This window comes from Bombina bombina, chromosome 3, assembly GCF_027579735.1.
Source record: "Bombina bombina isolate aBomBom1 chromosome 3, aBomBom1.pri, whole genome shotgun sequence".
Classification (NCBI taxonomy): domain Eukaryota; kingdom Metazoa; phylum Chordata; class Amphibia; order Anura; family Bombinatoridae; genus Bombina; species Bombina bombina.
In genome coordinates, this window is record NC_069501.1 from 1,253,036,673 (window position 1) to 1,253,108,761 (window position 72,089).

The following is a 72,089-nucleotide window of genomic DNA, read 5'->3' on the forward strand; positions in this document are numbered from 1 at the left end:
TAGACCACCACCACCGAGAGTCCTGGAAGTAACAGGGATGATGAGATGAAAGTGCTAAGAATAGTACTACTTGAAGCAACAGAGTTAGCCATGGGTGTTAATCCAAGACCGCTTGGATTTATTTTTGTATTGGGTGCGGCTAATCATGCAGGCCATATAGAGCTGCCACCATTCGGTGTTGTATCAGCTATAAAAATAATAAGAACTGTACTATCAAAATACAGACAATGAAGGGCCTATGAAGACTGAGCAAAGGTTGGATTGTAGTATTTTGTTCGGCTAATCATGATGGCCATGTAGACCGCCCGTAACAGGGATGAAAGTGCTAAGAATAGTACTAATTGAAACAACCGAGTTAGCCATGGGTGTTAGTCTAAGACCACTCGGCTTTTTTTTGGGTTTGGGTGCAGATAATCATGAAGGCCAGATAGACCTGCCACCATTTGGTGTTGTAACAGGTATGAAAATGCAAAGAACAGTACTACTTAACACAACCTACTTACCATGGGTCCCAGAGCATATGTTTGGTTGTTATATTTTGTAAGGGTAATCATGCAGGCCATATAGACCTCCACCGATAGGGTGAGTATGAGTAACAGCTATTAAAATGCGAAGGACATTACTAATTAACACAACATAGTTACCATGGGTCGCAGACCAAGAGCAGATGTCTTATTATTATATTTTGTATGGGTAATCATCCAGGCCGTATAGACCTCACCAAATAGGGGGAGTTACAGAGATTAAAGTGCTAAGAATGGTAGTACTTAAAACACAACCTCGTTAAAATAGGTAGCAGACCACATGTCTTATTATTATAATTTTTCAGGGTAATCTGGCAGGCCATATAGAACTCCCCCGATAGGGGGGGGGGGGGAACAGGGATTAAAGTGCTAAGAAAAGTACTAATTGACACAAGCTAGTTGGGTCCAAGAACGCATGTTTGATTATTAGAATTTATTAGGGTAATTATATATCTAACAAACAACAATCTATTTCTCTTCTATCGATTCTATCTAACTATCAATCTATGTATATCTATCTATCCTATCTATCACTATCAATCTATCTTCTGTCCGGTATGTTTTGAGACAGCCACTTTGGGAATGTTAGTTGATTTAGACCCATTATGGCTTAAAAGCAGACTCTGCATAAACTATGTAATTTTCCATGGGAGTTTTGCCAGGGATCCCCCTCCAGCATGCAACAGTCCAGGTGTTAGTACCCTTGAAACAACTTTTCCATCACTATTGTGGCCAGAAAGAGTCCTTGTAGGTTTTAAAGTTCGCCTGCCTATTGTATTCAATGGCGGTTTGCGCGTTTCGCGCGTTCGCGAACAATACCGGAAGTTCGAGTCCGCGGTTTGCGAACCGAAAATTTTAGGTTCGCGACATCACTAATCATCAGTAACTGGAAAGGAGCTACAGAAGTCAGTGGTTGAGATTGGTATAAATGTGCGCAAGTCAACAATTTAAAGAACTCTTGATGAAACTGGCGTGTATGGGAAGGTGACAAGAATGAAGTTATTACTCAAAATCAGCCATATGAGAGCATGTGTGGCATTTGTAAAAAGTGTGAGACTGACTCAGATTTGTGTGTAACATTACCATAGCTCAGCAAACACTAACCCAAAAGTTAAGTATGGTGGAGGTAGCATCATGCCGAGGGATGTTTTTCATCACCAGGGACTGAGAATCTTGTGAGTACTGAGTGAGAACTGAAGGAAGAATGGATGAAGCACAATACAGGGCACCATTGCAAGAGAACCTTTTTTTCAGTCTGCTAAATAGCTGAAGCTTGGGAGAAAGTTCACCTTTCAGCAGGACAATGACCCCTAAAAAATGTAATGGGTTAAGAGCAAAAATGTGATCATCCTACAGTCAAATCCCTCAATCCCATTGTGAATCTGTGGCACTATTTGAAATATGCCTTCCACAAGGACCACTCAACCAACCCGAACCTCTTAAAGAAAATTAGCCAAGAAGAATAGGAAAAAACTACTCCCAGCCAGTGTGCTAAGCTTGTGTATAGTAAATATTATTATGATGGGTTTGAATACTTACAGCAGCAGTGTAAATAGACTTTTCAGTGTACTTCTAAATTCCGCACAGTCTTTTTATATACACCCTTTCTGAGGCACCAGCACTTTCGGTTGACAGTGTACAATATGATTCTGTGATTGGCTGATGGCTGTCACATGATACACAGGGCTGGCAAATTGAAGTACATTTTGAAATTTGTCAGAAGAAATCTACTACTCATTTAAAATTCAGAGTAAGTGCTATTGCATTGTCTTTTTATTACACACTTATTCATTATGCAATTCTACTCTATTAAATGGTCCTTTAAAGGGATATAAAACCCACATTTTCTTTCATGATTCAGAAAGAGCATGTGATTTGAACAACTTTCTAATTTATTATTAAATATATAAATTCTCTTGGTATCTTTTGTTGAAAAGCAGGGACGTATGCTTAGGAGCTGACCCATTTCTGGAGCACTATATGGTAGCAGTTTTACAAGAATATTATCCATTCGCAAGAGCACTATAGGGCAGCACTATTTCCTACCATGTAGTGCTAAAGCCTACCTAGGTATTTCTTCAGCCCAGAATACCATGGGAACAAAGCACATTTGCTAAAAGAAGTAAATTGGAAACATTTTTAAAATGTTGTGCTCTGTCTGATTCACAAAAGAAAACATTTTGAGTTTCATATCCCTTTAACTAATACAAATATTGGCAATGAAACGCCATAAGAAAGGAAGTAAAAAAAACACCTTGTTTGCATAGCAAACTCTAATGGATGGGAATGGGGAACATAAATGTGTTTTGAAGAGGTAAAATGTTTTAAATTAGAAAATTGCAGAACTTCAGGTTTAATAGAGGCTTATAAAGAATACGCTTTATCAGGGGTTCGTTTTCAGTTTTATAATAAGAATTTGATAATCAAATGTTGTGCAAATTGAGAAAGAATGTTAGAGAAATGTACAAAATCAATAATGGAATTGAACGGCCTCAGATTTAGAACCCTACGAAAACTCATGAAACTCATATTGCAAAGCTATCGGTAAACGCACAAACACACCGGTTAATGGTGTTTTATGGGCCTTGTTTTAAATCATAATGCTCCTTATACTGTAACCAATGTCATATTGTCATAGCAAATAACATCAGAGACTCACATTCTGGTTACAGTGTTTTGTGCTAAAACATGGTTTTGGTTTTCTTATTATCAAAAGTCTCTTTTTTAAAAAGCCAGAAAATTCATAGACAAAAAAACCTTACATTATCGTCAGAGTTTAAATTCCCTTTTGAACGTTCAGAAGACAAGAAATTGCAAACTTCTAGGGACTTTAAATTTATATATATATTTCCTTTAAAAATATTTATCCTGAACTGAAGTCCCTATGAGAGACAGAGAACGCTGTGAAGCGAGCATGCTAATGCTACGTAAAAGTGTGCACTTGTCACCGCTTTACTTAGTCCTTACTTCAGAAATATACAAAATGGCTATAACAGTTAATCAGCTGTGTGGATAATTGTGCCGCCAAATAAATATATAAATAAATAAAAGAACGTTCATAGAAAATGATATTTATATTAGATGATATTTTAATACATTGAGGGATAGATTAAAAGTGAGCCGACAAAGTACTTTAACATAGAGATACATACAGATACATTGCTAAAGATGTATTTGTATGTATATATACAGTATATATATATAGATATACATGTCTATAAATGTGTACATATATTAATGTATTTATGTGTATAAATGTATTGACAGACTATATACACATATAAATAAATAAATGTACACACACACATACAGACATGAAAACATGATAAAACATATATATATACAATATTCATATTAAATAAAGATTTTAACTATGTATTTACTGTAAATATTTTACATTTGCTAATGCGAATATGCTATGTTGTATGCGCAATGGATGTTTGTTTGTTTTTTAACAATTTTTTTTATCTCCATTGACTTCTATGGGGAATGCGAAAATGTGAACGTGTTTGTGCGATCTCGGGTGTTAGTTTTTTTTCCTACTTTCTTTTATCCATTGATTTCTATGGGGAAATACATGCACCTGCACGTGAAAAGTTAAGTTAGGATTTTTTCGCAATTTGGGTTACCGCTTGCGCAAAATACATTTTTTTTTAACTTATACGAACGCAACCCGACTAACGGGTATATTATATATATATATATATATGTTCCCGGGCGTCAAGTCCTGCAAAACAAAGGGGAACTCACTGAGACTTCCACCCCTCACAATTAATATTATATATATATATATACAGTATATATATATATATATATAATTGGACACTTTGGGCGCGATCCGATATAGATCGCAGTTTGCGGCGCAAGCGAGGGAACCCGCGTCGCCCGCAGTTTCAGCTCGCAACTCGAGCTATCCCATATATCTCGCCGTCAGATGCTAACGTGCCGTAAGTCTGACAAACCAGCGATGTCCAGAAATCTGCGCAAGTACAAATTTCTGGCGTCGCCAGTGACTTGCGGCACGCTAGAAACTGCCGGCGCCTACAAAACCTGACTAAAGTCTAAGTCACCCGCACTGTCTAACACGCCTCCCTAACGTAGCCCGACACATCTAACCCTCTATACGCTATCCCCCCTCACTAGCCTAACAATAAAATATGTATTAACCCCTTAACCGCCGCTACCTAATAAAGTTATTAACCCCTAAACCGGCGCCAGCTATATTAAATCTATAACCCCCTAAAGTGAGCCCCTAACACCGCCGCCATCTACCTTACCTACCCCCTAAAGTGAGCCCCTACCCCGCCGCTATCTATTTTAAAATTATTAACCCCTAATCTAATCCCCCCTACCCCGCCGCCATCTATATTAAATTATTTAACCCCTAAAATACTAAACTATCCCTACCACTAAACCTAAGTCTAACCCTACAAATAGCCCTGAAAAGGGCTTTTTGCGTGGCATTGCCCCAAAGTAACAGCTCTTTTGCCAGCCCTTAAAAGGGCTTTTGGCGGGGCTTTGTCACAAAGTAAACTGCTCTTTTGCCTACAATCTACATCCCCCTACACCGCGGCCACCTATAATAAATGTATTAACCCCTAATCTAATCCCCCTACACCGCCGCCAGCTATATTAACTATATTAACCCTAATTATATTAGGGTTAATATAGTTAATATAGTTATTATATTATATATATTAACTATATGAACCCTAATTATATTAGGGTTCATATAGTTAATATCGTTATTATATATATATATATATATATATATATATATATATATTAAGTATAATAAACCTATCTAACTCTAACATCCTAACTAAACTCTTATTAAAATAAATCTAATATTAATATTATTAATTAAAATATTCCTATTTAAATCTAAATACTTACCTATAAAATAAACCCTAAGATAGCTACAATATAATTAATAATTACATTATAGCTATGTTAGGGTTTATATTTATTTTACAGGTAAATTGTTAATTATTTTAACTAGGTATAATAGCTATTAAATAGTTATGAACTATTTAATAGCTACCTAGTTAAAATAATTACCCAATTACCTGTAAAATAAATCCTAACCTAAGTTACAAATACACCTACACTATCAATAAATTAAATAAACTACAAATATCTATCTAAAAATACAATTAAATAAACTAAACTAAATTACAAAAAACAAACAAACACTAAATTACAAAAAAAAAAAAAGATTACAAGATTTTTAAGCTAATTTCACCTATTCTAAGCCCCCTAATAAAATAATAAAGCCCCCCAAAATAAAAAAAATTCCCTACCCTATTCTAAATTAAAACAAGTTCAAAGCTCTTTTACCTTACCAGCCCTTAAAAGGGCCTTTTGTGGGGGCATGCCCCAAAGAAAACTGCTCTTTTGCCTAAAAAAAAAAACACAATACCACCCCCCAACATTACAACCCACCACCCACATACCCCTAATCTAACCCAAACCCCCCTTAAATAAACCTAACACTACCCCCCTGAAAATCTCCCTACCTTGTATTCACCCAGCCAGGCCAAACCGATCCAGGCGATGTGTTCCAGCAAGCGGCAGTGAAGTCTTCATCCATCCGGGCGATGTCTTGAAGCAAGCGGCAGAGAGTCTTCTTCCATCGGCGACGTCTTCAAGCAAATCGGCATCTTCAATCTTCTTACTTCGCTCCTCCGCTGCGGAGCATCCTTCCGGCACCACGACTTCCCGACGAATGAGGTTCCTTTAAATGACGTCATCCAAGATGGCGTCCGCCGAATTCCGATTGGCTGATAGGATTCTATCAGCCAATTGGAATTAAGTTAGAAAAATCTGATTGGCTGATTGAATCAGCCAATCAGATTCAAGTTCAATCCGATTGGCTGATTGGTTCAGCCAATCGGATTGAACTTGAATCTGATTGGCTGATTGAATCAGCCAATCAGATTTTTCTAACTTAATTCCGATTGGCTGATAGAATCCTATCAGCCAATCGGAATTCGGCGGACGCCATCTTGGATGACGTCATTTAAAGGTACCTCATTCGTCGTTCAGTCGTCGGCCGGGATGGATGCTCCGCGGTGGCGGAGCGAAGAAAGAAGATTGAAGATGCCGCTTCATGGAAGATGCTGCCGGAAGGAAGAAGACTTTGCTGCCGCTTGGAGGAAGACGTCGCCGGAGGAAGAATTCTTCTTTGCCGATTGGAGGAAGACGTCGCCGGAGGAAGAATTCTTCTTTGCCGCTTGGAGCAAGACATCGCCCGGATCGGATGAGGAGTTCGGCCCGGTGTGGTGAAGACAAGGTAGGGAGATCTTCAGGGGGGTAGTGTTAGGCTTTTTTAAGGGGGGTTTGGGTGGGTTTAGAATAGGGGTATGTGGGTGGTGGGTTGTAATGGGGGGGTTATTGTATATGTTTTTAAATGCAAAAGAGCTGAATTCTTTGGGGCATGCCCCAACAAAAGGCCCTTTTAAGGGCTGGTAAGGTAAAGAGCTTTGAACTTTTTTTAATTTAGAATAGGGCAGGGAATTTTTTTTATTTTGGGGGCTTTATTATTTTATTAGGGGGCTTAGAATAGGTGTAATTAGCTTAAAAATCTTGTAATCTTTTTTTTATTTTTTGTAATTTAGTGTTTGTTTTTTTTGTAATTTAGTTTAGTTAATTTAATTGTATTTTTAGATAGATATTTATAGTTTATTTAATTTATTGATAGTGTAGGTGTATTTGTAACTTAGGTTAGGATTTATTTTACAGGTAATTGGGTAATTATTTTAACTAGGTAGATATTAAATAGGTAATAACTATTTAATAGCTATTAGACCTAGTTAAAATAATTAACAATTTACCTGTAAAATAAATATTAACCCTAACATAGCTACAATGTAATTATTAATTATATTGTAGCTATCATAGGCCTAGATTTGGAGTTTGGCGGTAGATGGGTTGTTAACGCTACGCCGGCTTTTTTCTGGCCGCACCATAAAATTAACTCTAGTATCGAGAGTCCAAAAAAATGCTGCGTTAGGCTCCAAAAAAGGAGCGTAGAGCATTTTTACAGCAAATGCAACTCTCGATACCAGAGTTGCTTACGGACGCGGCCAGCCTCAAAAACGTGCTCGTGCACGATTCTCCCATAGGAAACAATGGGGCTGTTTGAGCTGAAAAAAAACCTAACACCTGCAAAAAAGCAGCGTTCAGCTCCTAACGCAGCCCCATTGTTTCCTATGGGGAAACACTTCCTACGTCTGCACCTAACACTCTAACTTGTACCCCGAGTCTAAACAACCCTAACCTTACACTTATTAACCTCTAATCTGCCGCCCCCGCTATCACTGACCCCTGCATTATATTATTAACCCCTAATCTTCCGCTCCGTAAACCGCCACAACTTACATTATCCCTATGTACCCCTAATCTGCTGCCCCTAACACTGCCGACCCCATATTATATTTATTAACCCCTAATCTGCCCCCCACAATGTCGCCTCCACCTGCCTACACTTATTAACCCCTAATCTGCCGAGCGGACCGCACCGCTACTATAATAAATGTATTAACCCCTAATCCGCCTCACTAACCCTATAATAAATAGTATTAACCCCTAATCTGCCCTCCCTAACATCGCCGACACCTAACTTCAATTATTAACCCCTAATCTGACGACCGGAGCTCACCGCTACTATAATAAATGGATTAACCCCTAAAGCTAAGTCTAACCCTAACACTAACACCCCCCTAACTTAAATATAATTTACATCTAACGAAATTAATTAACTCTTATTAAATAAATTATTCCTATTTAAAGCTAAATACTTACCTGTAAAATAAACCCTAATATAGCTACAATATAAATTATAATTACATTGTAGCTATTTTAGGATTTATATTTATTTTACAGGCAACTTTGTAATTATTTTAACCAGGTACAATAGCTATTAAATAGTTAAGAACTATTTAATAGTTACCTAGTTAAAATAATAACAAAATTACCTGTAAAATAAATCCTAACCTAAGTTATAATTAAACCTAACACTACCCTATCAATAAATTAATTAAATAAAATACCTACAATTACCTACAATAAAACCTAACACTACACTATCAATAAATAAATTAAATACAATTCCTACAAATAACTACAATTACATAAACTAACTAAAGTACAAAAAATAAAAAATAACTAAGTTACAAAAAATAAAAAAATATTTACAAACATAAGAAAAATATTACAACAATTTTAAACTAATTACACCTACTCTAAGCCCCCTAATAAAATAAAAAAGACCCCCAAAATAAAAAAATGCCCTACCCTATTCTAAATTAATAAAGTTAAAAGCTCTTTTGCCTTACCAGCCCTGAACAGGGCCCTTTGAGGGGCATGCCCCAAGAAAATCAGCTCTTTTGCCTGTAAAAAAAAACATACAATACCCCCCCCCAACATTACAACCCACCACCCACATACCCCTAATCTAACCCAAACCCCCCTTAAATAAACCTAACACTAAGCCCCTGAAGATCTTCCTACCTTGTCTTCACCTCAACAGGTATCACCGATCCGTCCTGGCATCCGGTGCTGAAGAGGTCCAGAAGAGGCTCCAAAGTCTTCCTCCTATCCGACAAGAAGAGGACATCCGGACCGGCAAACATCTTCATCCAAGCGGCATCTTCTATCGTCTTCCATCCGGTGCGGAGCGGGTCCATCTTGAAGCAGCCGACGCGGATCCATCCTCTTCTTCCGGCGTCTCCCGACGAATGACGGTTCCTTTAAGGGACGTCATCCAAGATGGCGTCCCTCGAATTCCGATTGGCTGATAGGATTCTATCAGCCAATCGGAATTAAGGTAGGAATATTCTGATTGGCTGATGGAATCAGCCAATCAGAATCAAGTTCAATCCGATTGGCTGATCCAATCAGCCAATCAGATTGAGCTCGCATTCTATTGGCTGATAGAATCCTATATATAATACAGGGGTCGGCGGGGTTAGGGGCAGCAGATTAGGGGTACATAAGTATAACGTAGGTGGCGGTCGGCAGATTAGGGGTTAAAAAAATTTAATCGAGTTGCGGCGATGTGGGGGGACCTCAGTTTAGGGGTACATAGGTAGTTTATGGGTGTTAGTGTACTTTAGGGTACAGTAGTTAAGAGCTTTATGAACCGGCTTTTTTTCTGCGGCTGGAGTTTTGTCGTTAGAGCTCTAACGCTCACTTCAGAAACTACTCTAAATACCGGCGTTAGGAAGATCCCATTGAAAAGATAGGATACGCAATTGACGTAAGGGGATCTGCGGTATGGAAAAGTCGCGGCTGAAAAGTGAGCGTTAGACCCTTTTTTCAGTGACTCCAAATACCGGCGGTAGCCTAAAACCAGCGTTAGGAGCCTCTAACGCTGGTTTTCACGGCTACCGCCAAACTCTAAATCTAGGCCTTAGGGTTTAATTTATAGGTAAGTATTTAGATTTAAATAGGAATATTTTAGTTTATAATATGAATTAGATTAATTTAATATAAATTTAGTTAGGGGTGTTAGGGTTAGATAGAGTTAATATAGTTAATATAAATACTATAGTAACTATATTAACTATATTAACCCTAATATAATTAGGGTTAATATAGTTAATATATATAATGTAATACCTATATTAACTATAATATACTTAGGGTTAATATAGATAATATAGCTGGCGGCGGGGTAGGTAGATTAAATTAGGGGTTAATAATTTTAATATAGATGGCGGCGGTGTAAGGGGCTTACATTAGGGGTTAATAATATTAATATAGCTGGCGGCAGTATAGGGGGATTAGATTAGTGGTTAATAATTTTTATATAGGTGGCGGCGGTGTAAGGGGTCAGATTAGGGGATAGATAAGGTAGATGGCGGCGGTTTTAGGGGTTCACATTAGGCGATAGATAAGGTAGATTGCGGCGGTTTTAGGGGCTCACAGTAGGGGGTTAGTTTATGTAGATGGCGGCGGGGTCCGGGAGCGGCGGTTTAGGGGTTAATAACTTTATTAGGGATTTCGGGGGGGGATCGCGGTTGACAGGTAGCTAGACATTGCGCATGCGTTAGGTGTTAGGTTTTATTTAGCAGATCGCGGTTGACAGGTAGAAAGACATTGCGCATACGTTAGGTGTTAGGTTTCTTTTCTAGTTAGTTTAGGGAGTTACGGGGCTCCAATAGTCAGCGTAAGGCTTCTTACGGCTGCTTTTTGTGGCGAGGTGAAAATGGAGTAAGATTTCTCCATTTTCACCACGTAAGTCCTTACGCTGCATATTGGATACCAAACTGCGCTGGTTTGGTATACCTGCCTATGGCCCAAAAAACTATGGGCGATGGCAGAAATATACGGGCGTAACTTCTAGGTTACGCCGTATATGTGATACCAAACCAGCGTAAATATTGGCGTCGCCGGCTTTTGCGGGCGACAATTTTTATCGGATCGATCTCCTTTGTAGGTAAAAGCGCACACAAAGACTAACAATAATATTGTCTCAAGGGTACCTGTAATATGCTCACTGTCCGGTAACACGCTGGGGAGCAAATGAGTCAGAGTGTGTAGAGATCTGCAGCTGTGGAGACTGAGCCGGTCTGTAGTCAGCGTCTCAAAAAATAGAAATGTGTTCCACTGGATTGTCCCCACAAGAAGCGCAAAGATCTCCAGGATAAAGTAAAACTTCCTTTATTATAATTACAAAAGTAAAAACATGACAGCCTACACACAGCTGTAATAAAGCACTAAGTATAAAAACACAGTGTCAGTGATCTGGACCACACGCAGACATGTTTCGTGCGGTTGCGCACTTGATCACTGCAGTTTTTATACTTAGTGCTTTATTACAGCTGTGTGTAGGCTGTCATGTTTTTACTTTTGTAATTATAATAAAGGAAGTTTTACTTTATCCTGGAGATCTTTGCGCTTCTTGTGGGGACAATCCAGTGGAACACACACATATATATATATATATATATATATATATATATATATATATATATATATATATACAGTATATATATATATATATATAAACACATTCACTTACTCACACTCTGCTAGATTACGAGTTCTGCGTTAGCCTTAAAAAGCAGCGTTAAGGGGTCCTAATGCTGCTTTTTAACGCCCGCTGGTATTACGAGTATGGCAGGTACAGGTGTACCGCTCACTTTTCTTCCGCAACTTTTGTCTACCCCAAATCCCCTTACGTGAATTGCGTATCCTATCTTTTAATGGGATTTGCCTAACGCTGGTATTACAAGTTTTGGAGAAAGTGAGCGGTACAGCCTCTACCTCCAAGACTCCTACCGCATTTAAAAGTCAGTAGTTAAGAGTTTTATGGGCATGAACATAAAGCTCTTAACTACAGTGCTACAAAGTACACTAACACCCATAAACTACCTATGAACCCCTAAACCGAGGCCCCCCCACATCGCAAACACTATAATAAAATTATTTAACCCCTAATCTGCCGACCGGACATCGCCGCCACCTACATTATACCTATGAACCCCTAATCTGCTGCCCCTAACATCGCCGACACCTACATTATATTTATTAACCCCTAATCTGCCCCCCCCCACCTACCTACACTTATTAAGCCCTAATCTGCCGACCAGACATCGCCGCCACTATAATAAATGTATTAACCCCTAAACCGCCGCAATCAAGCCTCGCAAACACTATAATAAATTTTATTAACACCTAATCTGCCCTCCCAACGTCGCCGCCACCTACCTACAATTAGTAACACCTAATCTCCCACCCCCCACGTCGCCGCTACTATAATAAAGTTATTAACCCCTAAACCTAAGTCTAACCCTAACCCTAACACCCCCTAACTTAAATATAATTTAAATAAAACGAAATAAAATTACTATAATTAAATAAATTAATCCTATTTAAAACTAAATAAACTATATTACCCCCTAATATGATCCTCCTACACCGCCGCCACCTATTTAAACTATATTAAACTCTAATGTGAGCCCCCTACACCGCCGCCACCTATATTATATGTTTTACCCCCTAATCTGACCCCCTACACCGCCGCCACCTATATTAAAATTATTAACCCCAATCTAATCCCCCTATACCGCCGCCACCTATATTAAATTTATTAACCCCTAAAATAGTAAAATTTCCCTACCACTAAACCTAAGTCTAACCCTACAAATAGCCCTGAAAAGGGCTTTTTGCGTGGCATTGCCCCAAAGTAACCAGCTCTATTACCAGCCCTTAAAAGGGCCTTTTGCGGGGCATTGCCCCAAAGTAACCAGCTCTTTTACCAGCCCTTAAAATGGCTTTTTGTGGGGCATTGTCACAAAGTAATCAGCTCTTTTGCCTGTAATCTAAATCCCCCTACACCGCCGCCACCTATATTAAATATATTAACCCCTAATCTAATCCCCCTACACCTCCGCCACCTATATTAACTATATTAACCCTAATTATATTAGGGGTTACTATAGTTAATATAGTTATTATATTATATATATTAATTATATTAACCCTATCTAACTCTAACACCCCTAACTTAATTATTATTAAAATAAATCTAAATAATATTACTAATATTAACTAAATTATTCCTATTTAAAATGAAATACTTACCTATAAAATAAACCCTAAGATAGCTACAATATAATTCATAATTACATTGTAGCTATTTTAGGGTTTATATTTATTTTACAGGTAACTTGGTATTTATTTTAACTAGATACAATAGCTATTTAATAGCTACCTAGTTAAAATAATTACCAAGTTACCTGTAAAATAAATCCTAACCTAAGTTACAAATACACCTACACTATCAATAAATTAATTAAATAAACTATCTACAATTATCTACAATTAAATACACTAAACTAAATTACAAAAAAACAAACACTAAATTACAAAAACAAACAAACACTAAATTACAAAAAATAAAAAAAGATTACAAGATGTTAAAGCTAATTACACCTATTCTAAGCCCCCTAATAAAATAACAAAGCCCCCCAAAATAAAAAATGTCCCTACCCTAATCTAAATTACAAAATTAATCAGCTCTATTACCAGCCCTTTGTCAGGGTGCCAGGAATCAGACTGAGACGAGAAGTGCAAAAATAATTACACCTTTATTAATAGCAAAAAAATTATAAAATATCCACAAGTCAAATAACAAGCCAGGAGTCAAAACCAGAGCTGCTAGTCAGACGAGCTGAGTCAGGAGCCAAAGCGAATAGTCAGACGAGCCGGAATCAGGAACAAGGAAAACAGCAGAGTCAGGAACAAGCCAGGGATCAGGATCCAGGAAGGACATCAGGCAGCCAGGTAATACACAGGAACTCTCACAAACAGGTCTCAGACAACGTAAAGGCAAAGCATACTGAACAGAGGCCCTTTAAATAATAAATGATGACATCACAATTCTGAGACTGAATCCTGTCTCACATGGATGATGCACAACAGTCTGGCCATAAAAGGAAGTGCAGGAAGTGAGCAGCATCCCCCACAATGCACCAAGTAAGGAAGAGAGGTGAGTAAAATGGCTGCCAGCAGCACATGGCAAACACAACAGGGAAAAACCCTGACAGTACCCTCCCCTCAACGACCCCTCCCCCACGGGAGGACAAAAGGCTTATTGGGGAAACGGGCATGGAAGGCACGGAGGAGGGCAGGAGCATGAACATCAGAGTAGGGAACCCAAGAATGCTCCTCCGGACCGTAGCCTCTCCAGTGAACCAAATACTGTACACGGCCCCTGGACATACAAGAGTCAATAATGCTGCTGACCTCATACTCCTCATGGTTGTCAACAAAGATAGGATGGGGACCAGGCAACACAGTAGTAAACCGATTACAAACCAATGGTTTCAAGAGGGAGACATGAAAAACATTGGAGATGCGCATAGCAGGAGGAAGGTCAAGAGCGTAGGCCACAGGATTAACCCGTCGGAGTATTCGAAAAGGACCAACATAGCGGGGAGCCAATTTATTGGAAGGCACACGAAGGTTCAAGTTGAGGGAGGACAGCCAAACTCTCTCACCAACCTGGTAGGAAGGTGCGGGCAGACACCTACGATCAGCCTGGATCTTTTGGCGCTGCATAGAACGATGAAGGCAATCCTGAATCTGCACCCACGTGGAACGGAGTTGCCGGAGATTCTCCTCCAAAGCCGGAATACCCTGAGACATGAATGAATTGGGCAACAAGGATGGTTGAAACCCATAATTCACCATGAACGGGGATAACTTGGAGGAAGCATTAATAGCACTATTACGAGCAAACTCTGCCCAAGGTAACAATTCAGACCAATTATTGTGGTGATCTGAGACATAGCAATGGAGGAACTGTTCCAGAGCTTGATTAGACCGTTGCGCAGCCCCATTGGATTGAGGGTGATTTGCTGAGGAGAAGGAAAGCTGGATCTCCATTTGAGCACAAAAGGAACACCAAAATCTGGAGACAAACTGGCTACCCCAGTCCGACACTATCTCCTTGGGTAATCCATGTAAATGGAAGACCTCCCGGGCAAAAATTGAAGCAAGCTCCTGAGCGGTAGGCAGCTTCATCAAGGGAATGCAATGTGACATTTTAGAAAAACGGTCAACCACCATAAGGATAACAACATTGCCATTGGAAACAGGGAGCTCGACAATGAAGTCCATGGAAAGATGTGTCCAAGGATGCTCACCATTAGCAATAGGTTGAAGAAGACCCACAGGAAGACGTCGAGGAGTCTTATTCTGTGCACAAACTGAGCAGGAGGCAACATACGCAGCAACATCAGAACGAAGACCTGGCCACCAGAATTGTCGAGTGACAGACCAAATCATTTGGTTCTTGCTTGGGTGACCTGCTACTTTAGGATAGTGGTAAGTGTGCAAAAGTTTAGTTTGAAGATTCTCAGGAACAAAACACTTACCACTAGGTTTCTCAGGCGGTGCATTGGTTTGTGCAGCCAGAATCTCCTCCCCCAAGGGAGAAGTCAAATTAGTACGTATGGTAGACAAAATATGGTCAGGAGGTATAACAGGAGTAGGTACAGACTCCTCCTTGGACAGAGGCGAAAATTGTCGAGAGAGGGCATCAGCCCTAACATTCTTACTATCAGGCAGGTAGGAGACCACATAATTAAATCGAGACAAAAATAGCGCCCATCTGGCCTGTCGGGGCGACAAACATTTTGCTTCAGATAGATAAGTTAAATTCTTGTGGTCAGTAAGAATAAGCACTGGCACGCTAGTACCCTCGAGAAGATGCCTCCATTCCTTGAGTGCCAAAATTATGGCCAGTAATTCCCTGTCGCCAATTTCATAATTGCACTCCGCTGGAGACAATTTCTTAGAGAAGAAACCACATGGATGCAAGGAACCGTCAGGTGTAGGATGTTGAGACAAGAGGGCACCTACTCCAGTCTCAGACGCATCGACCTCAAGAACGAAAGGCAGGACAGGGTTAGGATGAGCCAGAACTGGAGTGGCAGCAAAGGCAGTTTTAAGACTATCAAAGGCCTCAACGGCAGTAGGTGACCAATGGAGTGGATCATTCTCTTTACGGGTCATGTCTGTGATAGGTTTGACCAAGGAAGAAAAGTTTTTAATAAACTTTCTATAGTAATTGGCGAACCCCAAAAATTTTTGAATAGACCGAAGACCAACTGTGCGAGGACACTGCAGAACTGCAGATAACTTGTCAGGATCCATGGAGAACCCTGCAACGGAGATAACATAACCTAGGAAGGTTACTTGAGTCTGATGGAACTCACATTTCTCAAGTTTACAAAACAGGCCATTCTCACGTAGTCTCTGAAGAACCCGTGTAACATCAGAACGATGAGCCTCAAGTGTGGGTTAGTGTATGAGGATGTCGTCTAAGTACACCACAACACACTGTTGCAACATATCTCGTAGGACATCATTAACAAATTCCTGAAAAACAGCAGGAGCATTACATAGGCCAAAGGGCATTACAAGATACTCATAATGTCCGCTCCTGGTGTTAAATGCTGTTTTGCATTCGTGGCCCTCCTTAATCCTAACGAGATTGTACGCTCCTCTCAAATCAAGTTTAGTAAAGACCGTAGCTCCCTTGAGGCGGTCAAAGAGTTCCGTAATGAGCGGAATAGGGTAAGCATTCTTAATGGTAAGACGATTAAGACCCCTATAATCGATACATGGTCTTAACTCGCCACCCTTTTTCTTCACAAAGAAGAAGCCAGCCCCTGCAGGAGAGCAGGATTTGCGGATGATCCCCCACGACAGGGCATCAGCAACATACTCCTCCATAGCACAATTCTCTGCAACAGACAGAGGGTACACCCGGCCCGAGGAGGAATGGCTCCGGGTTGCAGGTCTATAGCACAATCGTAAGACCGGTGAGGAGGCAATGTACCAGCACGCACCTTGTCAAACACGTCTGGGAACTCTCGGTACTCCTCTGGCAATTGAGATACCGAAGAAGTGCACAAGACTTTAACTGGTTTCCGAAGACAAGTGGAAATACATTGCGGGGACCACAACAAAATTTCGGACCTGCACCAGTCGAGATTGGGATTGTGCTTTTGGAGCCAGGGATAACCCAGAACAACTGGAAAATGCGGAGAGTTTATCACCTGGAATTGGAGGGTTTCAAAATTGAGAGCCCCAACAGCCATGGACAACGGAGCAGTTTCGTGAGTAATGAGTGCGGGCTGAAGGGGCCTGCCATCAATGGCCTCAATAGCAAGCGGAATGGACCGAGGCAAAACAGGAATGGAGTGCTTTGATACAAAAGCACTGTCAATGAAATAGCCAGCAGCACCGGAGTCAACAAGAGCCTGAGTGACTATGGAGGAGTCCACCCAGGAAAGGACAACCGTGACCAAAGGTTTCTCCTTAAGCGGTTCCGGGGACGAGGATAAACCACCCAAGGTCTGCCCCCAACAGGACCTTAGGTGTGAGCGTTTCCCGGCCATGTAGGACAAGACTTCAAAAGGTGGCCCTTTAACCCACAATAGAGGCAGAGCCCCTCCCTCCTCCTAAAGGCCCTCTCCGCCGCGGAGAGACGCGTGAATCCCAACTGCATCAGCTCAGCAGTACCTGGTGACTCAGGACCAGGAGGCATGGTAGGAGAGGGAGGCATGGGTGGGAACGAACACGTAGGAGATAACGGAACAGGAGGCTTCTGCAAGCGCTCCTTGAAAGAGGGCCTCTCTCTGAGTCTGATGTCAATTAGGATCAAAAAAGACACCAATGCCTCGAGATCCTCTGGAAAATCTCTGTCAGCAACTTCATCTTTAATCGCATCAGAGAGCCCATGAAAGAAGGCGGCAACAAGGGCTTCATTGTTCCAACCTACCTCTGCGGCAAGCATACGGAACTCAATAGCATACTGAGCAACAGATCTTGTACCTTGCTGAATGGACATGAGTCGTTTAGCAGCAGAGGAGGAGTGAGCCGGAACATCAAATACCCTTCGAAAGGAGGCCACAAATTCAGGGTAATTTGAAATCACAGGTTTATTAGTCTCCCACAAGAGATTAGCCCAGGCAAGAGCTGTGTCAGAGAGTAACAAGATGAGAAATCCCACCTTAGCTCTGTCAAAGGGAAACGCCTGAGGTAACATCTAAAAAAAAATGCCCACCTGGTTCAAAAACCCTCTGCACTGAATAGGATCACCTCCATATCGCTGAGGTAGAGGTGCAGAACCGGACATGCTCCTGGTAGGCAAAGGTGCAACAGCGGAAACAGGAGCAGCCATAACATGCGGGACACTTTGGTCCAAATGTGCAGTGCGAGTCAGCAGGGTTTGCAGGGCTAGTGCAAATTGATCCAAGCGATGATCCTGTAAATCCATCCTGGAAATGATGGCAGGTAAAGGTGAATAATTAGCAGCATCAGGATTCATGGCCTTTGCGTAATGTCAGGGTGCCAGGAATCAGACTGAGACGAGAAGTGCAAAAATAATCACACCTTTATTAATAGCAAAAAAATTATAAAATGTCCACAAGTCAAATAACAAGCCAGGAGTCAAAACCAGAGCTCGTAGTCAGACGAGCCGAGTCAGGAGCCAAAGCGAATAGTCATACGAGCCGGAATCAGGAACAAGGAGAACAGCAGAGTCAGGAACAAGCCAGGGATCAGGAACCAGGAAGGACGTCAGGCAGCCAGGTAATACACAGGAACTCTCACAAACAGGTCTCAGACAACGCAAAGGCAAAACATACTGAACAGAGGCCCTTTAAATAATAAATGATGACATCACAATTTTGAGACTGCATCCTGTTTCACATGGATGATGCACAACAGTCTGGCCATAAAAGGAAGTTCAGGAAGTGAGCAGCATCCCCCACAATGCACCAAGTCAGGAACAGAGGTGAGTAAAATGGCTGCCAGCAGCTCATGGCAAACACAACAGGGAAAAACCCTGACACCCTTAAAAGGGCCTTTTGTGGGGCATTGCCCCAAAGAAATCAGCTCTTTTACCTGTAAAAAAACAACAACCCCCCATTACAACCCACCACCCACGTATCCCTATTCTAACCCACCCAATCCCCCCTTAAAAAAACTTAAGTCTAACCCCCAAGTGCTCCTTACCTGTCCTGAAGACCGGCGGAGAAGGTCCTGTTCCAGGAGGAGAAGTCTTCTTCCAGGCGGCGACCTCTTCTTCTTCCAGGATCCAGCCAGCGCAGAGCAGAGGAATTGAAGACCGATGACCGTGGAGCTGAAGACCGCCCATCTGGAACTGAAGAACGGCGATGCTGGAACTGAAGATCGGCGATGCTGGAACTGAAGACCGGAGCCGGAGCGTGGAGGTTCCTCTTCATACGATCGCCGCCGTACACTGAATAGGCATTCAAGGTACGCGATTAAAAATGGTGTCACTTGAATTCCTTTTGGCTGATTTGAGCCTTCAAATTCAAATCAGCCAATCGGATGCGAGATACTTTAATTCTATTGGCTGATTTGAATAGCCAATAGAATAAGAGCTACTGTAATTCTATTGGCTATTCTAATCAGCCAATAGAATTACAGTAGCTCTTATTCTATTGGCTATTCAAATCAGCCAATAGAATTAAAGTAGCTCGCATCCGATTGGCTGATTTGAATTTGAAGGTTCAAATCAGCCAATAGGAATTCAAGGGACGCCATTTTTAATCGCGTACCTTGAATTCCTATTCAGTGTACGGCGGCGATCGTATGAAGAGGATCCTCCACGCTCTGACTCCGGTCTTCAGTTCCAGCGGTCTTCAGTTCCAGCTTCGCCGATCTTCAGTTCCAGCATCGCCGGTCTTCAGTTCCAGATGGACGGTCTTCAGCTCTGCGGTCATCGGTCTTCAACTCCTCCGCTCAGCGCCGGCTGGATCCTGGAAGAAGAAGAGGTCGCCGCCTGGAAGAAGACTTCTCCGCCTGGAACAGAACCTTCTCCGCCGGTCTTCAGGACAGGTAAGGAGCACTTAGGGTTAGACTTAGGATTTTTTAAAGGGGGATTGGGTGGGTTAGAATAGGGGTATGTGGGTGGTGGGTTGTAATCGGGGGGTTGTTGTTTTTTTTTTTCACTTAAAAGAGCTGGTTACTTTGGGGCAATGCCCCACAAAAGGCCCTTTTAAGGGCTGGTAATAGAGCTGATTACTTTTGTAATTTAGATTAGGGTAGGGACATTTTTTTATTTTGGGGGCTTTGTTATTTTATTAGGGGGCTTAGAATAGGTGTAATTAGCTTAAAAATCTTGTAATCTTTTTTATTTTTTGTAATTTAGTGGGGGTTTTTTGTAATTTAGTTTAGTGTATTTAATTGTATTTTAGTTTAGATATTTGTAGTTTATTTAATTAATTTATTGATAGTGTAGGTGTATTTGTAACTTAGGTTAGGATTTATTTTAAAGGTAAATTGGTAATTAATTTAACTAGGTAGGTATTAAATAGTTATTAACTATTTAATAGCTATTGTACCTGGTTAAAATAAATACCAAGTTACCTGTAAAATAAATATAAACCCTAAAATAGCTACAATGTAATTATGAATTATATTGTAGCTATCTTAGGGTTTATTTTATAGGTAAGTATTTAGTTTTAAATAGGAATAATTTAGTTAATATTAGTAATATTATTTAGATTTATTTTAATAATAATTAAGTTAGGGGTGTTAGAGTTAGATAGGGTTAATATAGTTAATATACAGTATATAATATAATAACTATATTAACTATAGTAACCCTAATATAATTAGGGTTAATATAGTTAATATAGGTGGCGGCGGTCTAGGGGGGTCAGATTAGGGGTTAACATATTTATTATAGGTGGCGGCGGTGTAGGGGGATTAGATAAGGGGGTAATATAGTTAATATAGGTGGCGGCGGTGTAGGGGGATTAGATTAGGGGTTAATATATTTAATATAGGTGGCGGCGGTGTAGAGGGATTTAGATTACAGGCAAAAGAGCTGATTACTTTGTGACAATGCCCCGCAAAAAGCCCTTTTAAGGGCTGGTAAAAGAGCTGGTTACTTTGGGGCAATGCCCCGCAAAAGGCCCTTTTAAGGGCTGGTAATAAAGCTGGTTACTTTGGGGCAATGCCACACAAAAAGTCCTTTTCAGGGCTATTTTTAATTTAGTTTAGGGTAGGGACATTTTAGTATTTTAGGGGGTAATAAATTTATTATAGGTGGCGGCGGTGTATGGTGATTAGATTAGAAGTTAATAAATTTAATATAGGTGGCGGCGGTGTAGGGGGATTAGATTAGGGGTTAATACATTTAATATAGGTGGCGGCGGTGTAGGGGGATTAGATTAGGGGGTAATATAGTTAAAATAGGTGGCGGCGGGGTAGGGGGCTCACATTAGGGGGAAATCATTTTAATATAGATGGCGGCGGTGTAGGGGGATTACATTAGGGGTTAATAATTTTAATGTAGGTGGTGACGGTGTAGGGGGCTCACATTAGGGGGTTAGACATTTAATGTAGGTGGCAGCGGGGTCCGGGAGCGGCGGTTTAGGGGTTAAACACTTTATTAGGGATTGCGGCGGGGGATCGCGGTTGACAGGTAGATAGACATTGCGCATGCGTTAGGTGTTAGGTTTTATTTTGCAGATCGTGGTTGACAGGTAGATAGACATTGCGCATGCGTTAGGTGTTAGGTTTTATTTTGCAGCTAGTTTAGGGGGTTACGGGGCTCCAATACACAGCGTAAGGCTTACTACGCCTGCAATTTGTGGCGAGGTGAAAATGGAGTAAGATTTCTCCATTTTCGCCACGTAAGTCCTTACGCTGTATATTGGATACCAAACTGTGCTGGTTTGGTATTGTCTATGGGCCAAAAAACTACGGCCGAAGGCAGAAATATACGAGCGTAACTTCTATGTTACGCCGTATATGTGATACCAAACTAGCGCAAAATTTGGCGTCACCGGCTTTTGCGGGCGATGATTTTTATCGGATCGCGGCCTAGATCATCAATAAACAGATAGATGTAAATATTTTAGTAGAAAATTTAAACAAATGCTGTTCTAAAAATAAACACTAATATTGCTTTTTACTTTCGTTAAGAGCGCACGCATTCCATGCTAATTATGACCACTGGAGGGAGCTCTAAGCCTGACATATTGTACAACAGACATAAACCTCCAAACTGATCATAACCGTTTTGAATTTAAGCATTTCTGTAATACACAAGTATTAGCAAAAATTAATGTAGTAATTACTGTGTATGGGACATTTCTTCATATGTCTCTGCTAGTAATTACTGTGCATGGAGCATATCAACATATGTCTGTGCCCCAGGATTCAAACACGGTACCTGCATATAGAGCATATATTTTGCCTGCTAGCATCATTGCTAACAAACACATATCACTGCTAGCTCTCTATAGAAGTGATGTGTATGAATAATAGTTGCACCGAGAATACATACATATGCTACATGCACAGTAAAAGCAATTACTGTAACAATAAGTTTTATAAGAAGGATTTCTGCTAAGGTATCATGCCTCTGTGACTTAAAAAAATGCATTGTATTATTAAATACAAAAAAACAACATTTTACATTTACGGTTTATTTCTATTATTCAATTTACCTCTCTTTTGGTATGAGCAGGTATGTAAGCTCAGGAGCGTGCACATGAATGGAGCCCTATAGGGCAGCAATTTTGCAAGAATGCTTTTAAGTTTGTGATACATTTGCAAGTGCACTAGGAGGCAGCAGTGTTTGTTGCCATAAAGTGCTTCCGTCACATGCGCACTATCTACCTATTTTAATGCAAACAAAGCAAATTTGATCATAACTTTACTGTTTAGAAAGCAATGCTTCAAGCACACATTCAGGGACTCATGGGGGCCGATGTATCACTGCCCGAATGGGGCCGTATACACCTGTTTCCGCGTGAGCCTTAAAGGGACACTGAACCCAATTTTTTTCTTTCATAATTCAGATAGAGCATGCAATTTAAGCAATTTTAACTCCTATTATCAAATTTTCTTCATTATCTTGGTATCTTTATTTGAAAAGCAAGAATGTAAGTTTAGATGCTGGCCCATTTTTGGTGAACAACCTGGGTTGTTCTTGCTGATTGGTAGATAAATTCACTCACCAACAAACAAGTGCTGTCCACAGTTCTGAACCAAAAATTGTCTAACTCCTTAGCTTATATGCCTTCTTTTTCAAATAAAGATAGCAAGAGAATAAAGAAAAATTTATAATAGTAGTAAATTAGAAAGTTGCTTAAAATTGCTGCTCTATCTGAATCACACACACACACAAAAAATTGGGTTCAGTGTCCCTTTAAGACCGCTGATCCTTAACTCGTCCGCCTGCTCTGAGGCGGCGGACAGCAATCCGCCTGATCGAATAGAATCAGGTTGATTGACACCCCTTGCTAGCTGATGATTGACTGCGAATGTGCAGGGGGCAGTATTGCACAAGCATTTCTAGTGAAATGCTTGTGCAATGATAAATGCCGACAGCATATCAATGTGCTGTAGCGTATCATGTCCGTTCGCACTTTCATAAATCGGCCCCATGGTGACTATAGGGCAGCAGTGTTTGTAACAATGCTATGCACACTCTGCTCCAGCACCCATATACAAAGTAATATTTGTAGGGACGGCTGGGTGTAACCACAAATGACTATTGGAGCAACCCCTCTTTATTTCACAGCTATCATTTGGAAAGGAAGTGGAACTTTTTACATACTGTGTTCCCTATCTAGAAAAAGGGGGGTTTACATATGAAACACATGATGTGCCCTCTAGTATCAGGCTCCAGTATTGATGTAGATTTGTAGTTAACTTTTTTTAAACCCAAGTTTTTAAGACGTAGAACCACCTTACCTGTATGTCTTGGAATTATCATTTTAAAGTTAGATTCTACTGCAAAAATGACATGAAGTCATTTATACAGTTAAAGGGCCAGAAATACAGTAGAATTGCATAATCAACACATATATAATTAAAAAAAACTACACAATAGCACAAAGGCCCGAAGATCACCCAGCATGGAGAGAAATATTAGTCTTTATGGGGGCTGAACTTAAATTCTAATTTCCAAAAACATGAGAGATGCCTTCAATAAAAAGTAATGAGGATCTCTAGGATCTCTGAGATAGATAATTTCACAGGGGAGAGTGAAGTTTTTAGAGGAGCAATTGACTCTGGTAAAAATATTTTCAGTTTGCAGCAAATACAAATTAAATGGACATTAAACTGCTGTGCACAACTACAAAAGAATGGTAACCACTCACAGTTTTCCTGTTTTTTTTTTTGTTTTTTTTTTGAGGATATATATAAACTGAAAAACATACAAGCATAAGAATAGCAAGCTTTCATCAAAATTACATGTGTTATCTAGGAGTCATAATAATACAAAAAAGATCCTCATTTTTGTCCCTAATAATATTCTGCCAGACCTCTCTTGGGTCCTTCATAGTTATATAATAAGAGCAATATAGGGATAATATAAGGAATAGGTCCTCCAAGCACTTTTTTATATTCAAGACTGCCTGATAAAACAAAAGTACTGTTCTATGGTCTAATTGGAAAAGAAAAAGAAATATGAATTAAAGGCTACAACTGCACTAATAATGATCATCCTGAAGTAATAACAGCATCTGACATCTAAAGTCATCATAAAGAAAGGGGAGTGAGGCTTTTGGTATGTAGTGGGGTGTAAGAGAGGGAAAACAAAATGAAGTACGATATTTTATAATTTGGGAAATAGGAAGTGAGAAAAAAAACACGATAAAAAACGTTTATCTACCTCTTCCTGCTTTTGTCTTATATTTTGTGTGGTAGCATTGCAATCTAGTGGCTGAAAAAGGAAATTAATATCTAATTTTAATAGGTGTTCTCTTAGCGATATTAAGACAAAAAATATAAGGTGAAAAATAATGTAACCTTCTGTAAGAAAATAACTGACTAAATTGTGCACATCTTATGAACATATGCTAGAATCAAGATATCAAACTGATAAAGAAGAAGGGTGGAAAATTGTGTGTATCGAAAGCAACATTAGCATAGTATCTCCTATATTGTAGCTGGGGTGGTTCCTATGAGGTAAGAGAGATCAACCATAGCTATTGTAGTATTCCAAGCCTCTGTCTATTAAACATGTGTCGCTATACATATTATAACATTGGTAAATTATAGTGTAATCAAGCACCGTTTATGCCTGTTACTGAGTGAATAAAAAGAATAGAGTTGTGTCTTTAGCCTTCTCCGGTCCTCGCCAGTCCCTGCTCACGCTTTGGTGCCAAAAGAACAGGCTTGTGCTTGTCCATGAGGGAGCTGGTGAAGGCTGCATTTGCATTGCAGATGTATGGTAGTCCAGCGATTAAGAACATATGGTCAGTAGCTCTGCATGAGCAGATCCTTGAGTCATATTGCTGGTTCAGGGATAATCGCCAGGAAATAATGCCCCCATTATTAGAGCTGTTGAATATTATTTTATAAGGTCTCATGTCCCGTTCTGGGTTGATTAAGGCTGTTAGCAGATGTAACAAGTCACCCCCTGTAAGGAACTGTATTTCCCTTCCATATTCATTAGTTGATTGCTTCCGTGTCATGTAAGGGCTTGTTACAGAAGCATTAGTTATTTTGTTGTGAAGAGCTTATTTCCCAGCAGCAATGCCTGAACCAGCCAAGCCAGCGCCTAAGAAGGGCTCCAAGAAAACCGTAACAAGTATCATTTCATAAAGAGTTAACTTTTTTTCAGCTTTTAGAAACTATTATCTAAATACAAGTTTGCTGGCCTCAGCTCTAAGTTTAGAGATAAACAATCCCATTGTCTAATCACCTCCGGAGCCAGACTGCTAATTGATAAGATGAACTTGTAAACTTGTTATCTTAAGTACTGTAATCCTATTGTGGCCTGTCAAAGGACATTGCTCTCTATCTAAATGTGTGATGGGGGATTTTGTGCTTTCCCCCCCCCCCCCCCCTGGGAGTGCCCTGTGTGCATGTAACCTTAATAAAAAGCAGGCTGGGCATCCCAGTCCTGAGTTCTTGTTTGACCCTCAATCGCAGCGTTGACTCGTTTTTGTGGGCAGAAGGGTATCCTAGCTGTACTGCAGCTAAGGGAGATTATTCTATATTTGCGAGACTCATATAGAATACTATGGAAAGCAGCTTCTCCCCTCTTTAGCAATAGGGATCCAGGCTACTAAGCAGTCCATCTCTCAGCGAGACTAAGGGTAACCGTAACATTTGGCGGCAGCGGCGGGATTTTCCTGGATTTCCTAGGAGAGGTACAGAACGGATGGAGAGCGCTTATGAAAAATTGAAGCGTACAACCCTAAAGGATTTACTTGAAAGCAGAGGGGGGTACGCCAGCAACCGGCCAAGGAGAGAGCTGATCGCAGAATTGACCGAACTGGATCAGAGCTTCACAATGGCGGAAACACCGACCACGATTAGTGACGAAAAAACCAGGATTGTTCGGGAAAGGCTCTCATTATACGGGCCGAACCCCTCCATGGAATTGGTACAGCAGTTGATAGCGGAGGCGGATGAGGATATACGAGAGACTCGAGCCCACGAACTCAACCTAGCGAACGCACACCGCAATGCTGAAGCCCCGCAGGTAATCATCCCTGTCGAAAATGCTGGGAGGCCCAAGATACCCTATGCAGCATTTCGACCCTTCCTAGAGAGCGAGACAGGGATTGATGAATATTTGGCGGACTTCGAAAGGCAATGTGCCCTGCACCAGATTCCCAACAGAGAGTGGCCCACGATATTGTCTGGGAAACTATCCGGGCGAGCCCTGGAAGCCTTTTGTACTCTGGGTGCTGAGGAAGTGACACAGTATGAGCTAGTTAAGGAGACACTGTTGCGACGGTACGCTGTAACTCCGGACACGTATCGCCGACAGTTTCGGGGCATGAAAAAGAAGCCTAACGATACCCATATGGAATGGGCGCACCGAATGCGGAGAGCGGCAAATCACTGGCTGAGCGGAAGTAAAGCGGTGACTGGTGAGGAAATTTTACAATTGTTTCTCTTAGAACATTTTTATAATGGCATGGAACAGCAAGGGAAGGAATGGCTGCTAGACAGGCGGCCTTCTACCTTAGAAGAAGCAGCCAAATTGGTTGATGAACATTATGACTCCCGTCTTCACGAACCCATGAACTACCGAGCTCCAGCACGGGTCGAACCCAGAGAGGTTTACCGTGCACCCCCTTGTGCTGAATTCCGAGCCCCGGTGCCCACAGGGCCCGTCCGACACTCAGGACCACCCAATAACAGCTCTGAGCGTCCCAGACCGACTTGCCACCGATGCAAGCAACCAGGGCATTTCATGGCTAGCTGCCCCCTTAATACGCACCAGACACCCAGGAATTACAATTACCCCTCTGGGTCCTATCGTCCGGCCCGGGCCCTCTGTGTTAACCAAGAGGCCCCTATGGAGGGATATGTGGGACCGCTTCATGAGGCGGACCCTGTATATGCTGCCTCAGATAACCGCCAGCACCATCGGCAGAAGGTATGGCTCGTGGGGCGATCTACCGAGGGATTGAGAGACACAGGAGCTACTATCACGCTGGTACAGAGTCATTTGGTGCCAGAGCACAAGCGATCCGGACAGACTGTGGCCGTTAGAGTGGCGGGGGGGATGTGTACAAAATTCCAACAGCTCAAGTGCATCTTGATTGGGGAGCGGGAAAGGGGGCTGTGAACGTGGGCATAATGGATAATTTACCTGCCGAAGTACTACTGGGCAACGATTTGGGCCCCATGACTTCTGCCTATGCTCCAGTATGCAACAACGAGGCGGACCCAGTGACTACACGGGCCCAAGCCCGGACGGAGCGAGAGCTCTCACCAGTACGGGAGACACAGGTAAGACCTACCCCGACCTTGCCTGACATGTTAGGCCCCATACCCTGGGACACCCCAGATGCTTTCGAGACAGAGTCCCGACCTTTCAAAAGTACCGGGAACGAGCAGAGACCGGAGGGGGCGGGGCAGATAATGAAACATTCTTATGGGAAAAAGGGAAAAAGGGAAACTATACCGCTGGACAGAGAAAGGGGACAGCGTAGGCGACAGCTGGTAGTGCCCCACAAATACCGTCAAGAAATCCTCAAGATAGGCCACGACATCCCCTTAGCAGGCCACCTAGCCGTAACCCGTACCCTACACCGCATTACTCACACGTTCTTTTGGCCAGGGGTGCACGCTGACGTTAGAACTTACTGTAACACCTGCGATGTGTGTCAACGAGTAGGAAGGCGAGGCGATCACCCTAAAGCCCATCTAGTAAATATGCCCATTGTAGAGGAACCCTTCAGCCGGGTTGCTATTGACCTAGTGGGACCACTGGCTACCCCTAGTCCCTCCGGTAAGCGCTACATTCTTACCGTAGTGGACTACGCTACCAGGTACCCAGAGGCTGTCGCCCTATCCAACATACAAGCAGATACGGTAGCGAATGCACTAGTACAGGTGTTCTCCCGGGTAGGATTTCCAAAAGAAATCCTATCCGACCGAGGCACCCAATTTACGGCTGAATTGACCCAACAACTCTGGCAGGTTTGCAAAATTAAGTCCCTCCTGAGCTCCCCATACCACCCCCAGACGAACGGGCTGTGTGAGAGGTTCAATGGGACCCTCAAGCAAATGCTCAAGACGTTCACTCAGGAATACCGAGACTGGGAACGCTTCCTGCCGCACCTCCTATTTGCTTATCGGGAGGTGCCCCAGGAAACGACAGGGTTCTCTCCCTTCGAGTTGCTCTACGGAAGAAAGGTACGGGGACCCCTAAACCTGATCCGGGAGCACTGGGAGGGAGAGATGGAGGCTGACGGTGTCCCCATTGTGCCATACGTGCTGGAACTCAGGGACCGAATGGAGCAATTAGCCAAATCCGTGCGGGCTAATCTCCAGTTGGCCCAGAGAAGACAGAAAGTATGGTACGATCGGGGGGCCCGAAAGAGAATCTTCACCATAGGACAAAAGGTGTTAGTACTTAAGCCGGTGAAGACAGACAAATTGCAGGCGTCCTGGCAGGGTCCCTACCAGATCGTAGAGAAAAGGGGAGACACCACTTATGTGATAGCTAGCTGCCATGACAACAATCTTAGAAAGACATTCCATGTAAACATGCTCAAGGAATATTTTGAGCGACCAGAGAATGTGACGGCCGTATGTTGTTCCCCTCAGGAAGACCCCGACAGTCTACCCATTCCAGACCTATTAGAAAAGAGTCTCCCCACAGGTAAAGTGGCTCAGGTTCAGATAGGAGACCGACTTAGCCCCACTGAAAGGGAGCAGCTCAGCCAACTCCTCCAGTCCAAACACCTCACCTTCTCCCCGAAGCCAGGGTACACTACTTTAACCACCCACCAGGTAGATACTCCGGGACAAGCTCCCTTGCGCCAGGCTCCGTACCGAATCCCCGAAGCAGTTAGGACAGGAATGAAGAAGGAGATCGATGAGATGCTCCAGCTCAGGGTAATTGAGCCCTCCGATAGTCCCTGGGCCTCCCCAGTTGTCTTGGTGCCCAAGAAAGATGGGACCACCCGGTTCTGCGTAGACTATCGGAGGCTCAATGAAAAAACCGTGACGGACGCTTACCCTATGCCCAGGGTAGACGAGCTACTCGATCATATAGCCAGGGGAAATTACCTGACCACTATTGACCTCTGCAAAGGTTACTGGCAGATTCCCCTGGCCCCGGAGGCTATCCCCAAGTCGGCATTCGTCACCCCATTCGGCTTATATCAGTTTAGGGTAATGCCGTTTGGGATGAAGAATGCCCCAGCTACATTCCAGCGCTTGGTGGATAGGCTCCTGGATGGCTTCCAGAGTTTTGCTTGCGCCTACCTGGACGACATAGCGATCCACAGTGAGTCCTGGGAGGACCACTTAGCTCATGTAGGAATGGTTCTGGATCAGATCCGGGCTGCTGGCCTGACTCTGAAGCCAGAAAAATGTCACTTTGGGATGGCCGAGGTACAGTACCTGGGTCACCGGGTGGGGTGTGGAAAGCAGCGACCAGAGCCGGCCAAGATAGAAGCTGTTGCCAATTGGCCCACCCCCATCACTAAGACTCAGGTCCTAGCCTTCCTGGGCACGGCAGGGTACTATAGACGGTTCGTACCAGACTACAGCACACTTGCCAAACCCCTGACTGACTTGACCAAGAAGAACTTACCTCGACAGGTCCTGTGGTCTCCCCACTGTGAAACGGCTTTCCAGGCTCTCAAAAATGCTCTAATTAACGCTCCTGTCTTGGCGGCCCCAGCCCTTAACAAACGTTTTATCGTCCATACAGATGCTTCCATGTTTGGGCTGGGAGCCGTTCTCAGCCAAGTAGGTGAAGATGGAGGGGAGCATCCAGTTGCCTACATCAGCCGGAAGCTCCTGCCCCGCGAAGTCAGCTATGCAGCGGTCGAAAAGGAGTGTTTGGCTTTGGTGTGGGCATTAAAGAAATTGACTCCCTATTTATATGGGCAGGAGTTCACTCTGGTCACCGACCATAACCCGTTGGTGTGGCTGAACCGGGTCTCTGGAGATAACGGCAGGCTATTACGTTGGAGCTTATCGTTGCAACCCTTCAATTTCACCATTACTTACAGACCTGGGAAACAGAATGGCAACGCCGACGGGTTGTCCAGACAAACCGACCTCAGCCCCGCATAACCAGCGGTCTGGACAGCCTTAGTCTGCCCCGAAAAGGGGTCAGACCGTGTCTGCCAGAGTGTTCCACAGAAAGGGAGCACTGTTACAGAAGCATTAGTTATTTTGTCGTGAAGAGCTTATTTCCCAGCAGCAATGCCTGAACCAGCCAAGCCAGCGCCTAAGAAGGGCTCCAAGAAAACCGTAACAAGTATCATTTCATAAAGAGTTAACTTTTTTCAGCTTTTAGAAACTATTGTCTAAATACAAGTTTGCTGGCCTCAGCTCTAAGTTTAGAGATAAACAATCCCATTGTCTAATCACCTCCGGAGCCAGACTGCTAATTGATAAGATGAACTTGTAAACTTGTTATCTTAAGTACTGTAATCCTATTGTGGCCTGTCAAAGGACATTGCTCTCTATCTAAATGTGTGATGGGGGATTTTGTGCTTTCCCCCCCCCCCCCCGGGAGTGCCCTGTGTGCATGTAACCTTAATAAAAAGCAGGCTGGGCATCCCAGTCCTGAGTTCTTGTTTGACCCTCAATCGCAGCGTTGACTCATTTTTGTGGGCAGAAGGGTATCCTAGCTGTACTGCAGCTAAGGGAGATTATTCTATATTTGCGAGACTCATATAGAATACTATGGAAAGCAGCTTCTCCCCTCTTTAGCAATAGGGATCCAGGCTACTAAGCGGTCCATCTCTCAGCGAGACTAAGGGTAACCGTAACAGGGCTTACCGCTATGCAGGTTCCAGGGGTACTGGTGCCTTTATGTTCCCAAAAGATATGCGTTAAGAGAGATGGGCAGTCAGTAGGTATTGTGATTAACTGTGGTGGGGCCAACTGTCTAGGATAGTTGATCACGTCGTGATGTAAGGTCAGGTTTGCTGTGTCAGCTGAATGATCCGGTGTGGGTAAATCTTTGCCTTTTGCAGGTGTATTTTCCATATATGATAAAAGTTCTTTCTCTGAGGGTGCTCTGTCGATTAGTGACTGAAATAGTGCCTCAATTTTAGCAAATTGTCTATCCAGTTTATCGGTGATATCTTCACTCCTCGTGGCTGCAGTTTGCATTGCCATTTCCGATGTGTAGATCATCTAGCTGGCAGTGAATATGAATTGAGCAGAGAGGCGAGGACCCGCCAAGGATTATTGATATGATGCGCTTGTTGAAAGTGCAGTCAGCAGTGGCTAGATACCCCAGAGGTCTGGGGGGGGACGCTGCCTGAGAGAGTGCCGCCGCTACAGGCCTCAACTGTCCGATTCCGGCTCTGGAATCACCAACACAGCAGTTTAAGGTATGGGGTTTGAGAGCAGGTAACTGTGAGTATGATAAGATCCGTAGATTTGTTGAATGCTGTTAAATTAAAACAGTAACCGGCGGATTACAGCTTTTTCCTCCAGAGCTCCAGGAAGATGCGACTGCTCAGAGTCGCTGCTTGGACACGCCCCCAGTTTTCCTGTTTTAATAGCTTAAAGGTGCCAGTTACTGAAGCTTCTCCTCTTCATACTGGGTGCCGCCTAGGGTTTCCACCTTGGCCATGTTTTCCTGGATGCTTATAAGTTACATATGCTGCAGGGTAAGCAGAGGGAAACATACACTGCGCATCTGGACAGCACACGAATAGTGAATCTGGACAGCACTATTCATGTTCCTCCCTGCATACCCTGCAGGAAAACATGGCCAAAGTGGCAACCCTAGTGCCGCCATCTTGGAGCTCAAGTTTTCTCACAGCCTGTGACATAAGTAATGTTAATTTACAACTGTATAAGGTGCTTCAGGTTAGGGTGCATGGTACAAAGCAGGAGCTTTACATTTATGTAGTGGCTGCATTCCTCTATATTATAGTTGAGTGTTTTTTTAAATATATTTTATTTAACTGCAAAACTGTAAAAAATGCAAAAATGTAAAGCTCACATGATATATCATACGCACTAACTCCAAGCAAATGATACATCTGTAAAAAGTGAGGAGTATTACTGATCTGTGGGTGTGCACAGCATGCATCACAAGCTGTGAGAATACCTGAGCTCCCAGATAGCAACCCTCAGTACAATGAGGCGGAGCTTCAGTATCTGACACCTTTAAACTATTAAAACAAGAGAGCTGCAGGAGCAGGATCAAATACAATAACATCTGGCTAGATTAGGAGTTTGGCGTTAGGGGTCCTAACGCTGCTTTTTAACGCCCGCTGGTATTACGAGTATGACAGGTACAGGTGTACCGCTCACTTTTCTTCCGCGACTTTTCCATACCGCAAATCCCCTTACGTCAATTGTGTATCCTATCTTTTTAATGGGATTATTTTCCCATTGCCGGTATTACAAGTCTTGGAAGAAGTGAGCGGTACAGCCTCTACCTCCAAGACTCCTACCGCATATAAAAGTCAGTAGTTAAGAGTTTTATACGCTAACGCTGGAACATAAAGCTCTTAACTAAAGTGCTAAAAAGTACATAAACTACCTATTAACCCCTAAACTGAGCCCCCCCCCCCACATCGCAAACACTATAATAAAATTATTTAACCCCAAATCTGCCGACCGGACATAGCCGCCACCTACATTATACCTATGAACCCCTAATCTGCTGCCCCTAACATTGCCGACACCTACATTATAGTTATTAACCCCTAATCTGCCGCCCCCAACGTCGCCGCCACCTAACTATAATTATTAACCCCTAATCTGCCGACCGGACATCGCCACCACTATAATAAATGTATTAATAACCCCTAAACCGCCGCACTCCCGCCTCGCAAACACTATAAAATTTGTTATTAACCCCTAATCTGCTGCCCCCAACGTTGCCGCTACTATATTAAATGTATTAACCCCTAAACCTAAGTCTAACCCTAACACCCCCCTAATTTAAATCTATTTTTAAATCTAAATAAAATTACTATAATTAAATAAATTATTCCTATTTAAAACTAAATACTTACCTATAAAATAAACCCTAATATAGCTACAATATAACTAATAGTTACATTGTAGCTATTTTAGGATTTATTTTTATTTTACAGGCAACTTTGTATTTATTTTAACTAGGTACAATAGCTATTAAATAGTTAATAACTATTTAATAGCTACCTAGTTAAAATAACTACAAATATACCTGTAAAATAAACCCTAACCTAAGTTACAATTACACCTAACACTACTCTATAATTAAATTAATTACTTAAACTACCTACAATTAAATTCAATTAAATTAAATAAACTAAATTACGAAAAAAACAAACACTAAATTACAGAAAAGAAATTACAATAATAACTATTTAATAGCTACCTAGTTAAAATAACTACAAATATACCTGTAAAATAAACCCTAACCTAAGTTACAATTACACCTAACACTACTCTATAATTAAATTAATTACTTAAACTACCTACAATTAAATTCAATTAAATTAAATAAACTAAATTACGAAAAAAACAAACACTAAATTACAGAAAAGAAATTACAATATTTTAAACTAATTACACATAATCTAATCCCCCTAATAAAATAAAAAAGCCCCCCAAAATAATAAAATTCCCTACCCTACACTAAATTACAAATATCCCTTTAAAGGGCCTTTTGCGGGGCATTGCCCCAAAGTAATCAACTCTTTTACCAGCCCTTAAAAGGAATTAAGGTAGGAAAAATCAGATTGGTTGATTTAATCAGCCAATCGGATTGAAGTTCGATCCGATTGGCTGATTGGATCAGCCAATAGAATATGAGGTAAATTCTATTGGCTTCAATCCGATTGGCTGATTAAATCAACCAATCGGATTTTTCCTACCTTAATTCCGATTGGCTGATAGAATCCTATCAGCCAATCGGAATTCGAGGGACGCCATCTTGGATGACGTCATTTAAAGGACCAGCCATTCGTCGGGTAGTCGTCGGCCTAGAAGGATGTTCTGCGCCAGAGGTCTTCAAGATGGAGCCGTTCCTCGTCGGATGGATGAAGATAGAAGATGCCGCTTGGATGAAGATGTCAGCCGGTCCGGATGTCCTTTTTCTGCCCGGATAGGATGAAGACTTCTGCCGGTCCGGATGTCCTCTTCTGCCCCATCGGATGACCACTGGTGCACGGCTGGGTGAAAACGGCTCAAGGTAGGGTGATCTTCAATGGGGTAGTATTAGGTTTTTTTAAGGGGTGATCGGGTGGGTTTTAGAGTAGGGGTGTGTGGGTGGTGGGTTGTAATGTTGGGGGGGTATTGTATTTCTTTTTTTTACAGGTAAAAGAGATGATTACTTTGGGGAAATGCCTTGCAAAAGGCCCTTTTAAGGGCTATTTGTAATTTAGAGTAGGGTAGGGGATTTTATTATTTTGGGGGGGATTAGATTAGGTTTAATTAGTTTAAAATATTATCATTTCTTTTTTATTTTCTGCAATTTAGTGTTTGATTTTTTCCCTAATTTAGTTTATTTAATTTAATTGAATTTAATTGTAGGTAGTTTAGGTAATTAATTTAATTATAGAGTAGTGTTAGGTGTAATTGTAACTTAGGTTAGGGTTTATTTTACAGGTACTTTTGTATTTATTTTAGCTAAGTAGTTATTAAATAGTTAATAATTATTTAATAACTATTGTACCTAGTTAAAATAAATACAAAGTTGCTTGTGAAATAAAAATAAATCCTAAAATAGCTACAATGTAACTATTAGTTATATTTTAGCTATTTTAGGGTTTATTTTATAGGTAAGTATTTAGTTTTAAATAGGAATAATTTATTTAATTATAGTAATTTTATTTAGATTTATTAAAAATAGATTTAAGTTAGGGGGTGTTAGGGTTTGACTTCGGTTTAGGGGTTAATACATTTAATATAGTTAATAATTGTAGGTAGGTGGCGGCGACGTTGGGGGCGGCAGATTAGGGGTTAATAACTATAATGTAGGTGTCGGAGATGTTAGAGGCAGCAGATTAGGGGTTCATAGGTATAATGTAGGTGGCGGCGGTGTCCGGAGCGGCAGATTAGGGATTAATAATTATAATGTAGGTGTCGGCGATGTCGGGGGCGGCAGATTAGGGGTTAATAAGTGTAAGGTTGGGGGTGTTTAGACTCGGGGTTCATGTTAGGGTGTTAGGTGTAGACTTAGAAAGTATTTAACAGCCACCATGCCTGAGAAATTTTCTGGCAAGAGATCCGAATACCATACCTTTATTACCTCATGTGAGCTATTATTCTCCCTAAAGCCACGTACCTTCTCATCGGATTTTGTGAACGTCCGTACAGCGATCTCTTTGCTCACTGGACCCCCACAGATGTGGGCTCATCAAATGCTCCATAAGAACAGTCCTGTTCTAACAACATGGGAATCATTCATAGCTGCCATGAATCCCCTTTATGACAATCCACTTCTCCGTTCCTTATGTCAAGGGAGGCGTCCTGTAGAGGACTACATCACTGAGTTTCATGAAGTAGCACCAGACACTGCTCTGAATGATATCACTCTCATTGACCAGTTCCACATTGGGCTCAACGACTATGTGAAAGACGAGCTAGCACGTATAGGGATTCCTACTACTCGTGAGGAACTTATTATATTGGTGTCCCAATTAGATCAACGTTTTTGTGAAAGACGATACGAAAAACAAACCAACATACCTACATTATCTCAACGTCCTGAGTCCATCGGAATTCCTGTGCCCGTGACTACACTCTCAGTGGTCTCCTCGGATCAAGTCGAACCAATGTAAATTGGATTGCAGTGTGGGCCATTATCTGCAGTTGAACGAGCAAGAAGATGAAATCTTCATCTAAGTTTCTACTGTGCTAAACCTGGTCATGTCTTAAAATATTGTCCATCAAGGCTTCCGGTATGACTCTGTCTTATATGATCAGCCCTAAGCTTCCTTCTATTCCTAACACCGCTCATCTCACTATTCCTATTACCTTTCAGCTGGGAAATAGATCCATTAAGTTGATGGCCCTCCCAGATTCATAATGGATTAATCTCAAAAGGTTTGAATGATTTTCTAAATGTTAAACATCCAGTAAGACCAGTCATATATTGTCTGCCAAAAATTCATAAGAATGAGTTAAGACCTCCGGGCAGACCTATAGTGGCAGGTTCAGGATCTATTTTTACTAACATTTCTATTTTCTTAGACAGAATTTTACAACCTTAGGTGGTTAAATCCACATCTTATATTCAAGACACATATGATTTTCTGAAAAAGCTTGAACAGCTTGATTTGGAGAATAATAAGGTAATCTCAAGTTTGTACACATCTATCAAACACACAAGTGGGATTGAGTCAGTTGCCAAAGTTTTGAAGAGTGATAATAAATATAGCTTGGTGCAGATACAATTCTTTTTAGAACTGTTGGAAGTTATACTTTATATGAATTGTTTCCTCTTCAAGGATGAATTTTTCTTTCAGAAAAAAGGTACTGCCATGGGATCCAAAGTCGCCCCTACATATGCCAACATCTTCATGAACAATTTTGAAGAACTATTTGTTTATGAACATATATTGTTTAAAAAGTTTGGTGCCACCTGGTGGCGGTTCATTGACGATGTGTTTGGCATATGGTATGGCGACATTGGATCCCTATTTTCTTTTATTGATGACCTTAATAAATCTGTAAATGGCATCAAATTCACTTTGACTTGGAATGAGCAGTCAATTCAATTTTATTTTTAGACACGTGTATCTACAAAGGGGAACATGGATTGAGAGCGGATATTTATTCAAAGCCCACAGATAAAAACAACACTTTGTTATATGGCAGCTTTCATCCACCTTCCACCTTTAAAGCAATACCTAAAAGTCAATTATTGAGAGTGGATCGCATTGTGTCTGACATTGACTTGAAAGCAACACGACTAGAACAGATGTCAAACAAGTTTATACAAAGGGGTTATCCTGTTGATCTTGTGAACAAGGAAAAGCAAAATATCATTTTAAGATAAAAAAAATTCTGAGACGACTGGAATAAAGAGAAATAAAAAGAAAACAGACAGGTTAATTTTTGTATCACAGTATAGCACTAGGAGCAGCCAGATAAATAAAATTATACGCAAGTATTGGCACAGTGCCACCCTGAAATTAATACATTTTCTGAACCACCAATGCCAGCTTACAAAAGAAGTCCTAACATAAAAGATCAGTTAGTTAGAGCGGATGTTGACAGTCACAAATATATTCAAAAAACCATTACTGGTAAGCGACGCACAGGATGCTATCCTTGCCTCTCATGTCTGAATTGCAACTCAATGATTAAGGCTGAAATTTTTTTCACCCTTATTCAGGTAAAAAATACCTGATTAAGGAATATTTGACTTGCAGATCAGAGTTTATTATCTATGCCATTAAATGCCCGTGTTCGTTGTTATATATTGGACAATCGACTATAGAGGCACGTTAGCGGATCTCTGAGCACAAGTCAAATATCAGATGCGGTAAGGATGCTCCGATGTCTTCACATTTTTTACAAGTTGGTCACAATATCAGCCAACTCCGCTTTCAAATATTGGAAAAAGTACATATGCTCAGGAGAGGCGGTGATAGAGAGGCTTTGTTAAACAAAAGGGAGGCCTTTTGGATTAATGAACTCAATACCTTATGACCTAAAGGCCTTAACAGGGAATGTAATTGGACAACATTTAAGATTTAAAAATTAAGTGTTTTACTCTACTTTGGTAGGTTTAATGATATGCATTACTTTACCTATGTACTTAAATTTTGTATCCTGTTGGGTTATGTCCTAATAATTTAGAATTTATTCATGTAATAATATTAGCTATAAACTTGGCATTATCCCATTCACAAACTGAGTTTTCATTAGTTTTTAAATTTTCTTGACATATTGAGGTATGGGTATCCTTTGTTGAAGGATTCCCATATATATCAATTTTTAAATTCATTATTATAATCCATTCAGGTGATTGTGTTTCTATATAAAAAAGAAAGATTTGATTATGTTATAATATAAGGAGTATTGTGACTAATTGAAAATTCATGATTTAAATATTTTTAATATTGAATTATATGATCTATATATTCACATTGCACTTTAATTTAGAATTTGACACTCATTTTATTTCATTTTATTTTATAGGATCACTTGGCACTTTACCTAAGGAGGTGATTATTGAATTTTGCAATATATTAAGTAACATATTTTTGTATTACAATTTTTGTAACATTGTATTTTTTGTAAGTTTTATGAAATGATTTTCTGTATTTCATATGCAATATTCGTCTTTCACCAGCAGAGGGCGATATTTGTGCATTTATCACAATTGTTTGGCGCCAATAAGGCTATTTAAACACTGTTTTATTCACTTAATGTCATGCTTGAAAAAGGGCTTATTGTCAGCCCGAAACGTTGCTGTGTTTGACCTTGTATGAAAAATAAAAAAAGTCACTTTGCTCACTACAGCTGGAGATTATCTTTTCATTTGATTTACTTGGGCTTGGTAAGCCCCCTCCGTGCTCTTGTGAGTAGTGGGTGCTGTATCCATTTTTGCTTGTTTTGATGGTAGTACCCTCAGAACAGGTCCTCTTTAGACATGTGCATGGCGAAAAAATTTGGTTCGGTTTGGATCGTTTCGGATTTTTTCGAATTTCGGTTCGGATCGATTCAAATTCGGAAAAATATGAATCAATTCGGTTCGGATTTGTTTCGGATTAATTCGGATTCGAATAAATTCGGTTTGGATTTGTTTCGGATTCATTCGGATTCTAATAAATTCGGCTGGATTCGGTTCGGTTCGGAAATTCGGAATTTCGGTAAGTGTTAGGTGGGATTAGACTAGTATTATGTACTGTACATTAGGTGTAACCCATAGCAGAGTGATATAACCTAATATACTGTACAATACTAGTGTAATCCATGACCATCCAAATCTACCGAATAAATCTGAAGTAATTCGGATTTATTCGGTAGATTCGTCACTATTTTATTATTTATTATATTATTATTTATTATATTATTTGCCGAATTTGCCGAATTTCCGAACCGAACCGAATCGCACATGTCTAGTCCTCTTACTCTGGAATCCCTTCCAATATTGATCCAGATAGGGAATCAACATCAAGAGGAGATCATTTGAGATATTGTACCTTCCCCACTTTTTCCTGTGATCCTGGGTATAACCTAGTTAAAAAAGAATAACCCAACTGTGGATTGGAAAACTGACAAAGTATCTTTTTCCTCCACCTTTTGTATTGGTAACTGTCTGCAAATGTCTCATTCCTCAGTTCTTTTACTTACTTCAGAATCATCAAGTCTTCCATCAAAATATAAAGAATTCTCGGATGTATTCGAGAAGAAATGAGCTGACAAATTACCCCCACACAGACCCTACAATTGCCCCATTGAATTGTTGGCTGGAGCTCCTCATGGTCTTTCTTCCGCTTACCACCCTCAATCTAATGGCCAGACAGAGAGAACCAAACACTCGAACAATACTTGAGATGTTTTTTTTTCTTATCTACAAAAAAATTAGTTTGATCTTCTTCCTTTAGAAGAGTTTGCATACAACAACCATCAAAGTTCATCCAGGAAGCTTTCACCATTCTTTGCTAATTACAGATATCATGCTAACACTCTGCCCGATCTACCTTCTGTCATTCCTGTACCTGAAGTTTCCCACCATTTACATCAACTCTGTGCACACTTGCGAAAACTAGTTCAACAACTAATCAGTAATCAAGCTCAACAAAAACATCAACCAGACAAAAGAAGAAGAAATGAGCTGACAAATTACCCCAACACAGACCCTATGATTGCCCCATTGAATTGTTGTCTGGAGCTACTCTTCCCTTTGAACGTATATTTTCTCTGTCCGAACCAGAGTCAAAGTATCTAAAAGAATACATCAAAGAAAATCTTGCCAAAGGGTTTAAAAAACCCTCCACCTTGCCAGTGGGTGCTGGCATATTTTTTTGTAGGGAAAAAAGATGGATTATCAAGGTCTTAATGCCATTACGGTAAAAAAACAAATGCCCTCTTTCATTGATACCTGAACTGCTGGATTGAGTTAAAGACACCACTATTTATTAAAATAGGTTTTAGGAGAGCCTATAATCTGGTAAGAGTGAAAGAAGGGCTCTCTCTGCATTGGGGGCTTGTAAAGTGGTATTGCAGGATGCCTCCATATCGAGGCATCACTGCAATACCCTCAGAGCTGCTGGAAGCATTTGTGATCGCTTCCAGCACTCTGTTAGACAACTGACGTACCAGGTACGTCCATTGTCATTAACTGCTTGTTAATGCATGACGTACCTGGTACGTCAGTTGTCATTAAGGGGTTAAAAACTTTTCCGACATATGTGCCCCATAACAAGGCTGACAAAAAAATCTACCACCTTCCAATGGACTTTAGAAGCACAGACCGGACACCCAACATCCTTTTTTTTGTAAACTGATGCCTCTGAGCTCGCCTTAGGAGCAGTTCTTTCACAGAAGAGAGGTGAGAAACATCTCCTTCATCCTGTGACGTTTTATTCTCCTAAGCTATCAGTTGACGAATGTAATTATGTTTTAGGGGAAAATAATTGCTAGTGATTAAAACTGCTCTTGAAGAATGGAGACACTGGCTGGAAGGGGCATTACGGTCTACTTAGATCATCGCAATCTTGAGTATCTCCGCTCCTCAAAACAACTGCCACCACGTCAGGCTCGATGGGCACTTTTCTTCTCCCACTTAAACTTCCAAATTACCTGGTTCAAAACAAAAAACAGAAACAGAGGCGCCACATGTGTGGATCAATATAACCAGAAATCCAGTAAAGGAGTAGAATAAGGGTACTCACAAACGAGGCGGCACTCTCTTGTGCCAGTAGAGGCAGGCTGGTTTTCAACAGCAAACCAGCTGGCTGTGTGTCTCCCAAATCGATAAAGAATGCTTGTCTCCTGGGTGTCAAACCCCGGCCAAAATACTGCAGTGGAAGGAGGAGGGAGGGCTATGGTGCCCTTAGGTTACTGTTATGGGGATAGTAACACCAACACCAGACTTATGTAAAAGTATAAAATCAGTCTTTTTATTATACACAATAAAAATACCAAATGGTATAACAAATTACAGCTGGGTGATGACAAACTATCTCCCCATGGACCATACAAAATAGCGACGCGTTTCTCGGGGAACACCCCGTTTCCTCAGGCTTGTATTACCTGGTTCCTGGAATGGCAAGGCTGATGCCTTATCCCGTATACATGTAACGGAGGATTCAAATGCTAAAAACAAGACCAAGCCCATCTTACAACCATCTTATTTCCTGGCTACTGATAGTACTCTCATAAGCACAATTCCAGTACTAAGGTACCAGCAGAAGCCACACATCTCCCAGTGGTTCAAGGTCTTCGTTATCATCAGCATCAGATATATGTTCCTGCTAGTCACCATCTGGAGGAACTTCAGTTGCATCTTTATAATCCTATGGCTGGACATCGTGGAGTACACAACACCACTGAATTGATACATCGCCACTTTTAGTGGCCATCCTTGCCTAAAGATTTACGTTCCTTAGGTACAATCATGTTTGGTCTGTGCACGTTGTAAACATTCCAACCAGAAACCCGCTGGATTGCTACAACCATTACCCATCTCAACACAACCATGGAGAGATATATCCATAGATTTAATTGTGGACCTTCCAACGGTTATACCACAATCATGGTAGTGGTTGATAGATGCACCAAAATGGCACACTTTATTCCTGTATCCAATGTTCCTACCGCACAACAAACCTCCGATTTATTTTTGCAATATGTGCTTAGTCTCCATGGAGTACCTCGTAGTATAGTTTCTGATCGCAGTACTCAAAATACCTCAAAATTCTGGACTCACTATTGTCGTGGCTTACGCATTTCTCATGGTCTTTCTTCTGCTTACCACCCTCAATCTAATGGCCAGACAGAGAGAACACTTGAACAGTACTTGAGATGTTTTTTTTTTCTTATCTACAAGAAAATTGGTTTGATCTTCTTCCCTTGGCAGAGTTTTCATACAACAACCATCAAAGTTCAACCAGGAAGCTTTCACCCTTCTTTGCTAATTACGAATATCATCCTAACACTCTGCCCGATCTACCTTCTGTCATTCCTGTACCTGAAGTTTCCCACCATTTACGTCATCTCCGTGCACACTTGCGAAAACTAGTTCAACAACTAATCAGTAATCAAGCTCAACAAAAATATCAAGCAGACAAAAGAAGAACACCTGCACCTAGTTATTGGATTGGAAACAAAGTATGGCTATCTACTCATCATTTACGCCTTTCTTGTCCTTCCAAGAAGTTGGGCCCTTGGTATATAGGTCCGTTTTCTGCATCCAAGATCATTAACTCAAATGCTGTCCAGCTGAGTCTTCCTTCTCAGTACAAAATACGAGTACAGGACAATGATGAATATGAGGTACAGGAGATCCTGGATTCTAGGAGGAGACATGGTAGATTGGAATAACTAGTCCACTGGAGGGGGTATGGTCTTGAGAACGTTCCTGGGAGCCTGTGGATCATCTCCATGCTTATGCCAAAGTTATAGATTTCCATCGGAGACATCCTACTCAGCCCTATCGGGTTTGCGCCCAGAGATCGCGCCTTGGTGGGAGGCACTGTCATAGGACCGGGAGGAACCTTCTTACCTTGGTGCCGGTTGTCCTCCCAGCCTCCTCGCATTGCCGGTATGGCGGCCGTGCACAAGTTCACGTGTGCGCATGCACGCGCACTAGTACCCGCACTTGTAAATTTGTGGGTGCAGGGGCGCGCATGTGCGCACATGACAGGTGCACACATCATGTTCAGGATGCCGGATCAGCGTGGGGAGTGTCTAGAGGACACAACCTTCTTTAGCAGAGGTTTTATTGGTCACCTGATTCTGATGCTCCCTGGTTGTCAGGGTGATGAGGGTGTTCCTGGTTCTTGCAGGCTTTATAAGCCAGGCACTTCCCCTAACCCAGTGCTAGGTTATTTTGCCTGTTTTCAGAGACCAAGCTTTGTTTCTGTAATCCTTGTGGGATATTTCCCTATCAGACCAAACTTGGCCAGTAGTATTATCCCGGCGTCAAGTGGAAGGATAAGGAAATATCCCAGAACAAAGTGAGTGTAAGAAATGAGGTAAGCAGTACTCACGGTAGACAGGGTAGCCCTTCACTGCAATAAGATTAAGGCAGAGAATGGTCATAGACTGGCAGAGTTCAGCAACAGAAAGGCAATCCAGCAGTATAGCAGTTCAGGGGTAAACCCTGAATGGTCAAGAACAGGCAGAGATCGGCAACAAAAGGTAATCCAGCAATTTAGCAGTTTAGGAGTAAACCAATAGAATGGTCAGGAACAGGCAGAGGTCAGCAACAAAGGTTATCCAGCAGTTTAGCAGTTCAAGGGTAAACCAATAGAAAGGTCAGACAGGCATAGTTCAGTAATGATTAGGTGTCAGGACTACTCTTAGAGATTGGTTAATACCATCATCAGACCGTCTCTTTAAGGATTCCAATACATCAATTACTCCACCCTATATAAACACCACATTGGCCCTTCCCTCATTGCTTAGTATTGAAGTGAATTCCTCATTCTTATCCTGAGCCTATCCTGTGAACGCTGTTCACACCTAAGTCTCCCTGCTGCTGCAGAATCACCTGTGAACGCTGTTCACACTCAAGTCACTTTATTTCTGCTCTTTCATTGTGAACGCTGTTCACACTAGAACCGTAGTAATCCTCAACCCTGCTACAACTTTCATTCTGTGACAGTCTCTTTCCGGATTTACCGCTCTCCTACCTGCAACTCGGATCTCCGGTCTCACTAACAGCTCCGCTCCACTTCCAATCCAGCTCCCCTCTCAAGTTCTACGCTAACGGCTCTCCTTGCGGTGACGTCACACGCCTGCTGCTCACTGTCTCCGGATCTCCCGCTTACAGCCTGTGTACTCTCTACCACTCCAGATTCAGTAAGTGTGCAGACTTGTCCAAGTTATGTCCACATAGTTATTTCTATATTTCACACTTGCCTCAATGTTATTTTGTTGCCGGATATTTCTGATTAACTACTGCTCAGGTTAACCACATATCATTTGAGCTGGCTTTCCCTCATTCTCGAATTGACTTTTGTTTTTCATTCCATTTTATGTTTTGCACCCGGGTTCTCTCCCTATCTCAAGGGGTCATATTTTTTGCTATTTTTATATGTTTGTGCACATACTGTTCCCTTTTTATTATCTTGCATTCCTTGGGAAAACTACAGTACTTTTCTCCCTGCTGCAAATGTTAGTGCTAATTAGCACAGGTGGCAGCAATAGGGTTAATGTACTTGTGAATCCCTATAACAATTACAGCCTGGTGATACAAGGTAACCACTATTGCTTCTACACTTACAAGTGTGGTTCCCTGTATCTTTTTGCTACAAACTATTATAAGTATCTATCTGACTCAGCAGTTGTGGTCCAGTAATTCATTTGCTATTGTCTGTATTTTTCTAGATACAAGACTGAGCATTGTGACAGAATACTAAGCCTTCCAATTATGGACCCAGCTGAGATCAATGTCCAGATGCAAGCATTAATTCAAAGGGTAGACCTTTTAACTACTGGGTTAAATACCCTTAAAGCAGAAAATGATTCACTTAAAGCCTATATCAGGGACGTAGTGGATAAAAGAATCCCTCTTACAGAACCCCAGGTTAGCCCCCCAGAAAAGTTCTATGGTGACAGGACCCTCTATAGGGAGTTTAAAAATACCTGTCTGTTAATGTTCGCCCTCAAGCCACAAACCTACCCTAATGACAGGGTTAGAGTACTCACTACTATATCATATCTTAGAGGAGAGCCACGTACCTGGGCTAATACCTATTTTGAGAGTAATGAAGAGATATTGAATTCTCTAGAGAATTTTTTCACAGCAATGGGTCAACTTTATGAAGATCCTTACAAGCAGCTTACCGCTGAAAATGCTATGCGGGCTCTTAAGCAAAAAAAGAGAGTGGTAGAGGACTATATCACAGAATTCAAGAAGTGGGCAAAGGATTCCCAGTGGAACAACCTTTCGCTCAGGAATCAATTCAGATTAGGGCTCTCAGATGGTATTAAGGATGAGCTCTCAAGATCAGAGCTCCCTAATACTCTAGAAGAGTTAATGACACTCAGCATAACTATAGATAGGCGTCTTAGGGAGAGACACCAGGAAAGGTCCAGTCATGACCCTATCTCAAAAAAGCTTGGTACAAGTACACAAGTTCAATCATGCAGCAAAAGTTCTACTGAACCTATGGATATTGGATTCGTAAAAGGACCTTTATCGCCCCAAGAAAAACTTAGAAGACGTACTAATAATTTATGTTTATACTGCGCATCTGAGGACCATACAGTCAAGGAATGTCCTTCCCTCTTGAGACAAAATAAGGGTAAGAACCTTTCTCATTCCTTCTGTTGTAACACCCAGCACAGTTCGTCCTCTTATCTAAGATTGCACCTTCTTTTGCAGTGGGATCAGTTGCGTCTAGCTGCCTCCGCGATAATTGACTCCGGAGCCACAGCTTCCTATATTGATAAAGATTTCTGCACTACCAATAAAATACCACTAATGAAAAAAAGCTCTCCTGTCTTTTTAAGAGGTATAGATGGGAAAACCATAACCACTGGGCCCGTAGATTACCATACTATCCCCCTACTGGTAACATGTTCTGACCACCATAAGGAATACTTATCATTTGACGTTATTTGTTCTCCTGTTTCACCTATAGTTTTAGGCATTCAATGGTTACATACACATAACCCACAGATTGATTGGAATACATCAACACTTACATATAATTCTCCTTATTGTGTAAAAACCTGTCTCCCAAATAGCATTCTTCAAACTTCTGCAGTGCCTGATCATAGTGACATACCTGAGGTTTATAGAGATTTTACAGATGTCTTTAGTAAAAAGGAGGCTGAAAGTCTTCCTCCTCATAGGAAGTACGATTGTCCCATAGAGATCTATCCAGGTTCAGAGATTCCCTTTGGACACATATTTCCACTATCAAATTCAGAATTAGAACACCTCAAAACTTATCTGGATGAGAATTTGAAAAAAGGCTTTATCCGACCTTCCACCTCTCCAGCTGGAGCAGGCATATTTTTTGTTAAAAATAAAGATGGGACTCTTAGACCCATAATTGACTATCGTCAATTAAACAAGATCACAGTGAAGAATCGTTACCCCCTACCTCTTATCCCAGAGCTCATTGAGAGACTCGAAGGGGCTAGATTCTTCACAAAGTTAGATCTAAGGGGAGCATACAATCTGGTCCGTATAAGATCTGGCGACGAATGGCTGACGGCGTTTCGTACTCGGTACGGCCTCTTTGAATACGTCGTCATGCCATTCGGGTTGTGTAATGCCCCTGCTACCTTCCAGCATCTGATAAACGACCTGTTTAGAGACGTCCTAGACGTATTTATCGTTATTTACTTGGATGATATCCTTATATATTCCAAGACCTATGAACAGCATGTATATCATGTTAGACAAGTTTTATCCAGGCTAAGAAGTAACTACTTGTATGCCAAGGCTGAGAAATGCATTTTCAATTCACAATCTATTTCGTTCCTGGGATATGAAATTTCCCCTTCTGGTATTCGTATGGAGGATAATAAAATAACGGCAATATTAAATTGGCCTACACCAAAGTCTAAACGTCAGGTACAGTGTTTCATGGGGTTTGCTAACTTCTATCGTAAATTTATAAGAAATTTTTCTAAGTTAGCAATACCTTTAACCAGACTCACTAAAGCCAATATACCTTTTAAATGGACAGCTGAGTCACAGGAAGCTTTTGATTTCTTCAAACAGAAATTCACTAGTGCACCTATTCTGCATTTCCCAGACCCTAAACTCCAATATATTTTAGAGGTCGACGCCTCCAATTATGCGATAGGAGCAGTTTTATCACAAAGAGTCGCCATAACGAAACCTTTACACCCCGTAGCCTTCTATTCACGAACCCTAAACACTGCTGAACAAAACTACCCCATAGGGGAGAAGGAACTCCTCGCCATAAAACTTTCTCTCGAACATTGGCGTCATTTATTAGAAGGCACTGAATTACCAACTCTGATCTACACTGACCACCGTAATCTCCAATACCTGAAAACTACAAGAACCTTGTCCGCCAGACAAGTTAGGTGGAACCTCTTTTTCTCACGGTTTAACTTCCTCATTAACTACCGTCCATCCTCAAAAAACCAGAAGGCAGATGCTCTCTCACGAATGCCTGAAGAACCGATTACTTCTCATCTTCAACAAACTGTTATTCCTTCTCAGAACTTTCTTTGTTTCACTTTTGATACTTTACCTCTTCTCATGAAGGAACAGCAAACTGATCAGACTAAACCACTTCCCCTCTTGCAACGTAATTCAGAGGGTTGCTACTGTTTCCACAACCGTCTCTATATTCCACCATCTCTCAGAAGATCTCTACTTGAAGCAGTACACGACTCCCCTCTTGCTGGACACCCTGGAATTGCTAAAACTCAAGAATTAGCCAAGAGGAACTATTGGTGGCCAAAGATGAGTAGTGATATTACACAACATGTCTTAACATGTCCTACTTGTACCACTTCCAAGAGGAAGAAACAACCTCCCTATGGTCTTTTACTCCCACTACCAACTCCCAAAAGACCCTGGACTGAAATTGCCTTAGATTTCATAGTCGATTTACCACTATCCGCAAGAAACAACACTATCCTTGTTGTGGTAGACCTATTCACTAAAATGTGTAATTTCATCCCATTCAGCAAGTTGCCAACTTCTCTCGAGACTGTTCAGCTCCTCATCAGTCACGTTATCAAACTTCATGGTTTACCTCAAACTATACTAAGCGACCGTGGAACTCAATTCTCCAGCAAATTATGGAAGGAATTCTGTAGATTATTCCACATTGATAGAAGACTGACCAGTGCATACCACCCACAGTCAAATGGACAAACGGAACGTTGTAATCAATGGCTAGAACAATTCCTGAGGTCCTTCTGCTCTACACAACAACATCTCTGGGCAGAATATCTCCCATATGCTGAGTTCTGCTATAACAATACATTGCACTCAGCTACTAATCAGACACCATTTTACTCTAACTATGGCTTCCATCCTACTTTTCACTTACATCCAACCCAGGATTCTACCTCTCCCACCATTTCTGAGATCTCAAACATCATCTCTTCGAACTTCAAGTGTATTGAGACCTCCATACAGAACACTAAAACCATGTACAAGAAATACTATGATAGGCATAGAACACCACCACCACAATATAAGGTTGGAGATTTGGTCTGGCTCTCCACCAAGAATCTCAGAATGAATTGTCCCTCCAAGAAACTATCACCACTCTATGTTGGATCTTATCCAATAGAACACATAATCAATGTCAATGCAGTTCGTCTCACTCTACCTGATACTTTGAAAATCCACCCAACCTTTCATGTGTCCCTGCTTAAGCCATACCGTGCTCTGAGGGGATCTTCCAAACATTCCTACGTTCCTCCTGTTCAAATTGATCCGAACCTAGAATACGAAGTTTGAGCTATACTGGATTCACGGCTCAGTCATGGCACTCTGCAGTACCTAGTTAGTTGGAAGGGCTATCCCCAGGATGATGATTCCTGGGAACCAGCGACTAACATTTCAGCTCCCAGGTTGATCTCTCGTTTCCATCAGAGAAACCCTGAACGTCCAGCACCTTGAGCTCCGGTGTCGCTCCTTGAAGGGGGGATCCTGTCAGGACTACTCTTAGAGATTGGTTAATACCATCATCAGACCGTCCCTTTAAGGATTCCAATACATCAATTACTCCACCCTATATAAACACCACATTGGCCCTTCCCTCATTGCTTAGTATTGAAGTGAATTCCTCATTCTTATCCTGAGCCTATCCTGTGAACGCTGTTCACACCTAAGTCTCCCTGCTGCTGCAGAATCACCTGTGAACGCTGTTCACACTCAAGTCACTTTATTTCTGCTCTTTCATTGTGAACGCTGTTCACACTAGAACCGTAGTAATCCTCAACCCTGCTACAACTTTCATTCTGTGACAGTCTCTTTCCGGATTTACCGCTCTCCTACCTGCAACTCGGATCTCCGGTCTCACTAACAGCTCCGCTCCACTTCCAATCCAGCTCCCCTCTCAAGTTCTACGCTAACGGCTCTCCTTGCGGTGACGTCACACGCCTGCTGCTCACTGTCTCCGGATCTCCCGCTTACAGCCTGTGTACTCTCTACCACTCCAGATTCAGTAAGTGTGCAGACTTGTCCAAGTTATGTCCACATAGTTATTTCTATATTTCACACTTGCCTCAATGTTATTTTGTTGCCGGATATTTCTGATTAACTACTGCTCAGGTTAACCACATATCATTTGAGCTGGCTTTCCCTCATTCTCGAATTGACTTTTGTTTTTCATTCCATTTTATGTTTTGCACCCGGGTTCTCTCCCTATCTCAAGGGGTCATATTTTTTGCTATTTTTATATGTTTGTGCACATACTGTTCCCTTTTTATTATCTTGCATTCCTTGGGAAAACTACAGTACTTTTCTCCCTGCTGCAAATGTTAGTGCTAATTAGCACAGGTGGCAGCAATAGGGTTAATGTACTTGTGAATCCCTATAACAATTACAGCCTGGTGATACAAGGTAACCACTATTGCTTCTACACTTACAAGTGTGGTTCCCTGTATCTTTTTGCTACAAACTATTATAAGTATCTATCTGACTCAGCAGTTGTGGTCCAGTAATTCATTTGCTATTGTCTGTATTTTTCTAGATACAAGACTGAGCATTGTGACAGAATACTAAGCCTTCCAATTATGGACCCAGCTGAGATCAATGTCCAGATGCAAGCATTAATTCAAAGGGTAGACCTTTTAACTACTGGGTTAAATACCCTTAAAGCAGAAAATGATTCACTTAAAGCCTATATCAGGGACGTAGTGGATAAAAGAATCCCTCTTACAGAACCCCAGGTTAGCCCCCCAGAAAAGTTCTATGGTGACAGGACCCTCTATAGGGAGTTTAAAAATACCTGTCTGTTAATGTTCGCCCTCAAGCCACAAACCTACCCTAATGACAGGGTTAGAGTACTCACTACTATATCATATCTTAGAGGAGAGCCACGTACCTGGGCTAATACCTATTTTGAGAGTAATGAAGAGATATTGAATTCTCTAGAGAATTTTTTCACAGCAATGGGTCAACTTTATGAAGATCCTTACAAGCAGCTTACCGCTGAAAATGCTATGCGGGCTCTTAAGCAAAAAAAGAGAGTGGTAGAGGACTATATCACAGAATTCAAGAAGTGGGCAAAGGATTCCCAGTGGAACAACCTTTCGCTCAGGAATCAATTCAGATTAGGGCTCTCAGATGGTATTAAGGATGAGCTCTCAAGATCAGAGCTCCCTAATACTCTAGAAGAGTTAATGACACTCAGCATAACTATAGATAGGCGTCTTAGGGAGAGACACCAGGAAAGGTTCAGTCATGACCCTATCTCAAAAAAGCTTGGTACAAGTACACAAGTTCAATCATGCAGCAAAAGTTCTACTGAACCTATGGATATTGGATTCGTAAAAGGACCTTTATCGCCCCAAGAAAAACTTAGAAGACGTACTAATAATTTATGTTTATACTGCGCATCTGAGGACCATACAGTCAAGGAATGTCCTTCCCTCTTGAGACAAAATAAGGGTAAGAACCTTTCTCATTCCTTCTGTTGTAACACCCAGCACAGTTCGTCCTCTTATCTAAGATTGCACCTTCTTTTGCAGTGGGATCAGTTGCGTCTAGCTGCCTCCGCGATAATTGACTCCGGAGCCACAGCTTCCTATATTGATAAAGATTTCTGCACTACCAATAAAATACCACTAATGAAAAAAAGCTCTCCTGTCTTTTTAAGAGGTATAGATGGGAAAACCATAACCACTGGGCCCGTAGATTACCATACTATCCCCCTACTGGTAACATGTTCTGACCACCATAAGGAATACTTATCATTTGACGTTATTTGTTCTCCTGTTTCACCTATAGTTTTAGGCATTCAATGGTTACATACACATAACCCACAGATTGATTGGAATACATCAACACTTACATATAATTCTCCTTATTGTGTAAAAACCTGTCTCCCAAATAGCATTCTTCAAACTTCTGCAGTGCCTGATCATAGTGACATACCTGAGGTTTATAGAGATTTTACAGATGTCTTTAGTAAAAAGGAGGCTGAAAGTCTTCCTCCTCATAGGAAGTACGATTGTCCCATAGAGATCTATCCAGGTTCAGAGATTCCCTTTGGACACATATTTCCACTATCAAATTCAGAATTAGAACACCTCAAAACTTATCTGGATGAGAATTTGAAAAAAGGCTTTATCCGACCTTCCACCTCTCCAGCTGGAGCAGGCATATTTTTTGTTAAAAATAAAGATGGGACTCTTAGACCCATAATTGACTATCGTCAATTAAACAAGATCACAGTGAAGAATCGTTACCCCCTACCTCTTATCCCAGAGCTCATTGAGAGACTCGAAGGGGCTAGATTCTTCACAAAGTTAGATCTAAGGGGAGCATACAATCTGGTCCGTATAAGATCTGGCGACGAATGGCTGACGGCGTTTCGTACTCGGTACGGCCTCTTTGAATACGTCGTCATGCCATTCGGGTTGTGTAATGCCCCTGCTACCTTCCAGCATCTGATAAACGACCTGTTTAGAGACGTCCTAGACGTATTTATTGTTATTTACTTGGATGATATCCTTATATATTCCAAGACCTATGAACAGCATGTATATCATGTTAGACAAGTTTTATCCAGGCTAAGAAGTAACTACTTGTATGCCAAGGCTGAGAAATGCATTTTCAATTCACAATCTATTTCGTTCCTGGGATATGAAATTTCCCCTTCTGGTATTCGTATGGAGGATAATAAAATAACGGCAATATTAAATTGGCCTACACCAAAGTCTAAACGTCAGGTACAGTGTTTCATGGGGTTTGCTAACTTCTATCGTAAATTTATAAGAAATTTTTCTAAGTTAGCAATACCTTTAACCAGACTCACTAAAGCCAATATACCTTTTAAATGGACAGCTGAGTCACAGGAAGCTTTTGATTTCTTCAAACAGAAATTCACTAGTGCACCTATTCTGCATTTCCCAGACCCTAAACTCCAATATATTTTAGAGGTCGACGCCTCCAATTATGCGATAGGAGCAGTTTTATCACAAAGAGTCGCCATAACGAAACCTTTACACCCCGTAGCCTTCTATTCACGAACCCTAAACACTGCTGAACAAAACTACCCCATAGGGGAGAAGGAACTCCTCGCCATAAAACTTTCTCTCGAACATTGGCGTCATTTATTAGAAGGCACTGAATTACCAACTCTGATCTACACTGACCACCGTAATCTCCAATACCTGAAAACTACAAGAACCTTGTCCGCCAGACAAGTTAGGTGGAACCTCTTTTTCTCACGGTTTAACTTCCTCATTAACTACCGTCCATCCTCAAAAAACCAGAAGGCAGATGCTCTCTCACGAATGCCTGAAGAACCGATTACTTCTCATCTTCAACAAACTGTTATTCCTTCTCAGAACTTTCTTTGTTTCACTTTTGATACTTTACCTCTTCTCATGAAGGAACAGCAAACTGATCAGACTAAACCACTTCCCCTCTTGCAACGTAATTCAGAGGGTTGCTACTGTTTCCACAACCGTCTCTATATTCCACCATCTCTCAGAAGATCTCTACTTGAAGCAGTACACGACTCCCCTCTTGCTGGACACCCTGGAATTGCTAAAACTCAAGAATTAGCCAAGAGGAACTATTGGTGGCCAAAGATGAGTAGTGATATTACACAACATGTCTTAACATGTCCTACTTGTACCACTTCCAAGAGGAAGAAACAACCTCCCTATGGTCTTTTACTCCCACTACCAACTCCCAAAAGACCCTGGACTGAAATTGCCTTAGATTTCATAGTCGATTTACCACTATCCGCAAGAAACAACACTATCCTTGTTGTGGTAGACCTATTCACTAAAATGTGTAATTTCATCCCATTCAGCAAGTTGCCAACTTCTCTCGAGACTGTTCAGCTCCTCATCAGTCACGTTATCAAACTTCATGGTTTACCTCAAACTATACTAAGCGACCGTGGAACTCAATTCTCCAGCAAATTATGGAAGGAATTCTGTAGATTATTCCACATTGATAGAAGACTGACCAGTGCATACCACCCACAGTCAAATGGACAAACGGAACGTTGTAATCAATGGCTAGAACAATTCCTGAGGTCCTTCTGCTCTACACAACAACATCTCTGGGCAGAATATCTCCCATATGCTGAGTTCTGCTATAACAATACATTGCACTCAGCTACTAATCAGACACCATTTTACTCTAACTATGGCTTCCATCCTACTTTTCACTTACATCCAACCCAGGATTCTACCTCTCCCACCATTTCTGAGATCTCAAACATCATCTCTTCGAACTTCAAGTGTATTGAGACCTCCATACAGAACACTAAAACCATGTACAAGAAATACTATGATAGGCATAGAACACCACCACCACAATATAAGGTTGGAGATTTGGTCTGGCTCTCCACCAAGAATCTCAGAATGAATTGTCCCTCCAAGAAACTATCACCACTCTATGTTGGATCTTATCCAATAGAACACATAATCAATGTCAATGCAGTTCGTCTCACTCTACCTGATACTTTGAAAATCCACCCAACCTTTCATGTGTCCCTGCTTAAGCCATACCGTGCTCTGAGGGGATCTTCCAAACATTCCTACGTTCCTCCTGTTCAAATTGATCCGAACCTAGAATACGAAGTTTGAGCTATACTGGATTCACGGCTCAGTCATGGCACTCTGCAGTACCTAGTTAGTTGGAAGGGCTATCCCCAGGATGATGATTCCTGGGAACCAGCGACTAACATTTCAGCTCCCAGGTTGATCTCTCGTTTCCATCAGAGAAACCCTGAACGTCCAGCACCTTGAGCTCCGGTGTCGCTCCTTGAAGGGGGGATCCTGTCAGGACTACTCTTAGAGATTGGTTAATACCATCATCAGACCGTCCCTTTAAGGATTCCAATACATCAATTACTCCACCCTATATAAACACCACATTGGCCCTTCCCTCATTGCTTAGTATTGAAGTGAATTCCTCATTCTTATCCTGAGCCTATCCTGTGAACGCTGTTCACACCTAAGTCTCCCTGCTGCTGCAGAATCACCTGTGAACGCTGTTCACACTCAAGTCACTTTATTTCTGCTCTTTCATTGTGAACGCTGTTCACACTAGAACCGTAGTAATCCTCAACCCTGCTACAACTTTCATTCTGTGACAGTCTCTTTCCGGATTTACCGCTCTCCTACCTGCAACTCGGATCTCCGGTCTCACTAACAGCTCCGCTCCACTTCCAATCCAGCTCCCCTCTCAAGTTCTACGCTAACGGCTCTCCTTGCGGTGACGTCACACGCCTGCTGCTCACTGTCTCCGGATCTCCCGCTTACAGCCTGTGTACTCTCTACCACTCCAGATTCAGTAAGTGTGCAGACTTGTCCAAGTTATGTCCACATAGTTATTTCTATATTTCACACTTGCCTCAATGTTATTTTGTTGCCGGATATTTCTGATTAACTACTGCTCAGGTTAACCACATATCATTTGAGCTGGCTTTCCCTCATTCTCGAATTGACTTTTGTTTTTCATTCCATTTTATGTTTTGCACCCGGGTTCTCTCCCTATCTCAAGGGGTCATATTTTTTGCTATTTTTATATGTTTGTGCACATACTGTTCCCTTTTTATTATCTTGCATTCCTTGGGAAAACTACAGTACTTTTCTCCCTGCTGCAAATGTTAGTGCTAATTAGCACAGGTGGCAGCAATAGGGTTAATGTACTTGTGAATCCCTATAACAATTACAGCCTGGTGATACAAGGTAACCACTATTGCTTCTACACTTACAAGTGTGGTTCCCTGTATCTTTTTGCTACAAACTATTATAAGTATCTATCTGACTCAGCAGTTGTGGTCCAGTAATTCATTTGCTATTGTCTGTATTTTTCTAGATACAAGACTGAGCATTGTGACAGAATACTAAGCCTTCCAATTATGGACCCAGCTGAGATCAATGTCCAGATGCAAGCATTAATTCAAAGGGTAGACCTTTTAACTACTGGGTTAAATACCCTTAAAGCAGAAAATGATTCACTTAAAGCCTATATCAGGGACGTAGTGGATAAAAGAATCCCTCTTACAGAACCCCAGGTTAGCCCCCCAGAAAAGTTCTATGGTGACAGGACCCTCTATAGGGAGTTTAAAAATACCTGTCTGTTAATGTTCGCCCTCAAGCCACAAACCTACCCTAATGACAGGGTTAGAGTACTCACTACTATATCATATCTTAGAGGAGAGCCACGTACCTGGGCTAATACCTATTTTGAGAGTAATGAAGAGATATTGAATTCTCTAGAGAATTTTTTCACAGCAATGGGTCAACTTTATGAAGATCCTTACAAGCAGCTTACCGCTGAAAATGCTATGCGGGCTCTTAAGCAAAAAAAGAGAGTGGTAGAGGACTATATCACAGAATTCAAGAAGTGGGCAAAGGATTCCCAGTGGAACAACCTTTCGCTCAGGAATCAATTCAGATTAGGGCTCTCAGATGGTATTAAGGATGAGCTCTCAAGATCAGAGCTCCCTAATACTCTAGAAGAGTTAATGACACTCAGCATAACTATAGATAGGCGTCTTAGGGAGAGACACCAGGAAAGGTTCAGTCATGACCCTATCTCAAAAAAGCTTGGTACAAGTACACAAGTTCAATCATGCAGCAAAAGTTCTACTGAACCTATGGATATTGGATTCGTAAAAGGACCTTTATCGCCCCAAGAAAAACTTAGAAGACGTACTAATAATTTATGTTTATACTGCGCATCTGAGGACCATACAGTCAAGGAATGTCCTTCCCTCTTGAGACAAAATAAGGGTAAGAACCTTTCTCATTCCTTCTGTTGTAACACCCAGCACAGTTCGTCCTCTTATCTAAGATTGCACCTTCTTTTGCAGTGGGATCAGTTGCGTCTAGCTGCCTCCGCGATAATTGACTCCGGAGCCACAGCTTCCTATATTGATAAAGATTTCTGCACTACCAATAAAATACCACTAATGAAAAAAAGCTCTCCTGTCTTTTTAAGAGGTATAGATGGGAAAACCATAACCACTGGGCCCGTAGATTACCATACTATCCCCCTACTGGTAACATGTTCTGACCACCATAAGGAATACTTATCATTTGACGTTATTTGTTCTCCTGTTTCACCTATAGTTTTAGGCATTCAATGGTTACATACACATAACCCACAGATTGATTGGAATACATCAACACTTACATATAATTCTCCTTATTGTGTAAAAACCTGTCTCCCAAATAGCATTCTTCAAACTTCTGCAGTGCCTGATCATAGTGACATACCTGAGGTTTATAGAGATTTTACAGATGTCTTTAGTAAAAAGGAGGCTGAAAGTCTTCCTCCTCATAGGAAGTACGATTGTCCCATAGAGATCTATCCAGGTTCAGAGATTCCCTTTGGACACATATTTCCACTATCAAATTCAGAATTAGAACACCTCAAAACTTATCTGGATGAGAATTTGAAAAAAGGCTTTATCCGACCTTCCACCTCTCCAGCTGGAGCAGGCATATTTTTTGTTAAAAATAAAGATGGGACTCTTAGACCCATAATTGACTATCGTCAATTAAACAAGATCACAGTGAAGAATCGTTACCCCCTACCTCTTATCCCAGAGCTCATTGAGAGACTCGAAGGGGCTAGATTCTTCACAAAGTTAGATCTAAGGGGAGCATACAATCTGGTCCGTATAAGATCTGGCGACGAATGGCTGACGGCGTTTCGTACTCGGTACGGCCTCTTTGAATACGTCGTCATGCCATTCGGGTTGTGTAATGCCCCTGCTACCTTCCAGCATCTGATAAACGACCTGTTTAGAGACGTCCTAGACGTATTTATTGTTATTTACTTGGATGATATCCTTATATATTCCAAGACCTATGAACAGCATGTATATCATGTTAGACAAGTTTTATCCAGGCTAAGAAGTAACTACTTGTATGCCAAGGCTGAGAAATGCATTTTCAATTCACAATCTATTTCGTTCCTGGGATATGAAATTTCCCCTTCTGGTATTCGTATGGAGGATAATAAAATAACGGCAATATTAAATTGGCCTACACCAAAGTCTAAACGTCAGGTACAGTGTTTCATGGGGTTTGCTAACTTCTATCGTAAATTTATAAGAAATTTTTCTAAGTTAGCAATACCTTTAACCAGACTCACTAAAGCCAATATACCTTTTAAATGGACAGCTGAGTCACAGGAAGCTTTTGATTTCTTCAAACAGAAATTCACTAGTGCACCTATTCTGCATTTCCCAGACCCTAAACTCCAATATATTTTAGAGGTCGACGCCTCCAATTATGCGATAGGAGCAGTTTTATCACAAAGAGTCGCCATAACGAAACCTTTACACCCCGTAGCCTTCTATTCACGAACCCTAAACACTGCTGAACAAAACTACCCCATAGGGGAGAAGGAACTCCTCGCCATAAAACTTTCTCTCGAACATTGGCGTCATTTATTAGAAGGCACTGAATTACCAACTCTGATCTACACTGACCACCGTAATCTCCAATACCTGAAAACTACAAGAACCTTGTCCGCCAGACAAGTTAGGTGGAACCTCTTTTTCTCACGGTTTAACTTCCTCATTAACTACCGTCCATCCTCAAAAAACCAGAAGGCAGATGCTCTCTCACGAATGCCTGAAGAACCGATTACTTCTCATCTTCAACAAACTGTTATTCCTTCTCAGAACTTTCTTTGTTTCACTTTTGATACTTTACCTCTTCTCATGAAGGAACAGCAAACTGATCAGACTAAACCACTTCCCCTCTTGCAACGTAATTCAGAGGGTTGCTACTGTTTCCACAACCGTCTCTATATTCCACCATCTCTCAGAAGATCTCTACTTGAAGCAGTACACGACTCCCCTCTTGCTGGACACCCTGGAATTGCTAAAACTCAAGAATTAGCCAAGAGGAACTATTGGTGGCCAAAGATGAGTAGTGATATTACACAACATGTCTTAACATGTCCTACTTGTACCACTTCCAAGAGGAAGAAACAACCTCCCTATGGTCTTTTACTCCCACTACCAACTCCCAAAAGACCCTGGACTGAAATTGCCTTAGATTTCATAGTCGATTTACCACTATCCGCAAGAAACAACACTATCCTTGTTGTGGTAGACCTATTCACTAAAATGTGTAATTTCATCCCATTCAGCAAGTTGCCAACTTCTCTCGAGACTGTTCAGCTCCTCATCAGTCACGTTATCAAACTTCATGGTTTACCTCAAACTATACTAAGCGACCGTGGAACTCAATTCTCCAGCAAATTATGGAAGGAATTCTGTAGATTATTCCACATTGATAGAAGACTGACCAGTGCATACCACCCACAGTCAAATGGACAAACGGAACGTTGTAATCAATGGCTAGAACAATTCCTGAGGTCCTTCTGCTCTACACAACAACATCTCTGGGCAGAATATCTCCCATATGCTGAGTTCTGCTATAACAATACATTGCACTCAGCTACTAATCAGACACCATTTTACTCTAACTATGGCTTCCATCCTACTTTTCACTTACATCCAACCCAGGATTCTACCTCTCCCACCATTTCTGAGATCTCAAACATCATCTCTTCGAACTTCAAGTGTATTGAGACCTCCATACAGAACACTAAAACCATGTACAAGAAATACTATGATAGGCATAGAACACCACCACCACAATATAAGGTTGGAGATTTGGTCTGGCTCTCCACCAAGAATCTCAGAATGAATTGTCCCTCCAAGAAACTATCACCACTCTATGTTGGATCTTATCCAATAGAACACATAATCAATGTCAATGCAGTTCGTCTCACTCTACCTGATACTTTGAAAATCCACCCAACCTTTCATGTGTCCCTGCTTAAGCCATACCGTGCTCTGAGGGGATCTTCCAAACATTCCTACGTTCCTCCTGTTCAAATTGATCCGAACCTAGAATACGAAGTTTGAGCTATACTGGATTCACGGCTCAGTCATGGCACTCTGCAGTACCTAGTTAGTTGGAAGGGCTATCCCCAGGATGATGATTCCTGGGAACCAGCGACTAACATTTCAGCTCCCAGGTTGATCTCTCGTTTCCATCAGAGAAACCCTGAACGTCCAGCACCTTGAGCTCCGGTGTCGCTCCTTGAAGGGGGGATCCTGTCAGGACTACTCTTAGAGATTGGTTAATACCATCATCAGACCGTCCCTTTAAGGATTCCAATACATCAATTACTCCACCCTATATAAACACCACATTGGCCCTTCCCTCATTGCTTAGTATTGAAGTGAATTCCTCATTCTTATCCTGAGCCTATCCTGTGAACGCTGTTCACACCTAAGTCTCCCTGCTGCTGCAGAATCACCTGTGAACGCTGTTCACACTCAAGTCACTTTATTTCTGCTCTTTCATTGTGAACGCTGTTCACACTAGAACCGTAGTAATCCTCAACCCTGCTACAACTTTCATTCTGTGACAGTCTCTTTCCGGATTTACCGCTCTCCTACCTGCAACTCGGATCTCCGGTCTCACTAACAGCTCCGCTCCACTTCCAATCCAGCTCCCCTCTCAAGTTCTACGCTAACGGCTCTCCTTGCGGTGACGTCACACGCCTGCTGCTCACTGTCTCCGGATCTCCCGCTTACAGCCTGTGTACTCTCTACCACTCCAGATTCAGTAAGTGTGCAGACTTGTCCAAGTTATGTCCACATAGTTATTTCTATATTTCACACTTGCCTCAATGTTATTTTGTTGCCGGATATTTCTGATTAACTACTGCTCAGGTTAACCACATATCATTTGAGCTGGCTTTCCCTCATTCTCGAATTGACTTTTGTTTTTCATTCCATTTTATGTTTTGCACCCGGGTTCTCTCCCTATCTCAAGGGGTCATATTTTTTGCTATTTTTATATGTTTGTGCACATACTGTTCCCTTTTTATTATCTTGCATTCCTTGGGAAAACTACAGTACTTTTCTCCCTGCTGCAAATGTTAGTGCTAATTAGCACAGGTGGCAGCAATAGGGTTAATGTACTTGTGAATCCCTATAACAATTACAGCCTGGTGATACAAGGTAACCACTATTGCTTCTACACTTACAAGTGTGGTTCCCTGTATCTTTTTGCTACAAACTATTATAAGTATCTATCTGACTCAGCAGTTGTGGTCCAGTAATTCATTTGCTATTGTCTGTATTTTTCTAGATACAAGACTGAGCATTGTGACATTAGGCAATCGAGCAATTCAAGGGTTAAAAAGGCAGAGTGGTCAGACAGGCAGAGTTCAGTAATGATAACGACTGTAACACCTATACTTGGGCAAAGATGAGAGCAACTGAGGTACTTACATAGGTGCAGGATTCGCGCCAAGGAGAGCACAGGTGAGATCTGGACCGGCATCAGGGAAGACAGGGCGTGAGGTGATGAAGTCATCGCCGTGTGATTGAAGCAACCGCCGCGTCCATGGCAACGGCCATGACAACAGATCAGAGCGGCGTCCGGAACCCGAGGAGTGGAGTTTCCTGATACCTCTTTTTGAGTCCTTTTTTTCTCCTTCATTTTTTGACTTCCTGGTTTTTGACTTTGACTTATTCCTTTGACTATGTGTAATTTTACCTATCCTGACTACGGAATTGTCTGACCACTCTTACTCTGTTATCTGTTTCTCCTGCCACTGGGTTTCAGTCTGAAATAATAGGAGGAGATAGTCTTCTGACAACATGTTGGTGTTATATCTTCACTTGGTTGTTATAAGTTGCACTGAGTAATTACAATTGGATTAACAAAAACTGTTTCTGTATTTATGTCAGACAGCAAAGCATCAAAATGTGATTATTTTCAAGGGGGGTGATTCTTTTCAATACCCACAGTATATATTTACATTCGCTGCCCATCATTGCGTGACTTACTCACTTAGCTGCTCTCGTTCTCATGCCGTGTCTCATTCTCATGGAGCCTATGGAAGTGCGCTCTCATGAGCGCAATGTTTTTGTGTAATACGAACACGAGGTCACATTCACATTGTACCTAACTCATAATACCAGCGCACATTTGCGTGCGCTGGTATTACTCAGTGGAGTGCAAATATCGCTTTAGAGAAAGCAATATTTTGCGCTCCACTTGTAATCTGGCCCTTAGAGGGGTTAAACACATGGGGCCCTTTTATGAAGCTATGGAAACAGCTTTGGGGCCTGAGAAATTCAGCCTCATGTGAGTGGGCCTGAAATGGTAGTTAAGTAGCTGTAGTCTTAAGACCATTGCACCTCAAGGCTGGCGGAATTACGTCATCCCAATCAGATCCGATCAGGATGATTGACAATCCCTGCTCTCGCGTGATTGGTTGCTCAAGGCAAGGGGGCGTGGCTGCACAAGCATTTGCTCAAGCTATAATAACTGTGGGTATCGGATACTGCCAATTCTCCATAATGCTTAGTTCCTGGGGGTGAACCTTGTCTGCCTGGCTTTTCATAAATGGGCGGCCATAGAGTATCAGGGTCACTAGTGTTAAAACTGCATGATCTTATAAATAAGACTGAGCATATAATTGTTTTTAGTATAATGGCCGTTTAAAATGCTACATTGGACCCAGTGAACGCTTTGTAACACAGCACTTTTCTGGTAAGAGTTTCGACACCCACATATCTCCTGCACTTAATAGATTAAAGAAACTTCCGCTGTTACTGACAAATCAGATAAAATTGTTTAACAAATATCTTATATAGACTTTAGATTAATCTGAACAAAAAATAGCTCAGGTCAAGTGGAGTTCATGCAAACTAACAATCATTTTTTCAAAAGAGAAAAGAAGAAAAACCCACTGTAGGTAGTTAAATATTTCTCATAAAAAATTCTAAGAATGTACTCAAGTGAGTTTTCTTAATGTGCTTTATATTTGCAGAGCCAGACAGTTCCACTAATGTTTTCTCCCTCTAAAGGCTATATTGACTTTTTATTGGTTTTTTAAGTATTCTCTGAGGCTTTTTAAACATTAAATAAATGTCAGGTAGATTACAAGTTATGCGCGTTAGAGGGAATTTAACGAATGCACCCTCCATCGCGCTGCCATTACAAGTTTTGAAACTGCCGGCTTGTGTGTGCGATATGGTTGCGTTGAGCTCTATACCGCACAAAATACAAAAGCTGTTTTGACATGCTCGTGCACGCTTTCCCTGCGATTGTTGAATGAAAAGCTCCGTAACGCAGCCCATTGATGTCTATGGGGAAAATGTTTTGTTTAAACGTAACACCCTAACATAAACCCCACGTCTAAACACCCCTAATCTGCCACCCCCAACATCGCCGACACCTACATAATGTTATTAACCCCTAATCTGACGCTCCCGATATCGCCGCCACCTAAATAAATCTATTAACCCCTAATCTGACCATCCCAATATTGCTGCCACTATACTAAAGATATTAACCCTTATTCCCCTGCACCCCAACATCGACCACACTATAATAAATATATTATCCCCTATTCCGCCACTCCCCGACATCGCCGCCACTAAATAAAGTTATTAACCCCTAAACCTCTGGTCTCCCACATCACTACCACTAAATAAACCTATTAACCCCTAAACTGCCAGCCCCCCACATCGCAACAGCCTAAATTAAACTATTAACCCCTAAACCTAACCCTAGCCCTAAACCTAACCCTAAACCTAACACCCCTCTATTAAAATAGAGCTAAATTAAAGTTACAATTATTAACTAAATAATACTTATTTAAAACTAAATACATACTTACCTGTGAAATAAAAATAAAATCTAAGCTAACTACAATATAACTAATAGGGGTTTTAGTTAGGTAGACTAGTTAGTAAATAGCTATTAACTATTTACTAACTACCTAGTTAAAATAAATACAAACTTACCTGTGAAATAAAACCTAAGCTGCCTTACACTAAAACCTAACATTACAAAAAATAAAAAAAACACTAAAATTACAAAAAATAAAAAAAAACTACCATTACAAAAAATAACAAACGAAACTATCCAAAACAATAAACATTATTCCTATTCTAATACCCTTAAAAACACCCCAAAATAAAAAAAAAACCCACCCCAAAATAACAAAAACCTAATCTACAATATACTACCAAGGGCCCTTAAAAGGGCCTTTTGTAGGGCATTCCCCTAAAGATAACAGCTCTTTTCCTACAAAAGAAAAACAAACACCCCCTAACAGTATACAAACCCCCACCCCCAAACCCACAAAATAAAAATAAAGTAAAACCTAATCTACCCATTGCCCTGAAAAGGGCATTTGCATAGACATTGCCCTTAAAAAGGCATTCAGCTCTCTTTCTGTAATGCTCGTGGGATATTCCTCTATCAGACCGAACTCGGCCAGTAGTCTTGTTATCCCGGCGTCGAGCCGGAAAGATAGAGAATATCCCAGAGCAGAGAAAGTTAGTAAGATGAGGAAGGCGGCACTCACCACAGGCAGGGCAGTCCCCAGCGACATTGGCAGAGCGGTCCAAGGGTAAACCAGTAGAATGGTCAGGCAGGCAGGCAGGCAGGCAGGATTTGGAAACAGAAAAGCAGTCCAAGGGCACACCACTAAAATGGTCGGGCAGGCAGGATTTGGCAACAGAAAATCAGTCCAAGGGCATACCACTAGAATGGTCAGACAGGCAGTGTTCAGCAACAGTATATCAACCTAGGAGTTAGGGGTTAAGAGGCAGAGTAGTCAGAGAGGCAGAGTTCAGCAGCAATAATCAATCCAGCAATTATAGGGGTTAAGAGGCAGAGTAGTCAGACAGGCAGAGTTTCAGCAGCAATAATCAATCCAGCAAATATAGTACGATCTATCACACCCAGGAGCACACAAAGTAACACCTATACTTGGGCAGTGATAGATAGTAGAGACATTTAAATACGTGCAGGATTGGCACCACAGTGTGAGACCGGCATCAGAGAGGGAGAGGAGTGTGTGGTGATGACATCAGCGCAGCACGCATCCAGACCCGACCCAGCCCTAGGCAACAAGCAAGGAAGGAGACGCTGCACCCCTAGCAACGGCTAGAGCGGCACGGTGTGACACTTATACTGAAAAAACCTAATCACTGAAGGGGGCGCTCAAGATGCAGTATAATCAATAATCTAGAACAAAAGTATATATGATGGGGCAATGTTAAGCTATCATAGATGAGTATATACACAATAAAGGCAGAAAACAGTAAATTCGTAGATACTGTAGTGAAAATACACTTGCAATTGTGAAAAATTAGACAGTCCTTTATACGTTCTTCAAAGGATAACGATTGCTGTAGCGGCTGCCTCCTCCTCACTGGATGGTCCAGGTGGTACTATATAAGATAAAACAGAATGGAGGGGCGCCTCATGTGTGGTATCATCTATTAATAAACAACGAGTCACAGAACTATTGCCAAATGGGTACTCACAAATTTGGAGAGCACACTTATGTGCTGGTAGGGGCGGGCTGCAGAATTAGAAAGGTGTGACAGCTCACCCACTTGAAGGCGCTCTTGGCGTAAGATGGTGGTGCTATAAGGGAGACAAGAAATACGGGCACCACATGTGCAGACTATTAATGGTACAACCACAACAGATTCCTTAATATGGAGGGTACTCACATATTCCCAGAGCACACCAATGTGCTTGTAGAAGCAGGCTGCAGATTGGTAGAGGTGTGGCAGCTCACCCAAACTCTAGGTATCTTGATATTTGTATGATAATGTGTTCCCTCAGGTGCTGGGCTGGTCTCTCATAGGTGAACAATGGCAGATGGTGGGTAGAAATGAATCCACTCAAAGGATAAAAGATATATCCAAATTTATTTTAAAAAGCATAAAAGTTTAAAAACAACAGCACAATGATTGCTGATGAGTGGATAACAGGGTGTCCAATAATCACCCAATCATACAACGCGTTTCACGGTTCACAGACCATTTCATCAGGCATAAAAAATCATACAAATATCAAGATAATACAAAAACAATGGGGCTCTGCTATATCTAAGTAGTGTGTCCAGAAATAAGGTGCGCCTAATTTATGCTATTTCAAAAAAGTGATAATATGGATAGATCCTAAGTGTTATATCTTACAAAAAATAAACAATATGAACTGTATAATTATAAATACAAATACATAACAATAGTCACCACAGTCATATGGTTAGGAAATATACATCCATAGATGCAAGTGAAAGTCCCAATATAGAGTGATGTCCAATCTGGAAATGATGTCCCAAACGATAGCTGCTCTCTCCAAAGATGTTGAAAAAGAGATGACTGCGTTCTGTATAGAAACAAAAAAAGAAGAGGCGCTCTGGTGCAGATGATCCTTGGCTACAAATGATTCTAAACTAACAGTTCAGAGTAATACTCACAAAGATGTTTGCACATGCAGTGCAATAACAGGTGAGCCGAAGCTTCAGAGCCGCTCGGCTGACTCGCTAGAGGGTGAAATCAGCTGTTCACTGGGTAATCACTTCACTAACGATGTGGGGAAAAAGATACCTATGACATAAAATATAGATACCGCCCTTGGTGCAGATTATCCCAGGCACAGAATACACATACAACAGGTGTCGAGAAGTTATACTCACAAACGGAGTTGCACAAGCAGTGCAATATCAGGCGTGCCGAATCTTAAAGAGCCGTTCGGCTGACTCCCTGAGGCCTGTACAGCTGCTCCTGGATCGTTGGAGGAGTGGTGGAAAATAAAGGTGGATATGCCGATAGAGGTTAATCCAAGCAAGGGATCAATAAGGCAAATAGAACAATTCACCAGCAAGGTAGACAAAATAAAAGTATTTATTAAAAATATAAAAATTACTTAGCAACGCGTTTCTCGGCTAACATGCCGTTTCATCAGGCTACATAATTCTAAGAGCTACCTTGCTGACTTAAAAGGACTGACAGGACCAATCAAAACCCTGAAAATTCACACACCTCCCTTGCTCAGGTGTACTATCTGATTACAGGGTGTCGCCCTGAGATACATAGCACTTTTGTTAAAAATGAATACAATTTATACAAACTTCAAAAAAACCTTTCTATATATACAAGGGCAATTTAACATGAATCGATAGCAAGTTTTAATCTCAATAATTGTAACAATAATATTTGGATATTTCAGTCTTACAAACAATATAACAATATAAAAGAAATACGATATAATAATCAAATATTTATAAATATAATAGATGAATTCTCAGTAATAAATTTATAATAAACATATAAATCATATAATAACAAATTATATATAAATACAAGAATAAATACTAAAAAAATATAAAAAAATAATTACTAAAAAAATATATATAAAGCCATATAATCGATCATATTACTACATCTAATGGTCGGATTAGAACTCACGACCTAGTGGCTGGGAAACCATCAACCCAGCCACTAGGCTATAAGCGGGCTTCTGATGCAAGTGTTCATAGTGTACTGAATGTATCTTGACAATGCTGTGACTGGTGCAAGTGGTGCATTATACAAAATAAACGTGTGTGTGAAAAAAGGTATATAAATGTGATGTACTTGTGCCTAACAGATAGTGGTATTTACCTTTATAGTGATGTACATATAAGGGAAGCAATGATGTACCATTATGTGATGGATTGCTATGTGTGGCCATAGCAGATATATGTGACGTGTTAGTTAACATACTAGTGTAATGGCTAAAAATAAAATAAGAATTGACTAAAAGCCAATATTGGAAGGGGATACTAGTAATTATTATAGTGCTAATATGTTAATAATTTGCTAAAAATATATTATGAATGATTATTAAGAATACTTGGTGTATTCATATGACATATTTACTATGTTAATGTATTCTTAATGTGACAGTATTAAGCCACTATATATAATGTGATATATATTAGTATTAAACATCGACTAGATTGGATCTCCCGACCTCATAGTATAAATATATAACAAGCTAACCGCTAGGCCATAACTGCATGTGTGCAAGGAGTGGTCAAATAGTTAGAATACTAATGTGGTGCCTAAATATAAATATTGACTGATAGCCAATATCATAAATAATATTGATTATTAAAGTGCTAATGTATTAAAAGATTTTTAACTATAAAGATATTGTGGGTGAATATTAAGAATGCTCCGTTTACTCGTGTGACATGTTTGATATGCTAAATATATTCCTGATATAGCAAAATTGTGCGTCTATATTGTTAATTTAAAAAATTAAAAATTAAAAAAAATATAAATAAAATTTAGTATAAATTAATACTAATAAACAATAATGGCCAGATTTGAACTCCTGACCTAATAATATAAAGACTATCAACCTAACCACTAGGCCACAACTGCATGTGTACCAAAATTGGTCGAATTTTCTTATAATCAGCTGTGTATGGTCTATTAAGATTATTCATATGCTAATTCAATACTATACTAATACATAAGATAGGGGTAATTTTGATAGGCAGAGAGAGATTATATAACAGCTTTATACTTTTAGTTAATAAATATAATCTAGAGGGCTGCCAAATCTACATTAATCTAAAAGGCTGCCAGATCTACATTAAGGTTAAGTCCTAATGGGTGTAAAGTTTTTAGTTTATGAATCCAAAAAGTCTCTCTCTGCCTAAGCCTCAAAAATCTATTATATGTATGGGATGGTATAATTTCTTCTATGGGTATTATAGTGTAACAATTGGGGTTCCCTTTGTGATTTTTATGGCAGTGTTTAATAACACTGTGTGATTTCTTGTTTTTTAAAACACTGCAATAATGCTCTGACCACCTATGGCTCAATCGTCTAATAGTTCGGCCGATATATTGAATCCCACAAACACAAGAGATAAGATAAACTACATATTTTGAAGCACAAGTCATTCTACTTTTGATCTTGTAAGTTTTTTTGTCTACAAAGGATTGAAACACATGAGTACCATGTCCTATGTGATCACACATTTTACATCTGGATGCTCTACATTTGTATATTCCTCTGCCCTTTATTTGGGAATTCAAATTTCTTCTGTTCTTAGATTTATGATTTTCTTGTTTGGCCTTGTGTTTCACTACTTTACTAGGTGCCAAAATATTTTTAAGATTTGGGGCCTTTCTATACACAATGGAGGGAGTATCTCCAATTAGATCCTTTAAAATAGGGTCTCTTTTCAGGATTCTCCAATGTTTTTGGAAAATTTCACTTATATGTTTATAATTACAGTTATACTGTGTAATAAATCTTATTTCAATAGGTTTATCATCTCCCCGTTGGATATTATGGTTTTAATATCTTTTTAGCAAATTATTAACATATTAGCACTATAATAATTACTAGTATCCCCTTCCAATATTGGCTTTTAGTCAATTCTTATTTTATTTTTAGCCATTACACTAGTATGTTAACTAACACGTCACATATATCTGCTATGGCCACACATAGCAATCCATCACATAATGGTACATCATTGCTTCCCTTATATGTACATCACTATAAAGGTAAATACCACTATCTGTTAGGCACAAGTACATCACATTTATATACCTTTTTTCACACACACGTTTATTTTGTATAATGCACCACTTGCACCAGTCACAGCATTGTCAAGATACATTCAGTACACTATGAACACTTGCATCAGAAGCCCGCTTATAGCCTAGTGGCTGGGTTGATGGTTTCCCAGCCACTAGGTCGTGAGTTCTAATCCGACCATTAGATGTAGTAATATGATCGATTATATGGCTTTATATATATTTTTTTAGTAATTATTTTTTTATATTTTTTTAGTATTTATTCTTGTATTTATATATAATTTGTTATTATATGATTTATATGTTTATTATAAATTTATTACTGAGAATTCATCTATTATATTTATAAATATTTGATTATTATATCGTATTTCTTTTATATTGTTATATTGTTTGTAAGACTGAAATATCCAAATATTATTGTTACAATTATTGAGATTAAAACTTGCTATCGATTCATGTTAAATTGCCCTTGTATATATAGAAAGATTTTTTTGAAGTTTGTATAAATTGTATTCATTTTTAACAAAAGTGCTATGTATCTCAGGGCGACACCCTGTAATCAGATAGTACACCTGAGCAAGGGAGGTGTGTGAATTTTCAGGGTTTTGATTGGTCCTGTCAGTCCTTTTAAGTCAGCAAGGTAGCTCTTAGAATTATGTAGCCTGATGAAACGGCATGTTAGCCGACAAACGCGTTGCTAAGTAATTTTTATATTTTTAATAAATACTTTTATTTTGTCTACCTTGCTGGTGAATTGTTCTATTTGCCTTATTGATCCCTTGCTTGGATTAACCTCTATCGGCATATCCACCTTTATTTTCCACCACTCCTCCAACGATCCAGGAGCAGCTGTACAGGCCTCAGGGAGTCAGCCGAACGGCTCTTTAAGATTCGGCACGCCTGATATTGCACTGCTTGTGCAACTCCGTTTGTGAGTATAACTTCTCGACACCTGTTGTATGTGTATTCTGTGCCTGGGATAATCTGCACCAAGGGCGGTATCTATATTTTATGTCATAGGTATCTTTTTCCCCACATCGTTGGTGAAGTGATTACCCAGTGAACAGCTGATTTCACCCTCTAGCGAGTCAGCCGAGCGGCTCTGAAGCTTCGGCTCACCTGTTATTGCACTGCATGTGCAAACATCTTTGTGAGTATTACTCTGAACTGTTAGTTTAGAATCATTTGTAGCCAAGGATCATCTGCACCAGAGCGCCTCTTCTTTTTTTGTTTCTATACAGAACGCAGTCATCCCAAATATCAAGATACCTAGACTTTGGGTGAGCTGCCACACCTCTACCAATCTGCAGCCTGCTTCTACAAGCACATTGGTGTGCTCTGGGAATATCACCACCATCTTACGCCAAGAGCGCCTTCAAGTGGGAGAGCTGTCACACCTTTCTAATTCTGCAGCCCGCCCCTACCAGCACATAAGTGTGCTCTCCAAATTTGTGAGTACCCATTTGGCAATAGTTCTGTGACTTGTTAATTAATAGATGATACCACACATGAGGCGCCCCTCCATTCTGTTTTATCTTATACGGTGTGACACTTTCCTGCCCTTAAAAGGGCATTCAGCTCTTTTAAGAAATGCCCAAACCCCTAATCTAAAAATTAAAAACCCACCCCAAAATGAATTATTTTTTTTACATAAAATAACAAATTAATTATCCAAAATAATAACAATTATTCATATTCTAATACCCATTTTTTTTTAAAAAAACACCCCAAAATAAAGGAAACGTAATCTAGAATAAACTACCAACAGCCCTTAAAAGGGCCTTTTGTAGGGCATTGCCCTAAAGATATCAGTTCTTTTTCTTAACAAAAATACAAAGACCCACTAACATTACAATCCCCCCAAACCCACAAAATAAAAAAAATCTAAAAAAACTAATATACCCTAATATACCCATTGCCCGGAAAAGGGCATTTGTATGGGCATTGCCCATAAAAGGGCATTTAGCTCTTTTAAGAAATGCCCAACCCCTAATCTAAAAAAAAACAAAAAAACACCTAAAAACCTTAAAAAACCTAACACTAACCCCTCTTTAGGTACTCACAGTTGCTGAAGTCCCGCTTGAAGGATCTTCATCCCGGCTGCGTCTTCAATCTTCATCCCGGAGGCTGAAAAGGGCAGCAGCCGGGATGAAGATAGAAGATGCCGCCGGGATGAAGATAGAAGATGCCACCTTTCGGCCGCTAGCAGGGGGTGTCAATCAACCAAATCGTATTGGATCGGGTTGATTTTCGGGATGTCTGTGCGCCGCCTCAGAGCAGGTGGACAGGTTATGGAACAGCGGTCTTCAGGCTCACCAGAAACACGAGGCATCAAGCTCCGTTCGGAGATTGATAAATAGACCCCTTTGCGTTAACTTCATAAACTGTCAGTTCAATCTTAAAAAAATTCTTAAAGGGATAGTCAAGTCAAAATTACACTTTCATGATTCAGATAGAGCAACAATTTTAAGCAACTTTCTAATTTACTCCTATTATCAATTATTATTCGTTCTCTTGGTATCTTTATTTTAATGTAAGCTTAGGAGCCTTCCCATTTTTGGTTCAGCACCTGGGTAGCGCGTTTAGACACCAATCAGAAAGTGCTGCCCAGGACTGAACCAAAAATGGGCCGGCTCCTACACTTAAATTCCTGCTTTTCAAATAAAGATACCAAGAGAACAAAGAAAAATTAATAATAGGAGTAAATTAGAAAGTTGCTTAAAATTGCATGCTCTATCTGAATCATGAAAGTTTAATTTTGAATAGACTATGGGGCCAAATTATCAAGCTCCGAATGGAGCTTGATGCCCCCGTTTCCGCGTGAGCCTTCAGGCTCGCCGGAATC